The sequence below is a fragment of the Melozone crissalis genome, unplaced genomic scaffold (assembly GCF_028551555.1).
Source record: "Melozone crissalis strain CALT ecotype California unplaced genomic scaffold, PUWL_Pcris_2 ptg000099l_1, whole genome shotgun sequence".
In the NCBI taxonomy this organism is placed as follows: Eukaryota; Metazoa; Chordata; class Aves; order Passeriformes; family Passerellidae; genus Melozone; species Melozone crissalis.
The window spans coordinates 2,670,969-2,742,734 of record NW_026535876.1 but is presented as its reverse complement, the minus strand read 5'-3'; positions in this window follow the sequence as shown (position 1 = coordinate 2,742,734).

The following is a 71,766-nucleotide window of genomic DNA, read 5'->3' as shown; positions in this document are numbered from 1 at the left end:
CGGGCCGGGGAGGGGAAGGGCAGCCCGGGCTCGGGACTCACCCATGAACCTGACAGCCGCCTCTCGCAGGGACTCCTGTGGGCTCTCCACGTAGCACAGGGCCCGGCGCAGGTGCTCGGCCACTCGGCTCCTGTCCTGTGCCAGCTGCAGAGAGCGGCAGGAGGGAAGGGTTGGTGCGGGCTCAGCCCCTGGGCCGGGCGCTGCCTGTGCCCAGCCCCGGCCTCCCCTGGCCGCAGAGCCCTGAGGCACTGCCAGCAGCCGCTGGCCAAGGGCTCCCGAGGGGAGGGGGCAGCGGGCCGGCTGCTGCCCGTGGAGCCGCAGTGCCGGCCCGCAGCCCCCCCGGGCCGGGGCTCCATGGGCACCTGGCTCTGGCCTACGGGAGCCGGGAGCAGAGCCCGCGCGGCTCAGGGAAGGCAGCGGCGTGTGGGGCGCAGGCTGGCGGCCCTGGCTGCAGCACTGGGCAGAGGCTCAGCTGCCGGCCGCACTCACTGAGCAGTGCAGTCAGGGGGCTTCTCCAGCCTGAGGCTGGGGCTTGCAGGCCGTCCTTACCAGGGCCTCGCCGAACCTCCAGGTCTGACCCAGCTGCAGCATGTGTTGGAGATCCTTTCTGTGCAGGAATGTGGCTGAACAATGCAGCGTTTCCCGGGAGTCCTGGAGAGCAGCAGAGACCTGGCGATGGCACCAGAGCCCAGGGCCCAGGACCCGCACAGGTCCCTGTACCAAGGCCAGGAGGAGGCTGCAGCCCACGAGGCCACAGAGCAGGAGGCAGCCAAGCCCCCCTGCCAGGGGGCCGGCAGCAGCCGCTGAGTCCTCACCTCTGCCACAAGCTGGTTCTTGTCATGGCAGTGGAAGAACAGTGGGAGCAGGCTCTGGCGCACATGTGACTTCAGGGCCTTTTTTTCCTCCTCTGGCCAAAAATACAGCATCTCTCTGAAAATGAACATGGAGCACACCTGCACCTGGCTATCATCCTGTATGAAAGAAAGAAGAGACCTCAGCATCGGCTGCTTCACACCCATCTGGGCACAGGCCTGAAAATGCACAGGGCACAAAGTTTGCAGGCAGCAGCCAGTGGCCATGGCTGGAGGCGCAGAGCCTTACGTTGTCAAAGAGCGGCAGGAGCGCCCCAGCCAGCTGCAGGGTGAGGGGGCTGGCTAGCGGGGCACCATTGCACAGGAACAAACGGCTGAGGAGAACCACGGTCATCCTAAGCATGTTGCTGTCATTTTCCTGCAGCAGCTCCACGAGCCTTTCACGCAAACTCCACATTCTTATTGCGGCCTGCGTGGAACATGAGTGTGTGAAAGGCCATCCTGCTGCCACAGGGCCCAGAGGCCAAAGGCCTGTGCCAAAGCACTGGAGCAGCTGAAGCGGGAGGCAGGAGAGCTGGGAGCAGCTGCCTCAGCACCCCAAGGCCAGGCAAGGGCAAGCGACTACCTTGCTCAGCCCCACGCTGGCAGCATGGCTTCAGCCGCTGCCCTCTTCTCACCGAGACACTGGTGCCGAGCACCAGGAGGCCTCTGAGTGCCAAGCGACGCATCTCCCTGCACTCGCTCTGCAGCTTCTTGGACATGACCTCCAGGATGCTGTCACGGCATTCACTCAAGTCCAGGCAGTCCAGGGTCTGAAAGGCACAAGGCTGCTGATGGGGGAGCCACACAGGGCCGGGCCCAGGCAGCAGCACAGGGCGCGGGCACCGTCCCGGGCAGCTGCGGCCACGAGAGGGCACAGAGCCGGGAGGCAGCTCAGCCAGGCAGTGCTGGCCTTCAGCCTCACCTCCACAAGGAACGCCATGGCAGCCAAATCCCGGCATGGCGTGTCTTTGCAGAGCAGCCCAAGCAGGTGGAATGCAATTGTGGAACACAAGGCTTCAGATGCATGGTGCATTTCTCTGGTAGGAGGAAACAGGAAGCAAAACCCTGAGGTAGCAGGGCTAAAGCTCTCCCAGGACTGACTCACAGAGGTCTGGCCTTTCTCCAGCACCCAGCAAGGGGGAGCCGAGCCCCTCTCCCGGCCTTCTGCAGTCTCCTTGGCTGTCCCTTGGTGACAAGGCCTTGTGGCCCACGACCAAGGGGCCCCACTGTGTGGGGCACCCCGGGAACAGGGCACAAATGCCAGGGGCAGTTGGGGAGCAGGGCGTCTCACCTGGCCAGCATGCCCACAGCACAGTGGTGGGTGTCAGCACAGAGCAGTGTGTCCCAGCCATGCTTGTCTTCCATTGCCACCACCACATCCTCATAGTGCAGTCGGCAGAGCAGGGCCTTCAGGGTCTGCTCTGCAAAGCTGTGTGCAGAGAAAAGCCCAGGTCACGCTGGGAGCACTGGCTCCTGCCCTGGGCACGTGACAGGGACACGAGGACTGGGATGGAGCACCTGTTGGGGCTGGTGGCAAGGCCGTGTTGCTGCTGGCATCCCTTCCAGAAGGTATCGGCTGCCTCTGGCATATCCAAGGTGCTGAAGAGCACTTGGAAGAGCAGATACACAAAGAGGCGAGGGAAATGAATGGTCACCACATGTGGGACACAGGGCATCTGGAGGATCTTCCACATCACCACAGTTGCCTGCAAAGGACAGAGCAGCCCGAGCTCAGTGCCGAGGTGTCCGTGTGGCAGGGAGAGGCCAGTGGAGACACAGGGGAAGCACGGGGCCTGGTGGCTCTGAAGCTGCCCCTGGGCCAGGTTTCATCCCAGCAGGGAGAGGCAGCAAGACACCATGGTGGAGGAAGGATGGAGACCTGATGGAGAGGTGAGCTTGGGCTGAGCAAAGGCCAGTTGCAGAAACTCACAGCCAGGGCAAGGACAGCCGTGTGGTCCCCATCGGAGGTGCACGTGCTGTGCTCTGGCCAGTAGGCCAGAACGTCAAGGAGTATGAGCATGGCCGTCTCTGCAGTCCTGCACGAGCACATGATGGTCTTCCACATGGTCAAAGCAGCTCTGTGGGGTTAGAGCTCTGTCTCAGGGGGTTTGGGACACAGCACTGTGGCCTGGGCCGCAGTGGGGAGCTGAGCTGGCTGCCAGCTCTGCCTCTGCCCACTGGCCCTCAGCATGCAGGCAGCCCAGCCCCATGGGGACTGGCCCCTGAGCAGCAGGGAAGAAGCATGGCAGAACACTGGGGACTGGCAAAGGGAGGAGCCAGAGGGCCCTGGAATTCTGTGTGTGTCAGACCACTGGGACAGGCTCTACAGGGTGATGAGCTGCTGAGCCCTGAGCCTTGTGGGCCCGTGGGCCCTGTACCTGTCACATGATGGGGCCACACGCAGGAGAGCCATGACCACATCAGCGGGCTGTGCCTCTGTCAGATCCAGAAGGGGCCTGTACAGGTTGTACTCAGGAAACTCATTTGCCACGAACCACTGGTGGATGTACCTGATCATGGCAGGCACCTGGAGAGGCAGGGGAGACTTGGAAAGCTGCCAGAGGGAGTCATGTGCCCAGCTGCCCCAGAGAAGTGCTTCCCTTGCCAGCACACCGCCATGGCCTCAAGGCTTACAGTGAGCAGCAGGCGTGGCTTGGGAGGCCAAGCAATTGCTGTGAGGATGGATGCCAGGCCACAGGCTGCTTACTTGCTTTGGACTGGAAGGACCCTCCTCCACAAGCATATCCAGCAGGGCAGCACTGGTGTTGGTTTTGAAGATGGGAGGGTACACTCTGACCACAGTGCCCATGACGCTGGTCTCTTCCTCCCGAATCCTCTTCATGAATTTGCACACCATCTGTAGCAGATGGGCAAGAAGCCGGGGATGTTGCATGGAGTGCTCCACACACGGTGCTGGGCTGAGCAGGGACAGCAGGCCCAGCCCAGGTGGGGGTGGCTGCAGGTACCTGCGCTGTTCTTCGGAAGCGGCCACGGGTGCGCTCCTGCTGCTGTGTGTGCTCCAGGGCTGCATCTGGCAAAGAGTGAGCGCAGCCAGAGCTGAGGGGCTGCGGGAGAGGCCGGAGAACACAGCCCAGCCCTGCGCTCCCCAGGCAGGGAGAGCCCCGGGATGCTCCAGGGGGATGGAGCACGGCTCCTACGGGGTGTCTGCCCGGCCCCTCTTCCGTCCTGTCCATGGGCATTTCCCCAGGGGATGAGATGGGATGGCATGGCATAGGGCCAAGTTAGCTGCAGGCTCCAGCCCTGCAGCCCAGCTCAGCCACTCACCCTCCTGCGGTGGTTGGAACGGCACCACCTCTTCGGTCTGCTGTGCTGGGACAGCACCAGGGCCTTCTTCCTCGTCCTCCACGCCGACCAGCTTGGGCACTCTGGGGGCTCTCTGGTCCATGGCTGTTGCTGGAGCGCGCCCCAGCACCGAACGCAGCCGGTGCCGCTCCTGCAGGGCCTCCTGCGCCTCACCTGCGGGCAGTACGCGGCGGTCAGCGCTCGGCCCGGGGCCAGCAACGGCCCCCGAGCGCCCCTCACCCGCCCCGGGCCGGCCATGCCCAGGCGTTCGCTTCCGGGAACGCGGCACGGGAGGCTCGGGGCCGGCGGCCGCGCTGCCGAGCGGCGGAGCTCGGGCCGGGGAAGCCGCAGAGGGGGCGGCGGGAGCGGCAGCGCCGCCTGTGTCCTCCGCGGGCCCCGGGAGGAGCCGGGGCCGAGGCCGGGACTGGACCCTGCCTCGGGGCCGGGGCCGGGGTCGGGCTCGGGCCAGGCGGAGCCGAAGGGCGGCGACGCCGTTTCGGCTCCTAGCACTGATTCCCGCCCTGCAGTGCCACCGCCAGAACGGCCAGAGCCGAGCGGAGGCGAGACCGCAGCGGGACGGCCGGGGCCGGGCTCGGGGCAGCCCCGCCCGGGGCCGGGGGCGGGCCGGGGGCATGGCCCGGCCCGGCAGGGGACAGGGAGGCGGGGAGAGGAGAGGGACGCCGGGTAAGGGACCCGGAGAGTAGGGTGCCCGATCGCGGGAAAGGGAGAGAAAAAGAAAGAAAGAGAGAAAGGAAAAGAGAAATAGAAAGAGTGTTTAAAACTATGTGTTCGCTGCTGCTGCTGTCGCCGCTGCTGCTGCTGCCGCCGCTGCTGCCGCTGCTGCCGCCGCTGCTGCTGCCGCTGCTGCAACTGAAGTACCGGGGCCGTTCGTCCCCGTGTCCGTTCCCCGCTTGCCCCACGAGCCCCACGTTCGAGCCCCGCGCGCCCCGGGGACAGCCCCTCCGTCTGCCCAAACACGGGAACTTTGCAGCCTTGAGCCCGGATGCAGAGCCCTGACTCCTGCGCACTGGCACAGCGATCCCCTCGCCTGCTGCTGTGCATTGTCCTTGCTGAGGGTCAAACACTGTCGGGCCACCTTCCCTTGGGGTAGGATTCCTACCTGACCCAAGCACTGCACTTACATCTCCAGTGTTGCTTTCCTGTAAAAACAGGGGAAGGAAAACATTGTGTGTGGCTCATGGTATTTTAGAGTGTCTAAAAATCACTAAGTCATCAATCCTAGAGGTGAGGTGCATCTGGAATTACTGGGATGCAACATGGAAAAGGAGAGCATAGAAACAAATAGAGGGAAATATCTTGGATTGTTTCTTTCATTTTTCATTTCACTTCTGTAAAGCTGTTTCAGTTTTCCAGGAATCTTCTCCTGTCTGCTCTTCCCAAGAATCTCTCATGGAGAACGAGGTCAAGCTTCTGTCACAAGATCTGCCACCAGGAAATCAGGCCACTGGTGCAATTTTCATGATGACTGTTAGTGCTGGCTTAGGGCAAATTTGGAGAGGAAACCTCCTAAAGGGGTCTGTCTAGAAAGCAAGTTCAAGCAGCCCCTCCCCCTACTAGTTCAGGAAAATACTTCCCTGGAGAAAAGTGAAAAAACCCCAGTTTATTAAACAAGTAAAGTATTCACAAGCATGAAAAATGAATAATATTAAATAAAACCTCTGACAGTGCTGAAGAGATGGCAAATTCAGGAAGTCCTTTTTGTGGGTTGTAGTTGGCTCACTCGGTCTCTTCTAAGTCCCTCTGGTTCTGGAATGCAGCGTCCCAGAACTCGGTGGGCCATAGGTGTGAGCTGCCGGTGTTTTTCTGGGTTTTGAGTCCAGAGCAGGTTTAAACAGTTCCAAGAAAAAAGAAAGTCACAGTCCAAAGAAACTTCTCTTCCTAAGCTAGCTAAAACCAAATTGCTAGACCTGGGCTGTGAAGGCATTGGGAAATTTCCAAATCTGGGCACTGGCGGTCCCAGCAAACACCAGAGCTGGATGGTGCTGGAGCCAGAACCTGCACATTTCCAAACTTTGGCTTTCTGTGCCAGCAAATCACTGGACTTGGGTTTTGCCAGCACCAGGAAGTTTTCAGATCTGGGCACTGGCACTGCCAGCAAACACCAGATCTGGGTGGTGTTGTTGCCAGCGACAGAAATCTGTCGGATTTGGGCTCTGCTGACACGGGGAAATTTCCAAATCTGGGTTCTGGTTACATGAAAAACAAGATGTGGGTGGAGCCAGACCCAGTAGCAGGAAGCTGCCACAGGTTTTGGATTTCTGTGCCAGCAAATTGCTGCCCTTGGGCTGTGCCAGAATAGGGAAATTTCCAGATCTGGGCACTGGCAGTGCCAGCAAACAGCCCATTTCAGGCTCCAGGCTCCAGGAAGGACTGGATCTGGATGCCTTCCTCTTTTCTTTCCTTCTTTCCTTCCTTCTTTCCTGGGGTCCTGCTGCCAGCAAACTCCAGATTGGGCGGTACTGGCAAGGGGAAATTGCCAGGTTTTAGCTTTCTTTGCCAGCAAATTGCTGGACATGGGTGGTGCCAGAAGAGGGAAATTGCCAGATGTGGGCACTGACAGTGCCAGCACACACCAGATCTGGGTGAGGAATGTGCTGGCACTGAGAAATTTCCAGATGCTAATTTTCTGTGCCAGCATATTGCTGGAATTAGGCTGTGCAGGCATCTGAAACAGTCCTGATCTGGGTACTGGCAGTGTCAGCAAACCCGAGATTGAGTTGCTGTAGGTACCAGGTCTTTGCTTGGTTTTGACTTTCTTTGCCAGCAAATTGCTGCACTTGGGCTGTACCAGAATAGGGAAATATCAAGATCTAGGAACTGGCAGTGCCAGCAAACACCACATTTCAGGAAGGATTGGATCTGGACCCATTCCCTCCCTGCCTCTCACCCTCAACAAGGTGCCAGAGGGGCTGGAGAGCAGCCAGGCAGAAAGGGACCTGCAGGGACTGATGGACAGCAGGCTGGACATGAGCCAGCAGTGTGCCCAGCTGGCCAAGAAGGCCAATGGCTCCTGGCCTGGCTCAGGAATGGTGTGACCAGCAGGAGCAGGGCAGGGATTCTTCCCCTGTTCTCAGCACTGCTTGGGCAGCACCTTGAGTGCTGTTTGCAGTTCTGGTGCCCCCAATTAAGGAGGACAGGAGCTCTGGGTTAGCTCTGGGCTCCTGTGCTTGCCAGGCACAATGAGGAGAGAAGGAGCCAAGTGCACTGATGTGGAAATGGATATGTAGAAAGCTTTTAGGGCCTAGCAGAAGACCCACAGAGTATGAATCTGTATATAAACCTTGAGACAAGAAATGCTAACTTAAAAATGCCATGGAATAGGACAGATATTGTTGAGAGAGAAATGGAGCTGGAAAAAAGTTCCAAAAGATGGCCTTGCAAATAAGATTTTGTAAAAACAGAGCTATGAAAGATGCATTGTCGTGGGACCCACGAGGGGCAGTTTTAATAATTGGCTTTAAGGCATTCACAACGTGGCATGGCAAAAGGCTGATAGACCAAAACACCTAATTATAATGTATCATAATTAGGAAATAGTTGGCTTCTGATTGTGATGGCGTGAATTATAACATCTGTATTGTCTCACCCTTCTTATAAGACTGAAAATTGAATACAAGTTTTTAAAACACCTCTCAGTTGCCCCATCTCTAGGTCAAGAAAAGAGTATTATCCAACACACTGACACACCTTTGGCCTGAGCATAACCCAGCCTGGACCAAACACACTGAAAGGTTTCCCCTGTGGCCCATGTCTCGAAACATCAGGTCTGCTGTTTGACAACTCGGGTTGGGTTGGTGTCAAGGAGTTTCCCTCAGAAATACTGGGTTTCCCACAGAAATACTGTGTTTTGTTTTCCTCTGTGCCTTCCCCTCAGCAGCCTTGGGGATGCTCCTGTGTGAAGCCATCTGTCTCACACAGTTTGAGAAAACTTCAAACAGGATATTGTGCAATAAGTCGTCTCCTCTAAAGTGTTCCAACAATCCCTTTCCAGCAATAGGAAATTATTACTAATAGATGAAAGTGGAAAAACCCCAACAGTTTAGTAACAAACAGAATCCCCCCATGACACGCGTTACAAGAAGGCGCCGGGCTCTCTTGGGAAGAACAGGAGCTGTCACGGAGCAGTTCCAGCAGCTGATGGAAGCTCAGGGGCTCGTCCAGCGTCGGCTTTCTCCCATGGCAGAGCTGCATGGAGCGGGCAGGGCAGTGAAGCAGCTGGGCTGGAGCCCCTCGCTGCCTTTTCTCCCCGGCGTGGCTCAGCTCACAGACTCTCGGGCTGGGAGCGGGGCCGCTCCGCTCCTGCCGGCACCGTGTCCCTGGGCTTGGACAAACAGTTTCCTGCCAGGAGAGCCCTGCACACTGCTCCACAGATCTTTCATAAAGGCCCAAACCAACTCCAAACACTCTGTCTGCTGCAGCTTTTCACAAAGGGCTGCAGCAATCCAGGACAGCTGCAAGTGAGTGTTGGAAGGCTCTTGTCTTGTTCCTGACAGCAGAATTCTTTATGATCTTGTGCAATTTTATTCAGCTGTAACATGGGAGCTGAGGTTTTTTTGTTAAAATATTTCATGATGAGTATGAAGCCTTGAGAGTGTGAGGTGCAAGACTGATGTGTGAAAGCATGAGCATATCCTCCAAAGCGGCCAGTTTAATTGCCCATTTTATTACTCTTGTATTTACTCCACACTAATTAGGAAAACCAAGCTTTGCTTGGAGGCAAAACAGGCATGGGATACACTACAGTCCCTCACAGGCTCACCAGGGCTGGCAGTGACACAGCAGGCAGTCTGCTTCATTGTGAACCACTACAGAGCTACATCCCAATCTGGTTTAAGTAGCGTGCTATTATTAAGAGCTCCTTTTCTGCATGAGACACAAAAAGGAGATCCCAAATGATCTTCATGCAAGCATGCAGTAAAGAACTGCTCCTGCTATCCTAACAAAGCATTTGCTTTGGCAATTACACTCTTCCCATTCATCTTTTTATGCAGGCACTTCAGGTTTTCCCCCACACCCCTGCAAGGCTGGCAGTTGCTGTTTCCCATTTCCTGTTCTTCCCTAGAGATGGTGCAGTGGCTGCTTTGAAACAAAAAAGCCCTGGGATCTGGACAGCTTGAAGGAGCATGAAATGCTAATTATGTGCTCATATTGATAACACCCAGGTCTGCACTGCCCAGTCCTCTGAAGCAGCAGCAGCAGCAGGACCATGCATCATTCCTGTTGGTGGCTGTTCATGCTTCTGGTGTGCAAGAGCAATGACTTTGAGGAGGGACAAAAATGCCCCTATTCAAACAGTGGGTGTGCAAGGAGATGTGAAGTTTCACAGCCTTTTCTAGGATATTTTAGAAACATCTAAGAGAATATTGTGGCATGGAGTAGGTCCCTAATTTTGTCTCCAGAGGAATCCCCAAAGGGCACATTCACTCTGCTGCTGATGACAACCCCATAAGCTCACGGACCAGTTTTCCTTGCAACGTGCCACCCTGCCTGGGCTTTACTGGGCTGGGACTAGACCCAGAGCTAAGCAAGCACATGCAGCCAGGTGACATTGTGTGACAACAGAAGCTGGCAACCATGAGGATTTTGCTGTCAGAAGGTTACAGCTTGCACTGGGCCCAGAAGTGTTTTACCCTAAAGCAAAGCAAATTGAAATGTGAAGTTTCAAAGTTTCAAATGACTATGAAAGGAAACTGCAGAATAATTTCTGGAAGTGCAGCATTGTCAATGATCATACAGCCCACCAAGAGCTGGAGCTGAATCCAGAATTGCTTCTTCCAGCTGTGCAGGAATTCATTCCACTGGCAAGCACTGGTCCATGGGAACAAATGATCCCCTAGCTCTGGGCTGAATGGCAGCCAGGCTGCAGTGCAGATTGGAGGAACCCTTGTCACTTGTTATTGGCCTCCCAGTGCACTCATCCTTCTGCAAACAAGGGGCAAACAACACAGCTGCACTGCTGTCCCCAGTAATATACATACAAGTGGCTTTTCCAAAGCAGTGCATCTTTTCCCAGTGGAATACATGACCTCTTCTTACCTATGGAATTGTGATTGAAGACACCTGTGAGCCAGATCTGTGGGAGATTGCAAAGGAGCAAAGCTTTGGGATTTGGGCACACTTCTCTTGGTTTCTTTGCTCAGGGCTTTGGTGGGCACAGAACACACCTTTGACTATACAGGATCTTTTGGATCCATTGTCCCTCAAACAGGTCAACAGGTGACTCTGTTGTAATGCCAAGTAACAAAGAGCAGCACAAATGACACAAAGAAAACATGGCCAAAGAGGAGGAGGAGAGGCCCAATGCGGAAAGCATGTGGTGAGACGCTGGCACATCGAGTGAGCTGCACTCCCATAATCTCTAGGCTAGCAGGTCCTGGTCTCACATTCTCCTTTTGGTTTTTTCAATTTTGTTTATTTATTTACTTTTTTTCATCATCAAAAAAAATATAGAATTAAAAATATGTCATCAAAACTTAAAGACAGAATCAAAACACGTTAATTCAAAACTGTATCTAAAGATCAGAACATATGTACAGCTCTAACTGTGAAGCTGTTATGTTTGCGCAATTATCCCATCATAAAAAAACCCCAAACAATATTAAAAGTAGTCGCTATTTGAATAGTTAAAATAAAAAAATATATAAAATTCGATACAATATAATTTGATTAAAATAAGGGATAATTTGGTTCAAATAATAGCACATAAGCAAAAACAACTGCGGGGTACAGAGTGCGGGGTTCAATGACCCTTGCCACTTCACGTACAAGCTTGCCAAGTGAAAGTCACCCCTTATATGCTATGTGTCAATTCCATCTCCTCCCATTTTTGGTTCGTCATATCTCTATCTCCCCCTTCATTACCACCTTTACCATGCATGTACCACCACTTGGTTTGGTGGTTGCACAAGTCTTTGGAGGTCGTCACTGATGAAGGCTCTGTAGTCTTCTTCGTTGTCCTTTAATTCACCTTTGGGTTACACATGCGCACCAAGCCAGTACAATGTAAGCCAAGACTAACGTATCACTGCATCTACATATCAAGGCAATAAATCCCTTATAATTAGCATTTTCTGGGATCCAACCCGGTTCTTGGTCATTTTTAGCAACTGTATCTTCAGCTTCTTTCCTGTGGTCCTTGAGAACATCTGCTGGGAATGGCGGGTGGAGCCCCTCCTCTCCCTCTCTTCTTTGGCATTACAACTTTAAACTATTTTATTATTCTCAAATATTAATTACTGTATCAATATTGATCCCTGTTTCAATATTTATCAGCACAAATCATACCTATTTATCACAGACTGATGTCACTGGAAAAAATCCGTCTTTTCCAAAGGTTTTCATTTGCTTTGGCTGTACTTTGTATGGCTGCAGGTCACATTTCGTTTGGCTTAAGGAAGTATCTTGGCAGTTACTCTTGGTAATATATCTTGCTAATTCTGCCCTTGGAGGAATTACTCAGTTCTGCAGTCCTTATTACACGCCCTGTTCTAAAAGACTTTTATATAGTTTTCCCTCTCTCTGTGTTTTCACACTTGTTCAACAAGGTTTTCTTTCTAAGAATATTAATCACAATATCCCAAAGGATTTAAAAATGCTTAGGTATTTTTACCTAAGTATTTACTAAAGAAAAATAATAATAATTAAAAAAACCTGCATGCATGCTGGATGTAAAATACAAACAGAAATAAACTTGAGAGTTCTCCCAAAAACCTTAAGAAAAAACCCCATGTATTCTATAAAACCTGGAGTATTCATCTACAGTATACAAAAATGGGCATGTTCTAGAAGAGAAAATTTGTGCAATGGTTCCGCACAGAATTCTATGCTTTCAAGCTTTTTCCCCTTCACGGGCAGTGCCATTCTCTGAACTGTAATGCTCCGAGCATGTGCTGCTCACCAGGGCAGCTTTCTGCTCTGCCCTGGTACAGATCATCCTCCAGCAAAGGGGGAGTGCAGCCACCACAACTCGCAGCACCTTCCCACACAGCAAGAACCTGAAGGAGAGAGATGGCTTTCACCAGCTGCTGCGGGTTCTAATAGTGCCACCTCTCAGCTGCCGAAACCCTGAATTTCTGTGTTGCAGTGTGTTAGTTTATTGAGCCAAATGTTCTGTTATATAGTGGTATGTTCAAGTGTTCCCCGAGTTATTACAGTTAGTCTCTCCCCTGTGTTATGCCTTCCTACCCAAGTGTCTCTCAAGGAATTCCATCCCTCCTCACCAGATTTTTCCCTGTCTGTCAAGACAACCGCGCCCCTTTGCCCCACCCATCAGCCCAAACCCTACCCTTTGTTCCAGAAAGTTCCCTGTCCCTCACCCTAAGATCCAATCCCTATCCCAACGCTCTCTCTTCCCCTTGTTCTGATTTGTTGTAGCCCTCAAAACCACACCCCAAGAGTCACTTATTGGTTACTATATGGTGTCCACGCCCTGTTTTGAAAGATTTTAAAAACCAGTGCACAGGGGTGCTGCGGGTTCTCTGTACATCTGTTCCCTTTGGGAATTCTGACTTGTAGAACCTTCCCCCCGCCTCTCCTGACGAATTTGCTGCACTTTACACCGCAGAAGAGCCTTCTGTGCTTCCTCCACTCGGTCCTCCAGAGGTCTCTACTGCTCGGCATTTGGCCTAGAGGTTCTGGCTCAGGCAAAACCCTAACCTAGCCAGATCCCCACTCTTGCCGTTGTCCCTGGAGCATCACAGAGCTAGCCAGGGCTGCGGAGGGCAGTGACAGTGACCCATGCCCTGGCATGTCACAGCCCCCAGAGCCACAAGCCCCAGCCCTGGTCCCCACTGCTGGCCTCAGGGGCTCCTGGGCATCCTCACCCTGAGTGCAAAGGCAGCCTCAGGAGCACCCCAGGGCGCTCTGGATCCAGGCTGCAGACACCCTAAAGCCATCACTGAAAGGGACGTGGATAGGGACTGCAGCTGGATCTTGCAGTGCTCACCAGCCCTGACTACTCTCTAAGTGAACCCAAACCTCATTGGCAGCACCTTGAGCACATTAACCCTGCTCGCCCGTCCTGGAATGTGGTGTTCCCACATCCTACACCAGCCCTTTGCAGGGAGTGACCAGCTCCCAGCTGCTCTGCTACCCTGGCCTTACTTTCTGTTTGCCAGCAATGAACTTAACGGATACACTCCTGAGAAACCTAGCACAACATTTGCTTCTCAGGAGCTCTTTGGCAAAAAAACTCCCCTATTCCCTAGTTTTGCACAGAGAAGGAGGTCCTGACAAAGCATAAGGCACAGGCAGGGCTCTGGCGTATGAATTCCTGAGCCACAGGATTCCACCCATTGTTGTTCCTAGCTACTTTGCTGATATTTTAGAGCCAGTTCTGGACAAGGGCTGCTGCTGACAGGATAGGAAAATATGGAGAAAAAAAGGTGCAGGAGACAACAACAAAAAAAAAAACCAAGGGGGAAAACCCTTAGAAATACAGAGCACAACAGAAGTCCTTGGAGATGGTTCAATAGAAAATGCCACCAGCAGTGAGCAGAGCCCAAGGTTGCTCACTGCCACCCCAGGGGCTCCTCAGTCCCCTGCTGGTTTGTGTCTGATGCAGCCCTGCCTGGAAAGGGCTCCAGGCTCTGGAGTTCCAAGCTTGCTCCAGTCTACATTCTTAGCAGCACTGAAAGAAGAGGTGAAACAAAGAGCCATTTTCTGTCCTGCCTGCAAACTCTTCTCCTTCAGTGCCACTGCCAGAGATCATCCCTCTGTCAGCTTGGCACTGTGCCTGCTGCATCTTCGTCCCTGTCCCTCGCATCAGCTCCTGCACATCATCAGCACTCGCTGTCTCACATCATGAACAGAGAGAGCTGTGTCAGAAGAGCAAGGAGTGCATTTTCTTGACCTTTCTAACAGACACAAGAAGCATGAGTCCAAATAACTTTGTTGTTTGTTCCTGCCCTCCTTTTCGATAACTCTTTTCTGCTTTAATGCAAAAGCCTCTTTTCCTACATGGATGGAATGATCTGGAATTGGCAGTTGCCTCAGGCTGTCAGGCACCATGGGAGTTTTCTCTTGTCTCTGATGAGGATTTGGTGAATTTTCCATTGGTCACTTGGTGGTGTCACCATGGGCTGAGCTCAGCAGCCGACTCTGCTGTCCCCAGGGGATGCATTGGGACGCCAAGCCCCTCATGGCTGGGATTCGGGGGAGGGCGGGCTCGGAGCGCCCAGAGCCTGGGCCCGTGAGGAGCTGTTGCTGGCGCTGGCTGTGCTCAGCCCGCTGTGCCGAGCAGCCACGGCCATGGAGACACAGGCGGGAGCTGTGGCCGAGGCCGGCAGGCGGCCCGGGCCGGCTCGCAGCTGCGAGGACGCCGGCACCCTGTGCCCTGAGGCCGAGGCCGTGGCGGGCGGTTTGCGGGCAGGGCTTTTCCGAGCCGGCCGCAATGTGCTGCCTCACGTGTGGGCCCGGCTGCGGCAGAGGCAGGCGGGAGCGCAGCGGGGCCGGCAGCGGCGGGCAGAGGCCGCAGAGAGCAGCAGCCCGGCCGGGCCCGCTGTGGAGCGGCAGGGAGCTGCCGGGCAGCCCCCGGCCGTATCTGTGCGCACAGGGCAGGAGCAGAGGCAGGAGCCGCGGCAGGAGCCGGCCATAGCGGCAGCTCGCCGTGCCCGGGGCCGCAGCCGCAGCTCTCCCCTGCCGGCCACAGCAGCGGCCGCTCGCCTCCGAGGCTCCGGCGCTTCCCGAAGACGAGGGGCCCGGCCCCCAGCACGCCCTGGAGCCCCGCAGCCAGAGGAGCCGCCGGCGCCGCAAAGGGCAGCGCAGAGGGCGCAGGGTGAGGAGGAGGACATGAGGCTCGCTCTGCGCCGCGCTGGGGCAGCTCTGCCCTGTCAGCCTTTGCCTTGAGCCCTTTGCTTCTTTTCCATGAGCCCTGATCCCCGTCCTAGGCCAAGGGCCCCCGCAGCCCTTTCCAGGGCTGCAGGAAAAGCTGCCTCAGTCACAGAATCACGGAATCACTGGCTTGGAAGACAGACACTTTCAAGATGATCCAGTCCAATCTGTGGCGTAATACCTCAACTAAAGCACGGCACCGAGTGCCACTTCCAGTCTTCTTTCAAAGGCTTGCAGGGATGGTGAGTCCACCAGCTCCCTGCAGGGGTCTGTCCCAGGAAGAACCAAGATAACACTGGGGCCTTCTACCCCCTGGCGCTTGGAGCTCTGGAAGTTTTTTTTTCTGCTTAGGCAAAGGCCATGGAAAAGGACTGGGAAAAGTAGTCACTAATCGAGTAGCCTACAGAGCTCTAAATTGATGGGCAGGGAATACAGAAAAGACAGAAAAGAAAAAAGGCAAAACTCAAATGCCATCAGGAAAGTCTTGGGCATGAACACATAGCTGCAAAGGGTCTTCTCAGCCCTATTTCTTTGTATTTCTGGGAACCAGAGGAATCCTGCTTGAGCCTCTGGGGAGATGGGTTTGGGAGGTAAAAGTTCATGTCTTTTTTCTCCTTGGGGCAGCTCCTGTTGCTAGCATCAGCTGAGCCTCTCTCCAGGCTGATGCCTGTTCTGATTGTTGCAGCAAAACAACTGATGGCAGACAGAAGACACTGACACTTGCAGAGACGTGGCTTTTCCAGTGCCAGCTGTGAGTGCGAGTCAGAAGAAAAACTCATGAAAGCACAACTCCATTGGAAGATTGCCTTCCTTTTCATTGCATAACAAAGCTCTAGATCCACTTGTGAATTGTCAGTTGTTTGTTAAGGATGGGAAGTTTTCTTTCATGATTTTTTTCATGTGGTTTGGAAGTGGGTGAGGCTCTCGTTCATTCACAAACTCCAGACCAAAGTGCCTTTGGAAGATGGCCCACGTGGCAGTTTTTGCCTAGCCATGGTACTTGTGGATATAAGAAAGCAAGGGGAAAAGGTATTTGCAGCCAAAACCCAGCAAAGCTTGGCTCAGCCAAAACATCCTGGGGAGAGAGAGGCCTCCAGCTGTTCCTAGAAATCAGCAGAGTTCCAGCCAAATGGTTGTGTAGCACTAAGTGCAATCTCTTTGCCTGGATCAGAGCCTTGCTCAGCTGAAGAAGCAGAAAGATCAGCAAGGAGCTCCCAAAGGCCCATCACATCATTTTGATTTTGCTCATCTTGTGTAAGTTTTCAACTAAACATGTGTTTGCAGTTGAGCTAATGAGAGAAAAAAAAAAGTAAATAGAGGCTTTATGGTAGGGCCGTGATGTTCCACAAGAGGAATCACTGGTGTGCATTTCATTGGACCTCTCTAAATCCTATAAAAATATTGTAGCCCCGATTTAAAATAGGCCGATATGAACCAACTTGGAGAGACAGAGACTGAAATGGCTTATGGGGTTTTTTTAAGAGTGAGAAAAACTACCCAAAAGGTGTTGTTTTGTGACATTTTAGAATATACTACCTGAAAATTACCAACTGCAATAAATCAAGAGTTTAAAACGGAGTGTTTAGGTATATGAATAATTAAAACCACAAAAATGTGAAGGTGTGAATGCATGTTTTCATAAAAATAATGAAATTATAGACAAAAAAACACATGCCCTGAACTACAATGCAAAGGCAGGTAGAACTGTACTTGAATGATCTCTTTTTAGATTGCTGGAGTTTTTTCCTTGTGAGGAGGAGCTCGGGCATTGCTGAAGAAAAGTGGCAGCAGCAGGAGGGGGCAGCGTGCCGTGCTCTGTGCAGAGGCTGCCAGGGGCTGCCCGAAGAGCGCCCTGCTGCAGCCAGAGCCCTCCTGGCCTGGGGCCCAGGAGCAAAGGGCCAGGGCAGCCACCTCCTCCTCGTCCTGACCCTGCCACCGCTCCCTGCTGCTGCTGCTGCTGCTGCTGCTGCTGCTGCTGCTGCTGCTGCTGCTGAGGGAAAGAGAAGACTCTCCTAAGGCCCCATGAACAAATGCACTTGCACAGCCCTGGGGATGCCAGTGAAGGAAACCATGTGTCACATAATGCATGTGTGACCAGAGTCACCAAACGCCACCTAAATATGGAATTGTTGCACCTCTCTATGACAGGCAGAAATGTATAGAATTAACTGGGGACTTGAGGGCAGAAGAGGCCGGAGGAGGAAAACAACTCTGAGGGGAAAAAAACCACCATATCTGGAGGGGAAAACATCTCCACCTGCTCAGAATTGGTCGAGGGAGCATGTCTCTAATCCTCTCCTGAAAGGGATGCTTTAGGTGACCTTTGCACCTCCAGCTGCCTTGGACCCGAGCCAGGAAGGTTCAATTATGTAAATGTTACATAGATAGATAGATAAATAGATAGATAGATAGATAGATAGATAGATAGACAGACAGATCTCATGACTGAAATCTCTCTTTACTGTCCTGTCTGCTGCTACACACATCAGAACTTGGTAGCCAGTGCCCCGCTCAACTACAATCCTGAGATTGCTCTCCTGTTGCTTCAAAAAAGCACACTCTTGGGGAATCTGGAGCATGTGGGTCCTTATGGAATGCAACCAGACCCAAAGCATTGCACTGGGAACTGCACTCTTTGTGCATCTGTGCTCGGGCAAGTTCTTCTCTTGGACTCGATCACACTGGTGGTGCTGAAGTGGCTGGAATCAGAAATGCAGCCCAGCCCCTCCCAGCTCCTCTAATCTCTGAGCACCAGCTGGAATGCAAGGGCATTGATTTCCTGCTCAATTCCCAAACACAACACACACTGATTCCCTGGGCTGCCAAAAGACACAGGAGCCGTTACCGTGAAAGTGATGTGTTTCTGCCAGTGCTGGAAAAGGGCAGGAAAACTGAGAAAAAGCTCCCTTGCTCCCTGCAGAAGGAGAAATTACACAAGGCTTCCCCTTCTAGCAAACAAACAAACAAAATATGAAAGTGTTACCTACTCCAGTGTCTAAAGCACTTGGATGCAGTGAAGGGATGTTTGGCAGGGAAGCAGCCCTTGTGCTGAGCATTGGATCTATGGATCTAAGGCAGGGATCTATGGAAGTCTGCCTGAAGGTCCCTCAGGAGCCCCCATTCTCCAGGCTAAAGCTCCCTCAGCCCCTCCTCACTGGCCTTGTGCTGCCCCCCCTTGCCCAGCTCCCCTGTCCTTCTGTGCACGCGCTGCAGCCCCTCCATGACTTTCTGCTTCCCAGGGCCCACAGCTGCACACAGCACTCCAGCTGTGGCCGCAGCGCTGCCCAGCACAGGCCACGCTCACTGCCCTGCTCCTGCTGCCCCACTGCTGCTGGCACAGCCACCGTGCCCTTGGCCTTCTTGGCCCCCTGGCCACACGCTGCCTCATCTGCAGCTGCTCAAGGCCGCCAGCCCTGCGTCCTTTTGGGCCCACGCAGCTCCCCAGCCACAAAGGTGCCCATTGCACTTCAGATACTGCAGGCACCATTGCAAGGTGTACATCCTGGGTTTAGCATTACAAGAAAGCAGTCAAGGACTTGCAGCTTTGCTCCCATTCTAGGTTCCAATACAGTTTTCAAAGCAGACTACACAATAGAAAGTATCAACAGACAAAGTCAGCGTCTGGTTTTTGCCTCAGAAGAAGTATTCACAACTAGTCACTTTGTTTCTTTTGCCACACTAGACAAGAATGGCCCCCCACAGCTTCATGGACAACACAGTCATCTCCTTGGTGCTTATCAAGGACCAAGAAACAGGCAGACTCAGAGCACCTATCTGCTCTGCTACTGGCTGCTCTGCCTGAAGAGGCAAAAGAGCAACCTGGCAACAAAGGCACCAAAATCCCTGACTTCAAGCAGCAACTCTACATCCCCAGTGTGTCTCTGAAATACTCCCAAGGAAGCACACCCAAGAAGTTTGTGGGGACAAAGTACTGCAAAGAACTTGTGTGGTCAGATCAACATTTTTTTGTGCCTGCAGCTACTTGGCCAGTTTGTGCAGGGGGACAGGTCTCTCCACGCCACAGTGTCCCCTGTGTATCCAACAAGGCTGAGCACAGTGTCTTTGACATGCTCCCTGCTCTGGGAACAGGGAGCCTTCGTGCTTCAGGCTGGCCCCTATCAAAATGCCAGGAAGCTGGTGCCTAAACATGACAGACCAAAGCCCATTGTCCAGCTGTCACAGGCTGGGGGCAATCACTGGGTCCTGGGGGGACACCAGCACTCAGCATCCTCAGCCCTGCTAGCAACAGTAAAGTGCTGGCTGGTCAGAAACTTGCAGCTCTGCCCTGCACTAAAGACAGCAGCACACACAGCTGGCACTTACTGGCTCAGAATGTTCAGGCTGTGGTGTGAGCACAGCTGGAGGCTGGTGCTCATCCACCTCATTTGCCTCCTCTTCGGCCTCCTCTCCATGAGCAGAGGGGGCCAGAGGAGAGACTGCTGTTGGTTCTGGGATCTCTGGACAGACAGCAGTGTGGGGGACAGAAAGTTACCTATAATTTATAACCTTATTTCTATTCAGCACTTTATTCTATTCAGCTCTATTTCTACAACCAGCTCTACTAAGGACAAATCAGAAACTTTGATAACAATGGGATTCTAAGTCACTGTGGCTAAATTTAAATGGGCTAATTCAACAGAATTGCTAATAGTTCTGAATTAGACATTACGCCCTGGCTACTATCGAGAAGCAACATTCTCTCTGCAACATGAGCTTTTCATTCCTTGAAAGTTCTGACATGAAAAATTAGGAAATAGCCATAGATGCCTTTGTTATTGCTGCTGCAGACATGGAAATGGATTTTCTTTCAGCCTTCCTAGCTGGCCCTCTACACTCTACTGCCACAGGCCAAGCTCACAGGTTGTTCTACAATTCCTAAGCACCAGGAACATGAAATGTTCCTTTCTCACTCACCTCAGGATCAGCACCTCTGAATACACGCTTCAGGTGACTTGTAGTGGGCAACGGAAAATGAACAAGTGCTGTGACAAAACTGCCTGGGCTGCTGAATCTCACAGAAGAGAAGAAGACAGCCCAAACAGAGAGTATTTTTCTTGATCAACATCCCTCCACGTGACATAGTTCTTTCACACAGCCAGCAAGAGATCAGGACAATAATCTTGGTTGTGCCTACACTTCAGCCTTTTTAGCCAGTAAATGAATACAAATATGATCAAGAAAATGCAAATTGTTCTTTAACACTCAATGCTTCTATTCTCTTCTGTCCAATAGATAAAGCAGCTTTTGTTCTCTTGTCTTTCAGGTACTTTTTAAAAAAAAAAAAAGAAGTTGCATGCACTAATTCCCATTAAGTTGCTGAAAACAGTCACCCAGAAAAGCTTGTCCCAAACCCCCCTGAGCTGTGGCAGTTCTATTGTGAAACAGCACAGCAGCAGCTCCAGGCTCAGGAGCAGACACTCACTGCTTTGGCGGTTGCACTTCACTGCAAAGGGAATCACTCTTTTAGCACTCAGCCAAGAGTCAAAACGGACAGTCAAATCCTTTCATTACAAAATTTGGAATAAAAGAAGCTTTCCCTGAGTTCTGGAGAGAACTACAAAGTCTTTAGAAGGCCTTCTGAGAAGGCCTCCCAGTCTGCATTTTGTAAGTTGTCCTGCTTGTTGCAGCAAACTGAGGAAAAGACAGACTCTGCTGCCACAGACTCTCCCGTGGAGGGAACGGAAGCCCTGCAGGTTCCCCTGCAAATGCTGCCCCTGTGGCTACAGACACCCCCTTTTTAGCTGAATGCCTTGACAGGAGCTTTACCAAACCAGTGGCATCCTAATGCTCTTTCTGTTTCAAAATCAGAAACTCAGCCACCAAGAAAGAGCAGGAAGACATACAAAAGCCAGGTTAGGTTACACCCTAATCTAAACAGAGTTGAAACCTCTACTTACTTGCCAGGCTGGTAATGAAATAGGCAGAATAAACAGTGCCATACACAGTGCAAACTGCAGCAGCGAGTTGCTCAATCATTGTAGCACTGTTGTTCAAGTCTACTCCAACACTACAAAAACCAAGACTCCTGTCAGAGTGCAGCTACACGCTGACAAAGGCCACAATCAGGAAGATGCGCCTGATCTCAGCAAGCCCTAGGGCTGCTCTGGCACTGAGACCTTCCGTGCACCAAGGCAACCTTCTGATGTCACCATGAAAATGTGGCAACCATGCCCTGATATCACAAAGTAAAGTATGACAAAGCAAAGCATCACAAAGCATGTTAGTCTGTGAATTTATGCAAAGCAATCATCAACCTTCCCTACAGCAAACACAAATGAGCCTGGGAAGTTCTTCTCTGTCACAAAGCAGCACAAACTCCCCTCATGGGCCAAAACCTGTTGTTCAGGGATCCAAGAGGAATACCAGGGGTGCCCCAAGCACCTACTGCCTGTACCCCAGCTGAGCACTCAGATGGGACACAAGCAAAGGAAACCAGACCAAGAAAATGGCCCACAGCATTACAGATGTGAGAAATGACTCTCACTTTCAAAATTTTAATGGTTTACTAAACCTTAACAAAGGACTGAATAAGGAAAAATTGCAGCATTGGGAGTCTCTGTGACTAGCAGCCATATGCTCATCTACAAAAAGGATGCCCTGCCTTTTATACCCATAGCCCCTCCAAAAGTTTTGTCAGACAACTCTTTCTCTGCTGTCCACTGTGGAGATTACTTTCTTGCATCCTGACTGGAGGTCAGGTGTTGTTACACCCTGCCTGCTGGTCACGAGCCAGCCCTTCCCAAATGCCCTGACTACCAAGGCTATTACAAGGGGGACGGGAAAGAGGACTATGGAAGGATATATTACAATACCATCACTGCACATTTGAACATCCACATAACATCTACTTCTTAATTGTCAGAGCCAACCATTGCATTACTTGTCTAGAACACACAGAACCAGGAGAGAAGCCACTGTTGGCATCACAGCTGAAATGCTTCCTAACAAATCGCCCCACATGTTTGCACCTTTATTGGACATGCCCAGGGCTCCGGTGCGGGTACATCTCTGCCTTTCTTCCCCTTTGGCAGCAGTCGAACTGGCAGCATCTGCCTGCCAGCAGCAGCTGCTCCAAACTGGGAACGCCACTGGCGGTGCTGATTTCCAGAGGCTTCTGTGTGCCAGGGGAAGCCAAGGCAGGAGCGGGATGAACGGTGCTGGCGCTGCTGCTGCTCTGTGCCAGAGAGCCCCGGCTGGGCAGGGTACGGTGCCCACTGTGCTGCGGGCTCCTTCTCCTGCCACAGCTGGGCACACCTGGCAACAAGGCATGACAACCTGTGGGCAAGCCAAGGGGTTTCTGGGGCTGCACTGCTCTGCACACACCCAGCACACCTGCAGCACAGAATTTTAACCCTCAAACAGGTAAACCAAAGGGAAACAGCTGGACAAGATTTCCTTTTGACCATTCTTACCTGCTCAACAGAAGTCTTCAAAATGAATGTTACCAAGCAGAGCCTGATCCCTGCTGCCAGCTCAGGGTTAGAAGAGAGGCGATCCTTGATCTCAGCATTGGGTGTGTGGGGAATCACATCCCTAACACGTGCACACCCAGCAGTCTCACTTACTACTTTGTATCCATGGATCTAAGACATATTCAATACTTTGCTGAAACTCACAGGCTAAATATTCCCCCAAATTTTTTGATTAACTCATTGATACCTTTTGCCTTATTGATACTTAAAGCACTTCTCAGTGCTTTAAGTATCTGACATATTTACTGACATGAGTATAGGAGTGTCCTGTAGGTCCCTGCTGGCCTTTGTCACAGGTTCAGGAGGAGACCCATGCACAAAATAACCCGGGACAAAACGGGGCTTGAAAAGAAAATTCATTCTATTTGTTGCAATAGCAAATAATACACAGCAACCCCTGGATTCCTAAAAATCTGCTGAGCAGGAGAAGGAGGTGGAGCGTGGTGCTTGGCAGCAGGGGCAGGTAGGCAGTGCACTTTCAGGACATCCCCTGGATCAAAACGCTGTGCATCTCATCCTTCTCACCCTTCCAGCTCAGAACCAGGCCTGGTATCTCCTGTTCAGGAGTGGAATTTCCCAGTTAAAGCATCAGCTCACACATGGCTGGCATGTGAGATGAGGCCAATGAATCCAGGATTTAAAAGAACTGGAAGAGTTAAAATTTTAGCAAGATTTAGTTATGGGGAAAGAGTATAGGAAGAAGAGTAGAAATAATAAGGGATAGTTAATGTTTTGCAGGTAAGGTAGTTAAGGCTAGGGTAATATATCACTTGCCTGTCTTTACTATGTTTAAAGAAGCAGGATGGGATGCGGATTTCTTTGTGACAAAGAAGAGGACCGTAGCCTGCATCTGGGCTCTGAAACTTCAGCTATAGCCAAGGGGTGTGAAAGCCTGCCAACAGGCCATAAGGAAAGAGGTCAAATTGAGGAAGACATCTTGGCCTTCATCAGAAGGAGACCATTCCCCACTTTGAAACCCACCAACCCATTTGAAGTGAAAGACTGCAGAAATGTGAAGGAACTTTGGACTCAACTATAATACATTTTAATTCAAAGGAGGGTAGGCAGTGTTATCTAATGAATATGTGTTAGGTTTTTTGGGAATTATATGAATGTGTAAGATATTTTAGATGAGTAGAGATGAGAGAGAGAGCCAGTGATTCTTCACACATGTCTTTAGGAGACAACTCCTCCTGTGCCTGGCACTGTAATAAACATACCACCTTCTACCTTTAACTGTGGTGAGTTCTATTCCACACCTCATTTGGTGACCGCAGCAGGAACGCTTCTCTGCTCCAGCGAGAACAGCTGGGCTCCGGATGTCTCTGGGCGCTGCCAGGACATTCCTTTCCTGGAGGCACCTCCGCTCTTAGCTGTTCCTCATGGGGGACAGACAAGACTGCTGGGACTGTGGAGAAAGGGAATGTTTAACTCTGTATAAAATAACCCGTAAGGCGTGCACAGGGAAAGGGCTGTTCATAAGTCACACAGAGATGTCCTGTGCACAATGCACGCCTGTACAGTCTGGGTTTGGGTCTGGCTGCTGGCAGAAAGGATTTGCTGTGTCAATAAGGACCTGCTAGCAATTCTGGGGGTGAATTGAGCAAATCCTGTTTTATTGCTGTATTTTTTCCTGTGTGTCGTAATTGTGGTTGTGTTTTCAGTGTGTGAATGTTTGAGGAAGATGATGTGGATGGATCTGTTGTGATTTATGGTGTGTGTTGTGTTGAGAAAAGTGAGCACTCTGTCCCCTCATAAAGAGATACTCCTTTCCCAGTGAGCCTGTGTGTGTGGACTTTCTAGTTGCAGGGCTTGCTACTCCCTGTGACACCTGGTGCCTGGTTATACAGGGGAGTTCAATGGTTTTTCTCCCACATTGTTGTCATTTGGGACTGCACAGTTGTGTTTGGGGAGATTTTAGGATTTTGTTTGCAACAAGTGCAGCAATTTATGCAGAAAACTACAGTGGGGTGATTTATTATGTTGAACTATGGTAGTTCCTTTCTACCACCCCCTTCTCCGAGGGTTTAAAATCTCCTGCCACAAGGTGGACGCTCTCTTTCCTCCACTGGACATCCTCTTTCCTCCCCTGGACACTCCCTTTCTCTCCTGGAGCTGTTCTCCATTAAAGCTGTGGGACTTTGGTCCTGGGAAGAGAGAGCGCCTCTCGTTTTTTGCTTTTGTCCTTGTCAGTGTCACTGGGCCCAGAGCTCGCCAAACTGATCCCCCACGAGATGAAAAACAACAAATGGTCCCATATACACAGCTCAGAAATTGGCCACATTTTTGATGGACTGTAGCATTTGCCACACTTTTGGAATTCCCTATTCCCACACAGGTCAGGCAATTGTTGAAAGGATGCACCACACTCTAAAACCCATTCTAGGTCAACAAAAGGGGAAGTGGCCCAAGCAACACCTCTGATAAGGTTGAGCAAAGCTTTATATGTCTTTATGTTTTGAATAGCTCATTTGCAGGACCTAATCCTCTAATTTTGAGGTACTTTTCAAACAGCACACAGGAAAAATTGAAAGAAAATCCTTCCGTTTTGATCAGAAACCTTGAGTAAGGATAAATTGAAGGACCATTTTCACTAATCGCTTGGGGCAAAGGGTATGCTTGTATTTGCACAGGTGCCGGACCTAAGTGGGTCCCTGAGAAGGACGTGAAACCGTCTCATACACAAGAGCACACCAACAATTCCACCAGCAGGGAAATGAGCACGCAGATGTGAGCCGCACGGAGAAGTGACGGTTCATGCCAGACGTTCCCTGTTCAGCCTGTGAAAGCTACAAATCTTGAGTTTGATGTTGCTTTTTGGACTGTGAAAAAGGTTTGTATCATAGATCTCTTTCATCAAAAGCGTGGTGTCCATTGTGTTCAAAAGAATTCTAAGATATCCAAATTTGTAAAAATTGAAGGTTAGAGGGACAGTTTGGTGCCCTATAGTTGGCCAGTCCCTGAACAAGTGCTAAAAGATTTGCTTGAGAACTGAAATAGATGGGGAAGCTTCTGCCAAAAAACAGCTGAACAGGAACATGGAGCTTGATCAAATGATACACTGGCACTTGTTGGTTTTTCTTGCTCACTTTTGCTGTGCATACATGCCTGTAGATGAACCAAAAATGAATGTTTGCCTTGCTTCAGCCAAGTCAGCAGGCTCAGGCATCATGTGTTTGACCAATTTGAGCCCAGACAAATCCTTTGCAACCTGTTTGGTTGGTGTGCCTGTGCCAGGCAAGGAGTAGCCAATACCCAATTGTGACAAATATTGGTGTGAGGCTGCCAACGAGACCAATCCCATAACCAGCTGACATCATTGGGCCCCTGATCTTCTTAAAGCACCTTGTGAACCTCAAGAATTCAAATTCTTGGTTCACTGGTGATGGAATTTTGTGCTGAATTTCAATACCAGGGAGATCCACAGTTAAATGTTACTCCCCATCATCCTGAGGACAGATACTCAAGTTTGTGGTGCAATTGTACTACCCCAGTGCCCCCTAAGGGTGAAACTGCTGACGAGTAGATGACCTAGATGAGTCCCCATGACAATTAGCAACAGAATATTGGCTCATTTGTGGAGATAGAGCCTGGCAGGACATTCCCTCAAAAATTAAAGGTGGCCCATGTAGCATCAGACAACTCACTGTGATAGTACCTATCGTTAAAAAAGCCATCAAGAGAAAACAGAGAGAAAAAAGATTTGTCCATCATTATAAAGAAAACTGTAATAGCAATTTCAGACCCTAGGGCCCTGCAAAATGAGGTACATCGAATTTATTTCTACATCAACTTGCCTAGGGCGAGGCATTGAAACCATTACACCGATTGGGGTGTTGGCTGAAGAAAGAAGACAGTGCTACTTCCATTGCAATTAGTGACATGATGACTGATGTTAGTGCTGTCAGACATGCAGCCTTACAGAACAGAGCAGCAATTGATTTCCTTAGCAGCCATTCCATGTGTTCAGTGTCATCCCCATGTTCCACACTGTCACTGTCAGCTTTGACAGCTTTTGGACTGTGTTTGAGAAGTCAAATTTTTCTGACTGTTGAAGGGCTTTGTGGCCCAGAGTTCTTGTCAGGAACAAGGGATGAAGTGTGTGAGCCATGGAGTTGTTGGACCAGGTGTTTTGTGTAAGTGGTAAGAAGGGTTTCTTCCTTTCTGTTTCTCTTTCAAGGGGAATATTAATGTTGCCCCTGAGTCCTCAAAAGGGGAGCCTGTGGACAGAGCTGCAGCAGAGGGAGCTTTGCCTGGCACCGAGAGCTGAGGGAACAATTCCCAAGAGCCCGAGGAGCTTGGTAAGGACAGAGCCCCCACTGGTTTAGAGAGGGGTGAGATGGCTGCTCTGAGCCTGCCTCTGGCAGTGAGGGAGATGAGAAGGGTTGAGTTCCTCTCTGCAGGCTTGGTACTTCCTGATGCCTTTAGTTCAAATGCTGCACTGGCACAACCTGCCTGAGCCCTGCCCTCCACGCTTCTCCAGAGGCTCTGACACTGAGTCCTCTGAGGGAATCCACAAAATTAGAGGGTTTTGGGAAAGCTGCAAAAGGCAGGTCTCAGATACAGTAGAACTGTGATTAGAGCCAAGCAGCAGCCATGAGATAGGTCAGCAGAAAAATTATTTAAACTGTAGAAAAGCAAGGACAAATAGAACAATGGTCTGTGTATTAAGGCTGGTCTAGAATAACTCTCTAAGCTACAGAAAAGTTTATCTAGCAAGATATTGGGAAGGTTGAAGCTTAATAATGGAGCTCAGTGTGTTGTGTTTTAAGGCTTACATGTAGGTATTTTATTCGAAATAAGCAAGCATTGTTTTAACCAAAGGAACATGTGCTTATAGTGATTGGCTAGAGCTACTGTCAATAAGCTTTTGCTTTGTGTGATTGATCAAAAAAATTATAAAGTAAGTTGTAACATTAAGTTCTTTGTCTGCTGCCTGGGATTTGAGCTGGTGGCATCTTCCCATTGTCATACCCATGTAATGAGACTGATGCTGGAAAATAAAACTGCTCAAGGCGTGTTCCTCAGCAGCCCCGGCCCGTTCGTGATTTCTACATAGCCCCTGCCATCGTCAAATGGCACGGCTTGATTTGCAGGGCAGGCAGTCTTAAACATCTGCAATATCCTATCAGAGTCCTAGTTTGGCGTCATTCAAAGAAAGAGGAGAGTGCACCTAACACTGACCACTTGTTAGGCAATATCTTCCACCTTGCCCTTGTACCCCTACAGAGAGGCTGTCTGCAAAATGCCCAGAACACCATCCAAATCTGCAGCAAGGACAGGAAAAGCAGGCAGAGAATCTTTCTGTTTTCAAGGTCCCCCTTCCTAGGCGACTTGACCCTTTCTACCTGATTCTCACTTGAGATCTACCCATGATAGAGCATGGCAGGAAAACACTTTAAAGGGTCATTAACCAGGACCTGCTTGGAAAGCAAGGGTAGAAACTCTTTCCCTCCCTGATGGGATGCGGGCTGGCAACTGCTGGTCTGAAGATGTGCAGCTGCTCCTCTCTGGAGAGGCCATGGAAAGGCTGTGATGGTCTATGGGAACCAGAGGAACGAATAGCTCAGGTTGGCATTTAAGCTTCATGGGAACAAGCAGAATGAAGAGCTCACAGTGGAGATGAAATTTGCCTGTGCCTGGCTCCTCCGAGGAAACCCCAAGAAGTCAAGATGAAGCAAACACCTTCTCCCAAGAAGCCAGGAAAACCTCAGAGTCCTGAGCACCTGCACTTAGCCTGGAAGGGCCTGGAGGCAGCTCTAAATCCTCAGGTGAGGCAGCACTGAGGTCCTGGTATGAGAGTGCTGTGTAGCAGTGAGGGAAGGAAAAGGGAAGCAAAGGGAAGGCTGGGTCATTATTGGTCTTTGGGTGTTTCCCTTGGCAGCAACTGTACTTCTGTCAGGGGAAACAAAAGCTCCCTGAATTGTTAAAACTGAAAATCAGGGACAAAGACTCTCTAACTAGTCAAAGTCAGAAAGTGGTGTGTTCATTACGCCGGCGAGCGGCACAGGGGAGGGTCATTCCCGAAATGCGTGACTGCTGGCTGGGCTCGGCTCGGCACAGCACAGCACAGCAGGATCCAGCAGGACAGGGAAGGGCAAGGCAGGCACGGAAGGGCAGGGCAGGGCACTGGGAGCAGGGACAGGCTCTGTCCCCACGCTGCATCCCGTGCCTGGGTAACCATCGGGGACAGAGAGGAAGGACATTGCTCTGTCTTGGCTGCGGAAAAGATGAAAAGGGGGCGTTAGAAAGCATTCCTTTGGACTCCTTTTCAGCAGACTAGCTGGTTTTATCTCACCATGTCTGCCTGTCTTTGGCAGAGTTGGCACATTGCTCATGAATTGGAGTCAGGTACGGCAGCAGGAATGGGAAGCATGTTTGTCAGCATTGATATCAAAGCCAAAGTGCTGCCCCATGGATGGATGGTGCTTTCTTCAGGGGATTTCGGGCCTAGAGTTGTAGCAAACTCACATTGGTGTCTTCCCAAACGGCGTTGCCTTTTTCTTTCCTCAGGAATCACCTCTTCTTTTTCTTCCCTCCAATCTGGGGAGAGTTCCCATGCAAATGTCTCCTGCAGCCAACTCTTGCCACTGTAGACTGACAAAGGAGATCTTGCAGTGGGAGAGACTCCCTAGAGCTGCTGTGGAGAGCTGAAGGGGGGAAGCTTTGTCCCTTAGTCTTGAAATCTTGTTTGGAAGCTGCTGATGCTCTGGGAGATGGACACCAATGATGTTTATCCAAGCATTGCAGGTTCATTCCTGAGCTTGCTGACACACCACAGAGACTTTGGGGTTGTCGTATAGGCAAACAAATTTCAGTCTGGGCACTTCATGAAATGCTTCAATTATTCTTTTTTTGCTTTTCTGCAGAAATGTTGTCATCATCTATTCCTTCCAGAGAATCTTTTCCTACTTTTTGGGGGATTCCTTTTGCTGCCCTCCCAGATCAGGCCAATTCCCAGGGCTCCTTCCCAAAGTGAGGTGCAGCCCATGGCCTCCACTCTCCAGCTGGAACAGAAGGAAGCACGGAGGTTGCGGTTGTGGGAGAGGAGCTTCTCTTTCCTGCCTGCTTTCCCTTTGGGACAGATTGGTGTGTGCTCATTTGGTAAAGGCAGGTTTAAACTCTGAAGCAGTTGTGTTTCAAACTGCTCCCTTCTCCAGCTCTTCTGTGGGTATCCTTGGACAAAAGGCCTCTTGGTGGGAGACCCCAGTGGCAGGTTAAGGAAGGAGGTTGATATTTCAGGGTTGTGACTGCTGAAAGCAGCTGGTTTCTGGAGGTGTCCAGAACTGGGAGTGGCTCCTTTTCTCACCTGGAAGTTGCAAAGTAGGAATTTCATTTGTGGAGATGGCCACCAGGGGTGTTTGCCAAGAGATGGGCTGGCAGAGAGGCAGGTCTCGTGCTAAACTGGCTGTGTGTTTGTTTTGATGGTGGAGAGGGTCAGAGATGCAGACACACCAGCTGAATGGACAGTGTGATTTACTGTAATGCCAAAGTGTAAAAAAGAGTCAGGAAAGGATAAGCTAAGCAATGCACCTCAGCATTATTACAGAAGGGTGCCTCTGGTGACTAAGGAAGATCCATCACCAGGTAGCCCAATGGTTTCCCCTTCATCCAGAGCTGCACATCAGCTGGGGGAAGCTGTCCCAGCCCAGCCCTGCAGAGCCACGGTCGGGAACCGGGAAATCCTGCGGTGCCTCCACCTTTGGTGGCCACGAGGCTCCCGAGTGCGCTGTGAGAGTAGCCCGGCTCCGACAGTGCTGGATGAGCAATGTGCCAGAGCTTCTGCTGGGGGCACAGCTGGTGTCATTCTCCTCTTGGTTTTCTCCCCAGGCCTACCCAGGGCTCAAGGAGGAACCAAGGCCAGGTGTGGCCTTGTCAATTTTCCTCATGCAGAAAGGTGAAGACGTGTTTCACCAGTGAGTGGATGCAACAATCCTTTTGATAATAACACTTGGTTAAGGAGCAGATACATAGAACATTGGTTTGGGAAGGTCATCTAGAGGGCAGATTTGGCTCAGGTCCTGTAGTTGAGGCTTCAGTCAGGGTCTGTTGTTCAGGCCTTAGCCCTTCAGTATTTTGTGGTGCAAATCACACCTGTGCAGAGCTGGAAACAAACAAGCCTGTCCTTAGCACATTTGAGACAGGAACATCATTAGCCCTGCAAGGCCAGGCTGGGGCCAGGAGCAGAAGGCCAGCACCCTGCTTTTGCCCCCAGGCAGCCCTGCAGAGCAAGCAGCCCCTCCTGCCCAGGGGCTGAGGTGCCCGAAGCTGCCTCCCCGCTGTGCAGCTCTGCAGAGCCTGCGGGGCGCAGGGTCCTGGGCAGCCAGGGCAGCCCGGCTGCCTTGGGGAACAAGGAGTGGCCCAGAGAGCAGCTGCTGCCCTTTGCTTTGGAACTGTCCCTCAGAGTCTTGTCATTAATCCACAGTGTCTGATGTGTTTTCCTTTCCTCTCCCAAGTTTAACACAGCTTTTTGAGAAAATTGACTGATGTAGCTGCTGCTGGTGGTGATGCTTTTGTCTGCAGGTAAGGGGAGGTGATTTGAACCAAAGACAGAGTCCATTAACACCCCAGCCTTTGCCAAGTCAAGAAAACCATTCACAATTGGGCTACCAGTGCTCAGCAGTTTTCCTAGGTTTTGGAAAGCTACCACCTTAAGAAACCCAACAGATTTTCCTCCAGGAGGATACCAGCAGTAGCATGATGCCAATGTTTTCCACTCCTTTTCTGTGTCTTTTAAGAGTTCCTCAGTGCCCAGCAGGAATGAAATGACGTGTGATAATGGGATTTGAGAGCTCTGTGTTGTTCGCTGCCACATGAGTGTTCATGACAAGCTGGACACCCCACTCGTGGCTCTGTTGAGTTAAATTCATCCCAATTCTGTGCAAACAGCAGCCCCGAGATGCTGAGAAGAGCAAGCACAGTGGGTGGGTGTGCATGCACGCACCCGGGGGCTGACTGCTCTGTGGGCAGATGGTTTTGCACTGTTGTAAATCTTCACTCTCCCAACATGAAAGGCTATTTCAAATAGATATCTTCAATGAAAATATATATCAAAAAATAAAATTGTCCAAAAATACATGTGCATTAAATTTTTATGCATATAATATAATATAATATAATATAATATAATATAATGTAATAAATATATGAGATCATTTTTGAAGCCATTGCTTGTGGGGGATATTAGATGATCTCCTAGTATTTGTACATTTTTGCTTTCTGCTACTGCTGATCCTAGCAGCAACTCCCTGTCAGTTCTTCCAGGTAACTTCACACAAAGGGATTCCATCATTTCAGTGCCTGTGAGAGCTTGGCACTGAAATGCCAAGTTGATTCCCAGCTCTCCAGCCTCCTTCTGGATTTTGGGGCATCTCAGCACTTGTGTCCATGGCCCTTCCTTCATCCCCAGCCTGCAGCAGTCACAGTCGCTGCTGCCTCCCCCTTGCTGCAGCTCATTTGCCAAAGTGCTGCCAAAGGCAGCAGAGCTGGCTCAGGATCCCTGCTGGCTTCTGCTCTCTGGGATGAGCTTCAGGGGCACACTTGGAGCACTTTCCTAAAGAACTGCCCGTGGGATGAGGGGTTTGTCCTCCCCGGGTGGCTCCTGCTTGGATTCTGTGCTCATGGAGCCCCGGAGTTTTCTCAGCAGCCTCTGCAGCGAGTTCTGAGCCAACGTGGGGCTCTGCTGCCAGCCCAAATCTGCGCTTCCCCTGCCCAGCCTGAGTGCAGGTGGGGCATGTGCTGGGCATGGCCGGAGATTTGCATGGCCAGAATCCTCCAGCATTTACACCTGCCCATGGCTTTGGGGAGCACAAATCTACACTTACTTCAGTTGAAACATTGCATTTATTGCAGATAGTTACACCCACACTACTAATGTGCAAATACACAAACATTAATTATGTTTAAAAATGAAATTTATTTTAAATTGCAACACCTGTGTTACCAATATAGAAACACAGAAACATCAATTTATGATTAAAATCTAATTTATTCTGAGAATTGTGCTATGTAAATATATAGAGATATCAACTTCAATGAAAAAAAAATTACTTTATTGCAACCCTCTGCAACAACTCACTGTACACAAATATTGAAGTCACTGAATTGAAGTTTAACAATTAAATTTATTACATATTACTACAACTGTACAGCCCATATACAAATACAGAAACATCAATATCCCTCTCTAAAGAATCTCAGATCCAGAACTAAATAAATAGAATTTTAGAACTATACAACTCCATATATAATAAATAGAAGTAAATACATATATAGGCATAACAATATAGAGATGTAAACATGCATTACATATTTCATGACATATAACATGACAATATAATACAAACATAACAAACCTGTCTATAAGTACACAAATATCAATGGACCAATAGAATATTCTATACATCCCCAGCAATAGAAATGCACAGCTACAGAGCTGTACAAGTATGTAAACAGATGAATATACACGCATCAATATAACAATATACATACATAATATCCCTATACAAATATCAGTCAGTGTATGTAAATATCCCTATACTTGTAGCTATCCAAATCCAACTACACATCCACAAACAGCGCTAGATCAGGAGGGATTGCAGCCGCCGATGCTCCCAGGCTCTCGCTCGGTCTCCTCCTCCCGAGCAGAGCAGCTCTCCTGGACAGGGACAGCAGATGGGACATCTGGCAAGCAAAGGGAACACTGAGTGAGTGTGGGGACGTTTCCCTTGGCAGCAGCTGCGCTTCCATCAGGGAAGAGGAAATGTCAGAGCCTCCCCAGGGGGGTCAGAAGGTAAAGCAGCCGAGTGGGCCGGGCTGTGGTGAGCTGTTCACTTCTTTCTGGCATCCCAGTTGCTCTGGGGGAACTCCCTCATGTCAGGTTATTGAACCACCTCTGCACTTATCAAGACTGTGGCCCCCAAATCAATCAGCATTTATGTCTCCAGCTGCTTGCACCAATGACAGGGAATGTCCTCTAACGGTGCTGGGGCACAAAGTTACCTTGCACAGGTCATCTGACAGGGCCTTGTTCTTTCTGCGCTTCCTGTGTTTCTCCTTAACTTCCACCTGGAATTTTTACAGCATTTCTTTTTCTTTCCCCTTGATCAGTGCTGAAGTGCGTGTTTCTCTTCCAAGTTTCAGTTTGTTCAGTGATCCCGTCAAGCCTTTTCTCAGAAGCTTTTATCATGGAATTGAGAGTTAATTTCAGCCATTTTGGTGATTTTCTGTGAGATTTATGCAAGTGTCCTGTTCACTGGGCACCATTTAGGAAGGTACAAAAGAGAAAAAGGATGTTCTGTATGTCAGTTCACTAGTGGAATATTCATGCATAGAGAGAGTGATTGGCTGAATTTTACATCTACTCCTAACCTGAAAGTGCAACAGGTAATTTGGGGAGAAATTAAAGCCCAATTTCTCCTTTTACCAGCCTGTATTTAAATGTAAAGTAAATAGAGCAGGGTGAGAATGTCAGTGTTCAGCTCCTGAAGTGCCTTATTAAGGTGTTCTTAAAGTAATGGAGATAAAATCTGGGTGGGCATTCCTAATTTCCAGACACTCATTGTCAATTTCATTGACTCTGAAAACAGCAGAGATGTGCACATCATACCTGATCAATCCATTTGGGGATGGTTTAGGTTCAGATTCTGTGAGGCTTTAGATTTTTAGATCTCTAGACAATGTTTCCAGGAATCTAAATAGCTTTCAGGAATTCAACATTTTCCTTTTTTCCTCAGTCCTTGTCACTCATGTGCACCAGAGACCTTCAGTGAATGGATTCCACTCTAATCCATCTCCAAGCTGAATCTCCCAGCTGTGTTCACACTGGTGGTTCGTGTGTCTCTTCTGCACAGTGCAATTTTAAAATCTTCCTTCCTTATTATCTCTGCCCTTCCTTTTCTTTTTTAGCTTGCAAATGCATGCAGATGTATCAGAAATGATACATCTAATTTCTGATGCATCAGTTCCTGTCTAGCAATTTCATTTTATCCTGTTCTGATCTCATGCTAGCCTTATATGTTTTATTCTAAGTGGACTCCTGTTTTTTTGCACGTGAAAGTTTTACAATGCAGTGCTCTCATTCACCTGCTTTCATGAAATCCTTCATTAACATTAGCACAAGTAACTTTGTGATTCCCTTCTGCTTTGCAGAAGATTTGGGAAACTCAAGACCTGCTCAGCTACAGAAAAACATACATGGTGCTTGGTAATTCCCCTAAGAGCTTAAGTTAATGGTAAACAACTGCAGCTTATTCATTTCACAGAAATTGGGAGAAAAGACATTGCAAATATTGAGGAATGTAGTGCAATATTGATGGGCATCCCTCAGTTATGCAGACAGACTGATGCCACTGGCAAAATTCCCTGTTTTCCAAAGGTTTTCATTTGCTTTGGCTGTACTTTGTAAGGCTGCAGGTTACATTTCCCTTGATTTAAGGAAGTATCTTGGCAGGTGTTCTTGGTGATATATCTTGCTAATTCTGCCCTTGGAGGAATTACTCAGTTCTGCAGTCCTTATTACACGCCCTGTTCTAAAAGACTTTTATACTATTTTCCCTCTCTCTGTGTTTTCACACTTGTTCAACAAGGTTTTCTTTCTAAGAATATTAATCACAATATCCCAAAGGATTTAAAAATGCTTAGGTATTTTTTCCCTAAGTATTTACTAAGGAAAAATAAGTAATAAAAAAAAACCCTGTATGCATGCTGGATGTAAAATACAAAAAGAAATAAACTTGAGAGTTCTCCCAAAAACCTTAAGAAAAAAACCCCCATGTATTCTATAAAACCCAGAGTATTCATCTACAGTATACAAAAATGGGCATGTTCTAGAAGAGAAAATTTGTGCAACGGTTCTGCACAGAATTCTATGCTTTCAAGCTGTTTGCCCTTCAGGGGCAGTGCCATTCTCTGAACTGTAATGCTCTGAGCATGTTCTGCTCACCATGGCAGCTTTCTGCTCTGCCCTGGTACAGATCATCCTCCAGCAAAGGGGGAGTGCAGCCACCACAACTCGCAGAACCTTCCCACACAGCAAGAACCTGAAGGAGAGAAATGGCTTTCACCAGCTGCTGCGGGTTCCAATAGTGCCACCTCTCAGCTGCCGAAAGCCTGAATTTCTGTGTTGCAGTGTGTTAGTTTATTGAGTCAAATGTTCTGTTATATAGTGGTATGCTCAAGTGCTCCCCGAGTTATTACAGTTAATTTCTCCCCTGTGTTATGCCCTCCTACCCGAGTGTCCCTCAAGGAATGCCCTCCCTCCTCACCAGATTTTTCCCTGTCTGTCAAGACAACCGCGCCCCTTTGCCCCATCCATCAGCCAAAACCCTACCCTTTGTTCCAGAAAGTTCCCTGTCCCTCACCCTAAGATCCAATCCCTATCCCAACGCTCTCACTTCCCCTTGTTCTGATTTGTTGTAGCCCTCAAAACCACACCCCAAGAGTCGCTTATTGGTTACTATATGGTGTCCACCCCCTGGCTTGAAAGATTTTAAAAACCCCTGCACAGGGCAGCTGGGGGTTCTCTGAACATCTGTTCTTTTTGGGAATTCTCTGCTGTGAACCTTCCCCGTGCCTGTCCTGATGAAATTGCTGCACTTTACACCACAGAAGAGCCTCCTCTGCTTCCTTCACTCGGTCCTCCAGGGGTCTCTACTGCTGGCATTTGGCCTAGAGGTTCTGGCTCAGGCAAAACCCCAACCTAACCAGTTCCCCACTCTTGCCATTGTCCCTGGAGCATCACAGAGCTAGCCAGGGCTGCGGAGGGCAGTGACAGTGACCCATGCCCTGGCATGTCACAGCCCCCAGAGCCACACCTACCAGGCCACAAGCCTTAGCCCTGATCCCCACTGCCGGCCTCAGGGGCCCCTGGGCATCCTCACCCTGAGTGCAAAGGCAGCCTCAGGAGCACCCCAGGGCGCTCTGGATCCAGGCTGCAGACACCCTAAAGCCAGCACTGAAAGGGACATGGATGGGGACTGCAGCTGGATCTTGCAGTGCTCACCAGCCCTGACTACTCTCTAAGTGAACCCAAACCTCATTGGCAGCACCTTGAGCACTTGACCCTGCTTGCCTCTCCTGGAACGTCGTGTTCTCACATCCTGCACCAGCCCTTTGCAGGGAGTGACCAGCTCCCAGCTGCTCTGCTACCCTGGCCTTACTTTCTGTTTGCCAGCAATGAACTTAATGGATACACTCCTGAGAAACCTAGCACAACATTTGCTTCTCTTTGGAGCTCTTCGGCAAAAAAACTCCCCTAATCCCTAGTTTTTGCACTGAGAAGGAGGTCCTGACAAAGCATAAAGCAGAGGCAGGGCTCTGGCATACGAATTCCTGAGCCGCAGGATTCCACCCATTGTTGTTCCTAGCTACTTTGCTGATATTTTAGAGCCCCTTCTGGACAGGGGCTGCTGCTGCCAGGGTAGGAAAATTTGGAGAAGAAATGGTGCAGGAGGCAACCAAAAAAAACCAGGGGGCAAAACTCTTAGAAATACAGAGCACAACAGAAGTCCTTGGAGATGGTTCAATAGAAAATGCCAGCAGCAGTGAGCAGAGCCCGAGGTTGCTCACTGCCACCCCAGGGGCTCCTCAGTCCCCTGCTGGTTTGTGTCTGATGCAGCCCTGCCTGGAAAGGGCTCCAGGCTCTGGTGTTCCTAGCTTGCTCCAGGCTACATCCTTAGCAGCACTGGAAGAAGAAGTGAAACAAAGAGCCGTTTTCTGTGCTGCCTGCAAACTCTTCTCCTTCAGTGCCACTGCCAGAGATCATCCCTCTGTCAGCTTGGCACTGTGCCTGCTGCATCCTCGTCCCTGTCCCTTGCATCAGCTCCTGCACATCATCAGCACTCGCTGTCCCACATCATGAACAGAGAGAGCTGTGTCAGAAGAGCAAGGAGTGCATTTTCTTGGCTTTTTTAACAGACACAAGAAGCATGAGTCCAAATAACTTTGCTGTTTGTTCCTGTCCTCTTTTTCGAGAACTCTTTTCTACTTTAATGCAAAAATCTCTTTTCCTATATGGATGGAATGATCTGGAAAGGCAGTTCCTTCCGGCTGTCAGGCACCATGGGAGTTTTCTCTTGTCTCTGATAAGGATTTGGTGAATTTTCCATTGGTCACTTGGTGTTGTCACCATGGGCTGAGCTCAGTGGCCGACTCTGCTGTCCCCAGGAGATGCACTGGGACGCCAAGCCCCTCATGGCTGGGATTCGGGGTTGGGCGGGCTCGGAGCGCCCAGAGCCTCAGGCGCCCTGTGCTCAGGGCGCAGGTGGAGTAGGAGGACATGAGGCTCGCTCTGGGGTAGCTCTGCTCTCTCAGCATTTGCCTTGAGCCCTTTGCTTCTTTTCCATGAGCCCTGATCCCCGTCCTTGGCCAAGGGCCCCCGCAGCCCTTTCCAGGGCTGCAGGAAAAGCTGCCTCAGTCACAGAATCACAGAATCACTGGCTTGGAGGAAACTTTCAAGATGATCGAGTCCAACCTATGGCCTAAAAAATACCTCAACTAAAGCAGAGCACCGAGTGCCACATCCAGTCTTCTTTCAAAGGCTTGCAGGGATGGTGAGTCCACCAGCTCCCTGGAGGGGTCTGTCCCAGGAAGAACCAAGATAACACTGGGGCCTTCTACCCCCTGGCGCTTGGAGCTCTGGAAGTTTGTCTTTCTGCTTAGGCAAAGGCCATGGAAAAGGACTTGAAAAAGTAATCACAAATCGAGTCGCCTGTAGAGCTCTAAATTGATATGCAATGAATACAGAAAAGATAGAAAAGTAAAAAAGGCAAAACCAAAATGGCATCAGCAAAGTCTTGGGCATGAGCACATAGCTGCAAAGGGTCTTCTCAGCCCTATTTCTTTGTATTTCTGGGAACCAGAGGAATCCTGCTTGAGCCTCTGGGGAGATGGGTTTGGGAGGTAAAAGTTCATGTCTTTTTTCTCCTTGGGGCAGCTCCTGTTGCTAGCATCAGCTGAGCCTCTCTCCAGGCTGATGCCTGTTCTGATTGTTGCAGCAAAAAAACTGATGGCAGACAGAAGACACTGACACTTGCAGAGACGTGACTTTTTCCAGTGCCAGCTGGGAGTGGGAGTTCAGAAGAAAAACTCCCGAAAGCACAACTCCATTGGAAGATTGCCTTCCTTTTCATTGCATAACAAAGCTCTAGATCCACTTGTGAATTGTCAGTTGTTTGTTAAGGATGGGAAGTTCTCTTTCATAATTTTTTTTCATGTGGTTTGGAAGTGGATGAGGCTCTCGTTCATTCACAAACTCCAGACCAAAGTGCCTTTGGAAGATGGCCCACGTGGCAGTTTTTGCCCAGCCATGGTACTTGTGGATAGAAGAAAGCAATGGCAATGGTATTTGCAGCCAAAACCCAGCAAAGCTTGGCTCAGCCAAAACATCCTGGGGAGATAGAGGCCTCCAGCTGTTCCTAGAAATGAGCAGAGTTCCAGCTAAATGGTTGTGTAGCACTGAGTGCAATCTCTTTACTTGGATCAGAGCCTTGCTCAGCTGAAGAAGCAGAAGGATCAGCAAGGAGCTCCCAAAGGCCAATCACATCGTTTTGATTTTGCTCAAGTTGTGTAAGTTTTCAACTAAACATGTGTTTGCAGTTGAGCTAATGAGAGAAAAAAAAAAAAGTAAATAGAGGCTTTATGGTGGGGCCATGATATTCCACAAGAGGAATCACCGGTGTGCATTTCATTGGACCTCTCTAAATCCTATAAAAGTATTGTAGCCCTGATTTAAAATAGGCCGATATGAACCAACTTGGAGAGACAGAAACTAAAATGGCTTATGGGGTTTTTTTTCAAGAGTGAGAAAAACTACCCAAAAGGTGTTGTTTTGTGACATTTTAGAATATACTACCTGAAAATTACCAACTGCAATAAATCAAGAGTTTAAAATGCAGTGTTTAGGTATATGAATAATTAAAACCACAAAAATGTGCAGATATGAATGCATGTTTTCATAAAAATCATTAAATTATAGACAAAAAAACACATGCCCTGAACTACAATGCAAAGGCAGGTAGAACTGTACTTGAATGATCTCTTTTTAGATTGCTGGAGTTTTTTCCTTGTGAGGAGGAGCTAGGGTATTGCTGAAGAAAAGTGGCACCAGCAGGATGGGGCAGCGTGCCATGCTCCGTGCAGAGGCTGCCAGGGGCTGCCCGAAGAGCGCCCTGCTGCAGCCAGAGCCCTCCTGGCCTGGGGCCTGGGAGCAAAGGGCCAGGGCAGCCACCTCCTCCTCGTCCTGACCCTGCCACCGCTCCCTGCTGCTGCTGCTGCTGAGGGGAAGAGAAGACTCTCCTAAGGCCCCATGAACAAATGCACTTACACAGCCCTGGGGATGCCAGTGAAGGAAACCATGTGTCACGTAATGCATGTGTGACCAGAGTCTCCAAACACCACCTAAACATGGAATTGTTGCACCTCTCTATGACAGGCAGAAATTTAAAGAATTAACTGGGGACTTGAGGGCAGAAGAGGCCGGAGGAGGAAAACAACTCTGAGGGGAAAAAACCCACCATATCTGGAGGGGAAAACATCTCGGCCTGCTCAGAATTGGTCGAGGGAGCATGTCTCTAATCCTCTCCTGAAAGAGATACTTTTGATGAGCTTTGCACATCCAATGGCCTTGGACCAGAACCAGGAAGATGCAATTATGTAAATGTTAGATAGATAGATAGATAGATAGATAGATAGATAGATAGATAGATAGATAGACAGACAGGTCTCATTACTGAAATCTCTCTTTACTGTCCTCTCTGTTGCTACACACATCAGAACTTGGTAGCCAGTGCCCTGCTCAACTACAGTCCCGAGATTGCTCTCCTGTTGCCTCAAAAAAACACACTCTTGGGGAATCTGGAGCATGTAGGTCCTTATGGAATGCAATCAGACACCCAGAGCATTGCTGAGAACTGGACTCTTTGTGCATCTGTGCTCGGGCAAGTTCTTCTCTTGGACTTGACCACACTGATGGTGCTGAAGTGGCTGCAATCAGAAATGCAGCCCAGCCCCTTCCAGCTCCTGTGATCTCTGAGGAGCAGCTGGAATGCAAAGCATTGACCTCCTGCTCAATTCCCAAACACAACACACACTGATTCCCTGGACTGCAATAGACACGAGCACTAATAAGCTCAAAGTGATCTCTAAGGCCCTACTGGCTGGTCTGGAACCACAACAGCTCCTTCTGCATCAAGGTCCCTCCACATTATGATGTGTTCTCATGCAAAAACTGTATTCTCCAGAAGTGACACCTTGGAAATTAAAATTCTAGCAGACTCAGTCCCCGTGCTATAAAAGGGCAGAAAATAATGATGAAAAGAGCCTTAGTTGGGAGAAAAAGTAAATGAATAACCCTCTTCCTCCAACCAAACCAAAAAAAACTCAAGGAAAAAAAGGGGGTAAAGTTGTTTCCAAAAGTGGCTAAATATTTGAAAGCACTGAGGAGATTCTCAGGAGACTCCCAATGTCCAGGCTAAAGCTCCCTCAGCCCCTCCTCACTGGCCTTGTGCTGCACCCCCTTGCCCAGCTCCCCTGTCCTTCTGTGCACTCGCTGCAGCCCCTCCATGACTTTCTGCTTCCCAGGGCCCACAGCTGCACACAGCACTCCAGCTGTGGCCGCAGCGCTGCCCAGCACAGGCCACGCTCACTGCCCTGCTCCTGCTGCCCCACTGCTGCTGGCACAGCCACCGTGCCCTTGGCCTTCTTGGCCCCCTGGCCCCACACTGCCTCATCTTCAGCTGCTCAAGGCCGCCAGCCCTGCGTCCTTTTGGCCCACGCAGCTCCCCAGCCACAAAGGTGCCCATTTCACTTCAGATCCAGCAGGCACCATTGCAAGGTGGCCTTCCTCTTCCGAGGAACACAAGACAGCAGTCAAGGACTTGCAGCTTCACCCCCACTCTGTTCTCCAATGCATTTGCCAAAGCTGCAGACTTGAGCGCAAAATGGATCAGCAGAAACTTGCCCCTTTCTGCTGTTTGCAGCTTCTCAAAAGCCAAAAGGCAGGTGGATCAACAGTGACTCTACAAGTGAAGAACGACTCAAGAAAACTGCAGAACACTTCCACAAGCCAAAGTCGCCTTTCCAAAAAGGGAAAAGAAACCAACAAAGCTTTTTGACCCTCCAGCACTACCACATGTGCCCTTGGCTGTCACACTGCAGAAGCCCAGAGATGGAACCAAGCAGCCAGAAGCTCAGCCAAAGCCCCCAGCTCTACACTGCCCCAACAGGACAGCTTAAAGGCCAATTTTGAGCTGTCAATGCCTGCAGGAAATGGCTACGTCCTGCAGGACTCCAGCACTCAGCATCCTCGGACAGACACAGCAAGTGCTGGCTGCTCAGAAACTTGCACCTCTACCTTGCACTAAAGACAGCACCCCCCACAACGGGCATTTACTCTGTTGGAATGATGAGCAGGCCGTGGTGCGACCATGGCTGGACAAAGGCGGTGGTCGTCTTTCTCGTTTTCCTCCTCTCTGGCTTCTTCTGCAATAGCAGAGAGAACCAGGGGAAAGACGGCTCTTGCTCTTGTCGCCTGTGGCAAGAGAGAATCATAGGGGGACAGGCTGTTACCTGGTGCTTACAACCCCATTTCTCCTCGCATCTACAGCCACATCTTCTAAGGAGAGTTCATCAACATTGTTAACAATGGCATTCTATGTGACTCCAATCTCTACCTATGTGCAAAAGGAGTCAAATAGTAGATTGAGAAGGAAACACCATATACAGCAAAAAGCGCAGGAGCAAGATGGTGAATCATTACAGCACTGCTCTGCAAGTTTGCAGGCTGTGCTGCAACACCAGAAGAAACAAGGCTTTTTTAAGTGTGCAAGTACCCACCGAAAAATGCCTCAAGCTCGAGGATCCTCCTGCACTGAGCAAGGCCTAGGGCTGCTCTGACACTCAGGCCTTCCATGCACCAAGGCAATCTTCTGATGTCACTACGACAGGGTGGCAACCATGCCCTGACATCACAAAGCAAACGCTCCATGTTGGTCTGTGAATTTATGCACAGCAATAACCAACCTTCCCTACAGCAAACACAGAAGAGCCTGGGAAGTTCTTCTCTGTCACAAGTAGCACAAATTCCCCTCATGGGCCAAACCCTGTTTTTCAAGGGATCCAAGAGTAACTCCAGGAGTGCCCCAAGCACCTACAGCCTGTACCCCAGCTGAGCACTCAGATGGGACAAAAGCAAATGAAACCAGACCAAGAAAATGGCCAAAAGCATTGCCCACCTGAGAAATGACCCACCCTTTAACATTTTAAAGATTTAGTAAACCCTTAGAAAGGACTGAATAAGGAAAGATTGCAACACTGGGAGTCTCCATGACTAGCAGCCACATGCTCATCTACAAAAGGGATTCTCTGCATTTTATACCCTTAGCCCCTCCCAATGTTTTGTCAGTCAACTCTTTCTTCGCTGTCCATTGGTGGAGATTACTTTCTTGCATCCTGACTGGAGGTCAGGTGTTGTTACACCCTGCCTGCTGGTCACAAGCCAGCACTTCCCAAATGCCCTGACTACCAAGGCTATTACAAGAGGGACGGGAAAGAGGACTATGGGAGGACATATTACAATAACAGCACTTTACATTTGAACATAATATCTATCCACATAATAGCTATCTCTTAATTGTGAGAACCAACTATTACATTACTCACCTATAATGCACAGAACCAAGAGAGAAGGCACTGTTGGCATAACAGCTGAAATCCTTCCTAACAAATCTCCCCACATATTTGCACATTTATTGGACATGGCCAGGACTCCTGTGAATGTACATCTCTGCCTTTCTTTCCCTTTGGAAGAAGTCAAACTGGCAACTTGTGGGGAAACCAAGGGCTTTGTGGGGGGTGCATTGCTCTGCACACACCCAGGCCACCCGTGGCACAGAGCTTTGGTGCCTAAAAGGATAAGCCAGCTGGAAAATGTTTCATTTTGACCTTTCTTACCTGCTAACAGAAGCTGCTAAAATGAAAGTTACAAAGCAGGGCCTGATCCCTCCTGCCAGCTCTGGGTTACAAAGGAGGCATTACTTTATCTCAGTGCTGGGTGCATAGGGAATCACTTCCCTAAGCCCTGCACACCCAGGAATCTCACCTACCAGTTTGTATCCAGGGAACTAAGACATATTCAATACTTTGATGAAACTCATACGCTAAACATTACCTCAAATTTATTGACATATTTCAATCACTTCTCAGAATTTACTGAAATCAGAATAGGAGTGTCCTGTAGGTCCCTGCTGGTCGTTGACACAGGTTCAAGAGGAGATCCATGCACAAAAGAACCTAAGACACAACTAGGCTTGCAAATTTATGCCATTAGTTGCAGTAGCAAATAATACATACCAACCCCTGGATTCCTAAAAATCCGCTGAGCAGGAGAAGGAGATGGAGCGTGGTGCTCGGCAGCAGGGGCAGGTAGGCAGTGCACTTTCAGGACATCCCCTGGATCAAAACGCTGTGCATCTCATTCTTCTCACCCTTCCAGCTCAGAACCAGGCCTTGCGTCTCCTGCTCAGGAGTGGAATTTTCCCAGTTACAGCATCAGCTCACACATAGCTGGCTGTGAGATGATGGCTCAGGATGACTCCATGACTCCCTGCCACCGAGGGCTCCATTATGCACCGTTCCACTTTCAAAGCTTGACTGCCCACCAATTGACCAATACATTGTTTTTCTTTCAAGGGTCAAGGTCCCCCCTGTTAAACAAGACACTTTCCTTCACTGTCTTGTCAACCTGCTCAAACATGGATCAAATATGGCAGGGCTTCGGGCACAACTCTGGTTCCTGACACAGTCATTTGGGAAATATTCCCATTCCTCAAATTCTCCTTTGGTGGTCAAGAGCCTCGTAAAAACACTTTCTTCCCTTTGAATGCATTCCAGCTACCTTCTTAGCAGGAGCACTCTCCTTATTCACAAGGCCAAGATAGCCACTTGCACACAGTAAGCACTGCAGTGGGGGAATACAGGCTTCAGCACTCCTGTTAAAGCTAAAGGAATTCACAAGACTAAGCCCTGTTTGTTACATGCCTCTCCTTCCTATTCCGGGAATCAAACACAAGCGTTTCATCAATACACCCTGCAGGTGCCCTTGCTGAGTGAAGCCACATTGCTGTGTCAGTAAAGCAGCTGGGACTCAGTTTCTTCATGCAGGAAAAACCAATTCTTTATTCACATGACTCATTTTTATACTGTTTTCACAGACCTCGTGTTCAACTCCCACTGGCTGGTAGTTTCCTTGCCACACAATTTATTGCTTAGAAGGTGTATTAGTGTGTAATATGCAAAGATTCACTCTTTTTAAGAATCACTCTTACTCAGGTGATTACATTTTTCTTTCGTGGACGCTCATGGGAGAGATTTCTTGTTTATTACAGATGCAAACAGTTTTCTTAGCACAATAGCCTGTTGTGCTAACTGCACTCATCACTATTCCTATGGGAAGTTAGCTGGCTGCATGTAGAAGAGGTAACAGGCTAGCTGGGAATTTACCATAGCAAGGCCTGATTTTATAAGGCCTTCCTTTCCTAATCCGCCTACCTGTGTGCAACGCATTATGACTTTGTTTCAGAAATTAATGAAGAAAACACAGATTCTCTACTGAAACCCTTCTGCCCCCTTCCAAATCAGTTCACTCCTCAAGCACAAGCCTCAGGCACATCCCCGATTCCCTCTCTCCCAGCAGCTCAGAGCTGCATTGCACAGGGCTTGATGTGCGCCAGAGAGCACAAAGCAGGCTGGCCTGGTGGGCCTGAATATTTCTGCCAAACACTCTGCATCTCACACCTTTGCTCTGGCTCAGTGCAGAACTGCAGGATTGCAGGCGCGTCCTCCCAGAGCTGCGTGAGGCACTGGCTCCTGCAGATGTGCCCTGCCAAGCTGTCCCTGCCTCACGCTGGCCTCGCTTCCCCTGGCGCAAGTGCCGGGCCTGAAGGAGCTGCCCTGTGCTCCAGCCTGCCGAGCAGCCCGGCTCCCTCCCACGGTGCCCAGAGTGCTGCATACACTGCTGGCCTTTGCCAGGAGTTGCAGGGCAGCCGGCAGAAGAGGAGGAATCCTCAGCCAGCCCAGCGGCCCGCGGCTGCCCTTGGCCTTTCTCTGCTCCTGGGCACACTCCAGATGGCCAATGCCTCCAGGCCGGGCTGTGCCCAGCTCGGCTGCGCTTCCCCTCAGCAGCAGCCAGCTGCCACCTGCACTCTGAGAGCAGAGGATTCGCCCGCTCCCAGCAAGAGGCACCCAGGGCCTGGCTGCTGCCTCTTGCAGCTCCAAGGGCCTCCTTCCAGCCAGCCTCTGCCGGGGCTCAGGCTGCTCCGGCCTCTGCCGGGGCTCTGCTGGGGCTCCAGCCCAGGCAAGGCCGGGCCCACTCTCACCTCACAGGCGCTGACAGCTCTGCACCACAGGAGACCTTCCCCAGCACCCTCTCTGATCTTTCTGCTTTCTCACTTGAGCAAGGCTCTCCTCCAGCCAAAGAGATTATTGCATTTAGGGATACAAATCCAAGTGGCAGGAACCCCAATGCTCTCCAGTCACAGCTGAAGGCCTGCATCTGCACAAGATGTTTGGGCTGCCTCATTCTTCCTTTGGTTTTGCCTTCAAATGCCATTGCCCTTTCTGCCTCAACTAGAAATACCACAGCTGTGCCATAACCAGCCAGTGGGTCATATTCCAAAGGCAGTGTGGTCTGGAGAGGATGAATGAAGAAGAGACCTCCTCGCTTATGAAACCATACAAAAGAAGCCATATGTGTGACTTAGCACCAATAAAAAACAATTGGTAATTCAGAAGGAAATGTTGAATTTTCTGAAGGGGTCAGAAGGAGGAGAATCTTCCAAATGAATTGATGTTTCAGAAACTTCATTAATTACAACTCTAATCTATAATTCTATGCTACAAATCTCTTCAGCAACCCTACTCTACAATCCTACTTTAAATTGGTAACAGAGATTACATCTTGACATGATTGCTATGTTCTCGTCTCCTAGGGTTAGGGTTAGGCTTAGGCTTAGGCTTAGGCTTAGGCTTAGGTTTAGGCTTAGGCTTCGGTTTAGGCTTAGGCTTAGGCTTAGACTTAGGGTAAGGGTTAGGGATAGGGATAGGGTTAGGGTTAGGGTTTGGGTTTGAGTTAGCATTTAAGGTTAGGGTTAGGATTTAGGGTTAGGGTTTAGGGTTAGGGTTATTCGTCTTCTTCACTGAGTTGATGAGTTGTTCCAGGATGAATGGTGGCTTGGCTGAAGTCAAAAATGGGTGCTGTCCACCGGAAAAAAAAATACAACAAAGAATAGTGAACCATTACTTTCCAAGCTCATTGCTTCAGGGACTCAATCAGGATACATCAAGTTCCTGGAAAGACCCAGAAAGAGGAGCAATGGGACCATCTGCTCCCCAGTCATCTCCAGTGTGCAAGACCTTGCCATCACAGGCAAACCTGGCCCAGAATCCCACTCATCTGTTTATTGTGATGTCTTCATCATGCTGGGATTTTTGCCCTGCCAGTGCTCTAGAAATGGCGCTTTCTGTCCCTGGGTTTTCTTCCTTTCAGGAAACTCCAATGACTCACATAGGCCCCTGCCTTTGAAAGACAGGCACTGTGCTAATTCCCACAGGGACAGAAAGCAGTGTCTACCTTTCCATGCCCTGCCCCTCGTGTGCTGGATGGCACCTTCCTTCCCAGCAGGGCCAGCCCAGTGGCACTGGGCCCTGCAGTTCCCTCTCTGCCACACAGCCTGGCAGTAACCCTGGCGCAGTTCCCGTCTGCTTGAGCGTGCCAGGCAGCAGATGGGGCTGGGACAAGTCCCTCCCAGCTGTCCCTGTTTGCATGGCAGAAACCTCTGAGGGTGGGCTGGGGGGCACAAACCAGGGCCCCTCAGAGGCTCACAGTGAGCCCCCCACAGCCCCTCCTGCCCACAGCCAAATCTCTGACCCCTAGGCTGGGACTGGCTTCCTTGGGTTCTTCCACCACCATTTCATGTCTCTGTACCCTGCATTGCTCTACTTCAATTCTTTTGCCATTAGATAAAATCGAACACCCCACCAAATCACAGAAGAAGGCAACAGAAACAGTCAGCGGACAGAGGACCTCTCCTCTCAGGAAATGCGAAGAGAGGTGGAGTTATTCAGTTTTGTGAAGAACAGGCCCCGGGGAGACTTTATTGCCAATTTCCAAGACTTCACAGTGGCTTTGAAGAAAGTGGGGGACACCTTTTTTAACAGGACCAGTTACAATAGGATATGGACAAATATTTTTAAACACAAAGGGCATCTAATCAGAGTAGGTCTAAGGAATAACTTGCTTACTCTTGGAGCATGGTGCCACCCTGGCACAGCTTGCCCCAAGAGCTTCTAGGAGCCCCATCCCTGCAACCATTCCGGCTCTGGTGGCAAAGAGCTCTGAGCAACCTGATCTCTTTAAAGATGTCCCTGCTCATTGCAGGACACTTGCACCAGAGGACCTTTACAGGGCCCTGCTAGCCCAGCCCAGTCTAGGATTCCTCAGTGTTTTCATTTGAAGAGCAGCAAGAGTGGAGGTGACGAGGAAGTGGGCTCATCTGCTGCCTTGGACTTGAGTGGAGGAGGAACCCATCCCTCAGAGCCTGTTTCACCTGCAGCCCCTTCACATTTTACCTGCAGGAGCTCCTTGGCAGACCAGCGCTGCTCCTCGTCTCTCTGCAGGCAGCAGCTCAGGAAGTCGCGCAGCAAAGCTGAGAGGAGCTTGGGCTGCCACAGCTGTGGAGTCCCTACTGTGGCTATCAGGTGTGTAGCCTGGAGAAAAAGGAGACACCAGGCTCCACCTCCTGCTTTCACATCTCTAAGGCTCTCCCAGATCCCTTTGTTTAACCTCTGTTCTGCAGTGGCAGTTTTCTGCCTTGGCACAGACCCAGAGATGACTTTCCTTTACCAACCAAAAACCCAAGCCCCGATGCAGCCACAGCTTTTCCACCATCCTGCAGATCTTGCCTTGGCAGCTGATTTCATTGCCTGACCTAGTTAGTGAGAACTACATCAGCAAAAGGACATTTGCTTCTCTGAGGATTCACACCAGCTTGAGAGGGTTTTTGGAAGAGGGACTGTGCTATACTAACTAATTTCAAGGGTTAGTACATGAAAGGCATCTCTGCAGTGCTTGTTGGTCCTTTAAGCGCACGTGCCCTAGAACAAAACTCATCAAGCTTTTTGCTTTGTTCTTGAAAACAATGGGAATTGGAAAAAAAGAAAGGAAATCCATCAGTTAGTACCCAGGTAGGAAAACAAACATTTACAATCTCCTCTTCAACACAGACACATTAAGATGCCTGCACAAATGTATTGGGATGAAAATGCCTGCTTGGGCACACAGGAGGCACCTGCAGCTCTGTCTCTCAGCAGTCTGAAAATTGCAGCTTCCCATTTTTACAGCAAAAGAAAAATTGTCTAGGTCAGAAGAAGGAGAGATGCCATCCCTACGGTCACCCTCTGCTCATTTGGCTTCTCAAGTCAATGCATGAATGGTAGGCCCATCCCAGAAACTGCCAGGAATCACTGGGAGGTTTTGGCAGGCTCTCTCCATCACCAGGCTCTGGCTTGGTGACGTGGAGAATGTGCCTTGGGCTGGGAGAGAAACACGGTCACTGAGTGTTTCAGCAGCACTGCACAAGAAGCAGAAGAGACTCTGTGGCCTTTACGCCCTCATGCCCAGGTTTGAGGCATGTTTCCCAGTGAGAAGAAACTGCACAGAGGGTTAGGTTCCTCTCCTAAGACCACAGTTCTAGAAACTTTTTTGGGTTTGGGTTTCCTTCCTTCATTTATGGAAAGATAACAGTTTTAAGATGCTTTTTTCCTGTTATTAAGGCCATCTACACTGACAAAAGAACTGGAACCACTAACCCAAAGGAAAGTGTTGCCTGAGAATGGAGTTTGTTTGGAGTTTTTTTGCATGTGGTAAGGCTTGAGTTCCCCCACTGATGCACCAAAATTACAGCAGATGCTGATGTGTTGCAGGGACATTTGCAGGAGGGGACCTTGGTGGAAGTAGTTCCAGCAGATGGCAATGGGATTTTGTCCAATGGCACACAGAACATGGGACAGGTGAGAAAGACAGTGGGATCAGTGATTATTTGCTCCTTACCGTGCCAGAACCTTCACTCAAGTAAGGAGGTTCTTGTTCTATCATTTCAATTCCCACAATTCCCAAAGACCATATGTTCACTTTGGGGCCATATGGTTGACCTGTCACCACTTCAGGCGCCATCCACCAAGGAGTCCCAGTTCGCGAGCACCGTTTGCTCTGCTCAGGGGTGAGCTGAGTAGAGAGGCCAAAATCAGCTGAGGAGAAAGCAAAATACTGCTTTTATTTGAATTCTATGCAATTAGGAAAGCAAGCAAAAGAATTCCCCAGTAGAAGTTTGAAATTGTGCTGTTGAATCTCCTGGCATTGGCAACTTTAAAAATCCCCCCATTTTTTACACTGCCTCTAGCAGTGGCTTTTGTTCTTTGGAAACTTTACATTTGTAACTCCCTCCCTCTGGAAGGGACACACACAGAGCAAGGCCACTCTTGACTGCTTGTGGTTCCTTATACCTCTGTGCACGTTGCAACTGTGCCCCCAGCTCGCAGCAGGGGTCCCTGCACTGCCACCAGCACCATTTTTGGGGAGCTGGCAGTCATGCCAAGCAGCCCCACACCCACATCCCTGGAATGCTGCACCTGACCAAGAATATACCGACCCAGCTTGACAGAACCGTTGGTTCTGAGAAGGATGTTGTCACTCTTCACGTCTCGGATCACATTGTTAGAATGAAGAAAATCCAGTCCTTGCAGGCACTGAGGGAGAAAACAGAAACAGCAGGGCAAAAATGAGTGATGTGATTTCATCGCACAAGAAAGGAAACAAAGAATCTAAAAGATTCCCTCTCCAGGAGAATGGGGAGTAATGGCAGAACAGTAATGGCCACTGAGAGGAAGAACTTGCTGCTCCAACCCTTGCAGAGCAGGACCTTTCTAAGGAAAGGAATGTCAGCTTTTGAAAGGGCAACAGCACCTGCTGTTGTAGGTTGTCCCCTGCAAACCAGCCAGGATGACTCCTGCATCAGTGCATGTGCTCAGAAGCAAAGAGCATTTTGGCTGCACTCCTATCCTTTTTAGCTGAGGACTGAGAGAAATGAGTCTCTCTCTTTTTTCTTTGCTTTTTGTGTTGCCTTCAAGGCGTGGCAACCTGGTTCTCAGTTCGGCACGGTGGCCCAAAGCCCAGGGTCACTCGGTCCATATGCTTCTGACACCAATGTGGTGGACAGCAAATGGCCTTTATTGAGGGGTCACAAGGGTTTTTATAGCTTGGGCAGTCAGTGTCATTTCATTCTGTTCACATCTGGCTGGGTGCGGCCAGGTACGGAGCAAAGGTCTGACTGCAGAGGGGCGGGGGTGTGTCCTGACTGACCGTACAGCCCGATTTCTTCCACACGCATGTCCCTAACTCTCCACAGTTTGTTTCAAATCCTGCCACCAGCACCTTTGCTTTTACAGGCAAGGAATGCAGTGAAGACAGACTCCAGGCAAACATTTAGAGAGGCAAGGTGGAGAACAGCAAATACAAACAAGAGACAGAGCGAGAATACAACAGCAGGAGATAAGAGTACTGGCACTGAGTACAGGGAGTGCAGGGGCACTGGCAGGCCTTTCACTTGAGATGCTTTTACTTGCCCATAGCATACCAGCAACACAGAAACAAAGCTCGGCACAGGAAACTTCTCCTGTTCTGAGCCCCTGTTTCCCAGACAATCCTGCCCAAGCCCTTGGAAACACAGATGGGATTGCTGACCTCCCGACTGATGGCTGCTGTCTCATCTTCAGACAGGCAGGTCTGGCTGACGATATCGCTCAGGACACCTCCATCCATGTACTCTATAACCAGCAAGAGTTCCTCGCCCAGAAGGTAGCTGAAAGAAGGAAACAAGGGCATGGACATGAACATGCATGGCTACATTGATTTTTTGCTTCCAGGTTTCTTATTTCCAGATGCCTTTGTGACAAGGACAGAATCAAAGGAATAGATATTCCCTCTTGGCTGTGCATTGTTTGCAATCTGTGCAGTCTCAAAGAGAAAGACCCATCTGTGGAAAAGGAGATGTCTTAGATGGGCAGCAAATGAAAAGTGCAGTTTAGAAACAGCCCAGATAAAAAAAAAACCTGTCAGGCATGGTGTTTCTGGAAATAAGCACCTAGTCTTCCTGGCCTACATAGCAATGGCAGGGAGGGGCAACAATCCAAGCGAAATCAACTTTAGGATGGTTCATCTGCACTTAAGAAACTTTAAAAAATCAATCCCAAATAAATGTGGAGGCAGTGAACTTTGAGGCTATTGAGTTAGGAAGATACAGCTGATCCAGGTATTGAATATTTTGGAGTAATTATCAAACTAGGTGTGCCAGGGAAGACTCATGCAGACAAGATGCACTCTCTTCTCATCCATTGGAGATGAGTAGAGAAATATGAATAAATAAAAATTAACAGCTTTACTTGCTGCCACGAACCAAAGTGGATGTTTAACCTCTCATGTTTGCTTTATGTAAACACACATCCATGGGATAAGACCATGACCTCTCACTTGTCTAAATAATTCACAACATTGGGACTCCTATACCTCTTCATGATCAATATTTCATTAAAGGTTAGCTCCTTCCTCCTCACTCCTTGAAGATTTATTTTTTTTATTGCCACCTAAAATGACATTGAAAATCAGTAACTTGGGAGGTTGGTGGCACGAGACCACAAGGCACGTGGAGCGATTGATTTTGCAATGACACGGCTGAGCTGTGCCAAACTGCCTTGTGATTAGGCACTGCAGTAATTAGGAACTGACATTCCAACAGCCCATTTCTCTGCTCCCTTGGGAGCCAGTTACAGGACACGTGGGGCCACTGACATTTTGCCTTGACCACTTGGTAACAGCAGTGTCTCAGTTATCACCCACAAACCTCTGACCGCACTCTCTGCTGCTTTGTTTGGCACTCAGAAGAAGTAATCCATGCCTTAACGCTCTGTGGATACATCTTGGGATATGGGCAAGGCTTAGGGCTTTCAGGGATGCCTTGCAGATCTCTCCCTATGTGCAGTTTCCAAGTGCAGCACTGCAGGTGGCCAAGGAACTACCAGTAACTTTCAGATGGATTTGCCAGCAGCCAGAAATGAGAATTCAGGACTCTGAAGCTGTAGCCCCAAAGAGCAGTGAGGTGCTTGAAGGCACCGCCTTTGTTTTAGCAATGGAGAGCGAGTGAGCGTGTCCTTCTCTGAAAGGAATCGCTGCCCTCCGTGCCTTCCTTCCGGCAGCTGAGGAGGACAAAGTCCCAAATGTGTTTTGTGGGCTGGCACCAGTCTGTGCTTCTTGTGCCTTTTCAGCACAGCTCTGCCCAAAGCTCCAGCCACAGCTCACACTAGAGGGGAAAGCCCTCGAGTGCAGCAGAGCCTGCAGGGGCTGTTGACATTTACCTCTCCTCCTGTGGCAGTGTCAAGTGCTCTGTAAACATCTCCATACCCCCTAGAAACAAAACAGAAGCAGAGAAATGGGAAGCTGTTTAGACCTTGCACTGAAAGCCAGCCCACACAGGAAATCTCTGCTGGAAGTGTCAAAACCTGCAGGATGCAGGAGGGCTCTGCCAGAAGGCAGATGATGCATTTTCCTCTCAAGTGCATGGGCACTGGGCCTGTTCCTGAAGCACTGGGGTTCAATTTCTAAAGGGAGGTTAGTATTTCCTCTTGGGTTTCACTGTCTAAATGGTGTGGTCCTATCCTGACCACAGAGTGTTTCCTTCCTCAAACCAGGGGAAAGAATTGCTCCTGGGAACTGTTATCTCACAGCTTTGATAGGGCGTAGGTTGCTCTTTCAGGCAAGCAAGTTTCTTCTCTTTTCATTAGTGTGCCAGTATGATTTTGAGACATACAAAAAACGCTAAAGAAATTGACACAGAGCTGTTCCACACTTGAGAGACAAGGAGACCTTCCAGGTCCTGTTCCTTGATGCAGGCAAGACCTCGGTAGCAAGGCATCTCTGACAATGCCTTCTGAGCCCACTCACAAATTCTGAGCAGCATTGAGAGATGGGACAATCTATCCCCAGTCTGTGAACATCTTTGCAGCTGGCCTGACTTCATGCTGGATAGACATTCCACCAGAAAAACACCTGGCCCATGGTTGTACAGGAGTAACTGCTGTTGGACTCACCCGCTGCCAATATAATTCAGATGTGTGTATTTCATCAGGGGATTTTCAGTGGGGTTCACCGTTCTCCCTGAGGGAAACAAAATGCAAGATGCTGACTTTAAAGCAGAGATCCCAGCTTCCAGGAGATACAAAAGGTAGCCCCAGCGCCTGGAGCTCTGAGCCCTTTGTGGTTGGCTGGGTAAAAACAACCACAACCAGGCAGACAGCTCTGCAGCACAGGTGGCCAGCACAGAGACTGATTTGTACAGTCTTTTGAAGAGTTCTCTTGACAGGAAACAAAGCACAGGGGCCTGCAATCCCAGGAGAGGAGGACATCTTCCCCACCTTTCAGCAATTTGCAAAAGGAATGCCTTCCCATTTGTAAACCAGAGCACCTCAAGCTGTAACTGATTCTGACGGGGCTTTCAGCATCAGGACCCTGACCTGTTTATGAGCAGGCTGAGCTCCAAGATGCCCCTCTCCCAGCTAAGGAAGGCTCCAGCCTCTGCAGTCCCTCCAGCCCTCAGGGACAGGGCAGTTAGCACAACAAGGCTGGCAAAGCCCAAGCATGAGCACTGACAGGCACTGATGGGAAGAAGCCAGAGTGAGCCTGGGCCCCGGACAAGCTGTTGCCCCCATTCAGGACACACCAGGATGGGCTTTGAGATCAGCCACACCGAGGCGCAGATCAGTGCCCTTTTTGTCCCAGCAGGTGATGGCAGACACAGAATTCACTGGGCTCTGGTCTCAGCCCCACCAGGTCTTATCTGAGAGCACAGCACTGGCAGCTGTTACGGGCAAGAAGCAGATTCATTGGGTTGTGCTGCAGAATCACAAAGGGCTTGATGTGTTTTCCTAGAGCAGGGCCTGGGCCAATGGGTAGGATTCTAACAGTCATGGGAAAGAGTGGGAATCAGGTATGGAAAAGTGCCATGAATCTGAGGAATATACCATGGCTGAGCTGGAGGCTCTCTCCTGAGAAATGCCTGCAGTACAGTTTTATCTGATCACGCCACTTGGATGTGTCTCCTGGACACATCTTGATAAGCATAAAACTAGAAGATTAAATAAAGGTTGTTATCAAAGTCTCTGTTTTTTCTTTGGGGGCACATAGAAAATCCCTCGTGCTCTCTATTTGTCCTGTAACCTGATGTTCTTTCAAAGTAGTTCTTATTGACAAAAAGATAGCATTCTCTTATTGACAAAAATATAGCATTCTCATGAAAATAAACTGCAGATGTAGTAGTGGTAACAGTAACAGTCATAAAAATGACATCAGTAAGACGTGGGGTAGAAGGGCTCCTTCAGGATAGAGAAAAACACAACAAAGAACCCCCACCAAAAATGAACAACACAAAAGCAATCCCACCCCCCCTCCCCCCAAAAAAGATTCCCCAACCAAAAAGACAAAACTCCAAAGCCAGTCCATTTCTCTGAAGTTTTTTTGCTCTGATGACTGGTTGGAAGTCAGGAGTCTAAGGAGGCTGCATCCCTCTTTCACTCACTAGGTTTTGCAGAGACTGATGGAAGCGGTTAAGTTTCTCTCTGATGATTTTCATTTCTTCCTCCAGCTGCTTGTGCCTTGCCTTGGTCATACTGTGAGCTATCTGAAGCTCTGCATCCAGCTGTTCCTTCATGTTCTCTAACAAAAAAAAGAGAGGACATTTCATGAGTGGAGTGGCTACCACTCTTTCATTCACCTGGTTTTGTTGATCGCCCCTCTGCTGATGGAGATTCTCCTGTTGAATTCTTCCCATGTCTTGCTTGTTCTTTCTCTTCACTGCCATGATGTCACTCTGAGCTTCGGGCAGCTCTGCTTGTGGCTCTGCCTTGATGTTCTGTACACACAAAAGCAGAGCAATAACTGGGAGCTGCCGTAAGGCTCAGCTTTTTTCCTCTTTTAGCCTCAAAATCACATTTATTCAGCCATTTCTTTCTGCTTCCCTCCCGACATCACCCTCCATGGCAAACCTCCTGTCCCAGGGCTGATCTCTGCAGATTGCAAGGCTCTGTCCTTCCAGTGCCTGTGGGACTCCTGGCCTCCTCAGTCCCAGGAGTTCTGGTTTACGCCCCTCTTCCTGCCCTTCCCTCTGTCCCCTGGCCAGTCAGGCTCACCTGGCCATTCTCCTGTGGCTCTTCCACCTGCTGACCTGAGCTGCTCTTCCTGCTCTCGGGCAGGGAACAGCTCTCCCTGAGTCTGGCATGGCATCTCAGATGAGGCAGTGTGCTCCTGCTCTTTCTCTAGAAGCACCTGCACAGAAAGCAAGACAAGATGGGTTTCAACTTCCCATACGCCCTTTGTGGGCCAAGACTCACAGACTGCTGGGCTCACACGTTCCCAAAGCACTGTGCTGCTGCTCTCCTGGGTGGGGAGGCACAGATTCCAAAGTGATCCTGGCCCTACAGTCAGGGGCCATCTGGGACTGAAGCTCCAACAGCCTCTCAGGCAGCTGACAGGGAAGGGGTGGCATTTCTCAAGGGTCTGGTGAGAGCCTCCCTCTGCTTCTGCCATGTCCTGTTTGTCTTTCAGTAGTGACTGACACCTTGCCCTGTCCCACAGCTCCATCCTGGCTCTGCAGGGGCTTCCTGGGTGAGCTCCCTCCTTGTGAGAGACACTTCTGGAGTTCACCTTCTCTTCAGGCCTGCACCAGCTTTGTGACTGCCTGACATCCACATTCTTGTTAGAAAACTGGGTCATTCAGGAGATGAGGATGCGTGCAAAGATCTCTGATGGAAGTCAGAGAACCTCTATGGCCACCTCAGTATATGGAGGAGGACCAAGGTGTTTCTTCTCCCTCTTTTGTCAACTGAGAGTTCTGACCAGCAGCAACAGAGTTTCTCATAAGGCCCCATTAACGAATGTACTTACACAGCCCTGGGGATGCCAGTGAAGGAAACCATGTGTCATGTAATGCATGTATGAGCAAAGTCACCAGACCCCAGCTACAGCATGGGATAGTTCCACTCCCTTAGGACATGCAAAAATTTAAAGGATAAAAAGAAGGCTTCAGGGCACAAGAGGCTGGAGTAGAAAAACAGGAGGGGAAAAAACAACCATCTCTGGAGGGGGAAACATCTCTGCCTGCTCAGGATCAGTCAATGGAACTTGTCTCTACCCCTCTCCTGAAGGGATGCCTTTAGGTGAGCTTTGCATCTTCCACTGCTTTGGAGCAGAACCAGGAAGATTCAAATAGATAGATAGATAGATAGATATCACTTTTATAATCTCTCTTTACTGTGCTGTGGTATTTACATTCTTTGAACAGAGAGAGATATAATTCCCTCTCCTAGGTTTTTTTTAAGGGAAGGTAGTGACAAACTTAGAGAAGAAGAGAAAACAATTATTATCTCTACTGGCTGTTCTTGTTGTTTAGTACATGTAGAATGTGTTCTAGTGATTGTTTACTGAAAGTGATTTGTTAATTGGATTTTAGCGATAGTTGTTTAGCTTGACTAGCTAATTAGATAAAAGCTATGTCATGACTTTCTGGGGACAGTCACGAGTTTTTCTTTAGTAGCTTTATAGTATAATATCTCTTTAGTATAGTTTTAATACAGTACTAGTGTAATATAACATAGCTTAAAAAAGCATTTGTTTAACATTTTAAATCATAGAGTCAAAGCACATTATTCACCACGTGGGGGTCACCCTGAATCAACACTGTCCTTTCTGTCACTACACACATCAACACTCGGTAGCAGTGCCCCGATCAGCAGCCATCCTGAACTTGCTCTCCTGTTGCTTCAGTAACCCACACACTTGGGGAATCTGGAGCATATGGGTCCTTATGAAATGCAATCAGACCCAGAGCACTGCACTGGGAACTGCACTCTTTGTGCATCTGTGCTCGGGCAAGTTCTTCTCTTGCCCTTGGCCACAGTGATGGTGCTGAAGTGGCTGGAATCAGAAATACAGCCCAGCCCATCCCAGCTCCTCTAATCTCTGAGCACCAGCTGGAATGCAAGGGCATTGATTTCCTGCTCAATTCCCAAACACAACACACACTGATTCCCTGGGCTGCCAAAAGACACAGGAGCCGTTACCGTGAAAGTGATGTGTTTCTGCCAGTGCTGGAAAAGGGCAGGAAAGATGGAGAAAAAGCTCCCTGGAGAAGGAGAAATTACAGGCTAGAAGGCTTCTCCTTCTAGCAAACAAACAAACAAATAAACAAACAAAATATGAAAGTGTTACCCACTCCAGTGTCTAAAGCACTTGGATGCAGTGAAGGGATGTTTGGCAGGGAAGCAGCCCTTGTGCTGAGCATTGGCTCTATGGATCTAAGGCAGGGATCTATGGAAGTCTGCCTGAAGGTCCCTCAGGAGCCCCCATTCTCCAGGCTAAAGCTCCCTCAGCACCTCCTCCCTGGCCTTGTGCTGCACCCCCTTGCCCAGCTCCCCTGTCCTTCTGTGCACACGCTGCAGCCCCTCCATGACTTTCTGCTTCCCAGGGCCCACAGCTGCACACAGCACTCCAGCAGTGGCCGCAGTGCTGCCCAGCACAGGCCACGCTCACTGCCCTGCTCCTGCTGCCCCACTGCTGCTGGCACAGCCACCGTGCCCTTGGCCTTCTTGGCCCCCTGGCCCCACGCTGCCTCATCTGCAGCTGCTCACGGCCGCCAGCCCTGCGTCCTTTGGGCCCACGCAGTTCCCCAGCCACAAAGGTGCCCATTGCACTTCAGATACAGCAGGCACCATTGCAAAATGGCCTTCCTTTTCTACCACCTCATGTTCCAAGTAGATATCATAAAATTTGATAGGAATAGGATTCTAAGTCACTCTGTTTAAATTAAAATTATCTAATTCAACTGTACAGCAAAACGGTCTTAATTAAATTTTTCCTATCTGCTGTCTGCAAGCATTGTTCTCTTTTCAAAACTAGGTTTTAGTTCTTCAAACTCTGAGAAGGAAATTTAAAAATATCTATAGCTGCCTTTGTTACTTTTGTTTCAGGCATGGAAATGGATTTCTTTCAGCCTTCCTTGCATGCTCTCTACACTCTACTGCTACTGGCCAAGCTCCCAGCTTGCTCTACAATTCCTAAACACCAGGAACATGAAATGTTCCTTTCTCACTCACCTCAGGATCTTTAGCACTGCTGAATACACGCTTCAGGTGACTTGTAGTGGGAAGGGAAAATGAACCAGATGCTGTCAGAAAACTGCCTGGCCCTCTGAATCCAACAGAACAAGTCAACCCAAACAGGTACGATTTCCCGTTTCACAACATCCCTCCAGGAGACACATTCCATTCACACAGCCAGCAAGGGATCAGGACAATATTCTTGGCTGTTCCTACACTTCAGCCTGTTTAGCCAGTAAATGAATACAAAGATGATCAAGAAAATGCAAATTGTCCTTTAACACTCAATGCTCCTGTTCTACCAAAGACATAAAACAGCTTCTGAAATCCTCTCCTTCAGGTACTCTTTTTTTTTTCCAATCAGATACATGCACTAATTCTCAATAACTTGCAGGAAACAGTTGCCCAGAAAAGCTTCCCAAAATTCCCCTGAGCTGTGGCAGTTCTGTTGTGGAAGAGCACAGCAGCACCTCTAGGGTTCAGGAGCAGACACTCACTGCTTTAGAGTTTGCACTTCCTTTCAAAGGGAATAACTATTTTTGCACTCAGTAAAAGGTTTTTAAGTTAGACAGTCAAATCCTTTAATGACAAAATTTAAAAAGAAATAAGCTTTCTCTGAATTCTGGGAACAACTGCAGAGTTTTTAGAAGGCCTTCCCTGAAGCTCTGCCAGTCTGCATTTTCAAAGCTGTCTTGCTTGTCCCAGCAACCTGAGGAAATGACAGACTCTGCTGCCACAGACACCCCTGTGGAGGGAACGGATGCCCTGCAGGTTCCCCTGTAAATGCTGCTCCTGTGGCTACAGACACCCCCTTTTTAGCTGAACCTCTTGACGGGAGCTTTACCAAACCACTGGTACTCTAATGCTCTTTCTGTTTCAAAATCAGAAACTCAGCCACCAAGAAAGAGCAGGAAGACATCCAAAAGCCAGGTTAGGATACACCCTTACCGAAGTAGAATGGAAAACTCTACTTACGAACAAAGTGTGCAACGTAATATGCGGAAAAACAAACACCATAGGCAGCAAAAGCTGCTGTGGCCAGATGGTGGATCATTGTCCCAGTGCTGCGCAACTTTTCTCCAACACTAGAAAAACAAGTGCCCTGTCAGAGTGCAGCTGCCCACTGACCAATGCTCAAACCAGGAGGGTTCTCCTGATGCGAGCAAGGCCTAGGGCTGCTCTGACACTCAGGCCTTCCGTGCACCAAGACAACCTTCTGATGCCACTATGACGATGTGGAAACCATGCCCTGACATCACAAAGCAAACGCTCCATGTTGGTCTGTGAATTTATGCAAAGCAATAACCAACCTTCCCTACAGCAAACACAAAAGAGCCTGGGAAGTTCTCATCTGTCACCAAGCAGCACAAAATCCCCTCATGGGCCAAACCCTGTTGTTCAGGGGATCCAAGAGGAACTCCAGGAGTGCCCCAAGCACCTACAGCCTGTACCCCAGCTGAGCACTCAGATGGGACACAAGCAAAGGAAACCAGACTAAGAAAATGGCCCACAGCATTGCACATGTGAGAAATGACTCTCACTTTTAACATTTTAGAGGTTTAGTAAACCTTAACAAATGACTGAATAAGGAAAATTGCAGCATTGGGAGTCTCTGTGACTAGCAGCCACGTGCTTATCTACAAAAAGGACGCTCTGCCTTTTATACCCTTAGCTCCTCCAAAAGTTTTGTCAGTCAACTCTTTCTCTGCTGCCCATTGGTGGAGATTACTTTCTTGCATCCTGACTGGAGGTCAGGTGTTGTTACACCCTGCCTGCTGGTCACGAGCCAGCCCTCCCCAAATGCCCTGACTACCAAGGCTATTACAAGGGGGACGGGAAAGAGGACTATGGGAGGATATATTACAATACCATCACTACACATTTGAACATCCACATAACATCTACTTCTTAATTGTCAGAGCCAACCATTGCATTACTCGTCCAGAACACACAGAACCAGGAGAGAAGCCACTGTTGGCATCACAGCTGAAATCCTTCCTAACAAATCTCCCCACATATTTGCACCTTTATTGGACATACCCAGGGCTCCGGTGCGGGTACATCTCTGCCTTTCTTCCCCTGTGGCAGCAGTCGAACTGGAAGCATCTGCCCGCCAGCAGCAGCTGCTCCAAGCTGGGAACGCCACTGGCGGTGCTGATTTCCAGAGGCTTCTGTGTGCCAGGGGAAGCCAAGGCAGGAGCGGGTTGAACGGTGCTGGCGCTGCTGCTGCTCTGTGCCAGAGAGCCCCGGCTGGGCAGGGCACGGTGCCCACTGCGCTGCGGGCTCCTTCTCCTGCCACAGCTGGGCACACCTGGCAACAAGGCATGACAACTTGTGGGCAAGCCAAGGGGTTTCTGGGGCTGCACGGCTCTGCACACACCCAGCACACCTGCAGCACAGAATTTTAACCCTCAAACAGGTAAACCAAAGGGAAACAGGTGGAAAAGATTTCATTTCAACCATTCTTTATGCTTCAATAGGAATGACCAAAATGAAAGTTACCAAGCAGGGCCCGATCCACACTGCCAGCTCAGTGTGAGAAAAGAGGCATTACTTTTTTTCAGTGCTGGGTGTGTGAGGAATCACTTTCCTGAAACATGCACACCCACGTGTTAGTATCCATGGAATTAAGACATTACTTTCATTACTTTTATTCATTACTTTGCTCAAACTCACAGGCTAAACATTCTCAGAAAGTATTTGACATGTTAAAATCCCTTCCCCAAAATTACTTACATTTAGAGTAGGGGTCTCTTGAGGGTCTCTGGGGGTCATATGGTGAATATCCCATTCCTCAAATTCTACTCCCATGGTTAAGAGCCTTCTTCTCCTTGAATGCATTGCAGCTACCTCCTCAGTAGGCCCACTGTCTTTATTCTCAAGGCTAAGCCATCCACTTGCACACATTAACCACTGCTGTGAGAGAAGTTACGACTAAGCACTGCCTGTAAAAGCTTAACAAATTCACAATTTGTTGCACATCAACACTTCCCCAACATCTCTCGTTCCTTCTCTGGGAACCAAACACAAGCATTTTGTGATCACTGAGCCCAAGGCCACCTCCAGCCCTCCTGTCACCCAGCAGCCCTTCTCTCCTCACAAACAGCAGGCCCAGCAGTGCCTTCCCTCACTGGCTCAGCCACCAGCTGTGTCAGGAGTTCTCTGTCACACACTCCAGGAACATCCTGGACTGTTTGCTCTCCGCTGCACTCTGTTGCCAGCAGACATCCCCACCCTGTTCCATGCCCCTTGCAGAACCCTGCACCTGCTGTCCATGGGCACCTGGAAGAGGAGGCACTCACGGCAGAGATGCACCAGCGGCCCTGGGCAGGAACCAAAACCCTCTGGCGGCACAGCTGCTGGCCTGGGTCTGGCACAGCTCTGCACGCCCCACTCCTCACGGGCTCTGGGCTGGAAATGCAATTGCACTTTCTGCCTCATGGAGAAATACCAGGGCTGCACACACAACGGCCAGCAGGCCACATCCCAAAGGCACTGCAGCATGGATTGAGAAGGAAGAAGACCCTTCCCCAATTCCTAACCATACCAAAACCCCCATCATTGGGACTTTTAATCTTCTGAATGTAGAGTTGATTCACAGGGTGACAAGGGAAGCTTCCAATAGAGTTGAAGTTTGGTAGAGTATTTTTTCTGAGTCCTACTCAGACTGTTGATTTGAAAATTTATTTCAAAATATTTTTTTAAAAGGCTGTCCAGTCATACGGTTTTGTTCTAATACTAAAATGGCTAGATGAAATGTACTGGCATTTTAATTACATCCAAACTGATTAGTCTGTAAAAGCTTTCCTGCAGAATAGCCACTGAACAAGAAATGAAAATCTGTGGACTGTTGACTTTGCAAATTTCTGCTAAACTTATCAGACAATGAGGCATTTTTAGTTAGACCATAGAGCAAATAAATTCCTATGGATTACTTGATTTGGATAAACCTGTTAATTTCAAATTAAAACTGCCAGCACATACTAAGTGGAAATCTGAATACTCACTTCTATGAGCTCTGAATTATTAGATAGTCGTTGTTTGCCATGTTAACAAAAATTATCATTCTGGCTATTTTTTTTACTTACAGCCAGCTCTTCAACACTCTTTGTAACATCGGAAAGAGAGTTTGTAGCAATGTGAACCATGGGTTGTTGGAGCATTGCAGAAGGCTCCTATGCCAGCACTAAATGTTCACATTTACCATGGCATCACTTCTTGCCTTTAATTCCAAGCTACAGCTCAGTTCCTGCAGTATAGATTCACACTTGTAGTCTGTATTTGCAGCTGGTTCTTACTTTCCTGTCCAGAAAAAAATCATGCTTGGATCTCAAATCAAAATAAAACGAGGAGAGAGTCAGGTTCTGGATAGGTATAGCAAGAACTAAGACATTTTTTCGCAAATATGTTGTAAAGTTGTTTGTACATGCTGCAAAAACGGCAGATTAAAGACTTGCACTCTAACTTGCAAGCTGAGCTTTGCCTGTTCTTTCTGGACTGATTTCTTGAGGCCAGACACTGAACCTAATCAGTAAGAAAATCAAAACCACAGGAGTAGTTTGGAGAATATTGTAAATCATTCTGTCATGATGCTTTTTGCCTACAAGTTCTGGCCATCATCCGATTGGAGTAATTAGAGGAGATGGAAGCCATCACACTGTGCCTGTGCACACAATTCCTTCCCAGGAGTAATCCATGAAGCAATGCTGACAAATCCACACCAGCAGCTGCTGCCACACAGTCATGAAGCAGATAATTTGTATTTCTGCCACACTTGGACAGCTGAAGATGCCTCTGCTGAGCTAATTTTAGTGACTGCCCACCACAGATGAGACCTTGTGGTCAGTCTCCAGCAAGTCAGGGCAGTTAATATTCTGCCTAAATGAAGTAAGTATAGCAATACATAGACCATGGGGTCTGAGGAAAGCCAGCAGCTGTGGGAGATTTAATTTGTTTCCGTATCTTTCTTTTTACTAATTTATTGCAGTCAATTAGTTAAAGAATGGAAACTTTTGGCATACCATTGGCTGGAAGGTTGGTCAGTCTTCCATTCATGACTCCTCTGAAAGCATCACCCCAGTGTTTTTATCAGTAGCTCTTCCATCATCATGGCTCACACAGCATTTCCTGCAGCTCTTCCTGGAGTCAGGGAAAGGCACCAGGAGAAGGGGGAGAAAGCTGTGTGCAGAGACTGTGTCAGCTGAAGACACATTTGTTTCCTCTGATTTGACTGAATGGCTGCAGGAACCTTGCTGGCACTGCTGGCGGGGTGGCCTTTTGCAGGGCTGGGCAGAGTCTGGGGCCCAGGATCCCTCCTCTTGGTGGGACAGTAGGGTGAGCAGCCCCTGTCCCAGGCAGGAGCAGAGGTTCTGTGGCTCTGCCCTGGGCACAGGGACCTGCCACTGCCATGAGCTCCTGCCGCGGCTCCTCTGGGGCAGCTCCTGCTCTGCAGTGATGATGGGCGCAGCTGGGGGTGGCTGCAATGGAGGGTGGCTTCCAGTGGGCTCTGTTGGTCTGCCACACTGGAGCCAGCAGAACTTCTGGAAGGAGTCTCCTCTTGTGAGCTGCTGGAGCTGGAGCTGGCACTGGCCACAGCGCCGCTGTGTTCATCCCTGACAGGAGCAGAGCACAGCAGCCTCTGGGCCTCCTTGCTGCACGATGGCAGTGAGGAGTCCATGGACCAGAGGTTCAGTATGTGTGACTCAGTTTCCTGATAAACTGTGCTGAGAAAACCCTGCATCCCTCCTGACAGATCTAAGACACTCCAAGAAATCTGTTGGCACATTGGGAACTCAGAATTGTTTCCATTTTGAACAATTGTCTTATGAGTGCTTTTGATTGTTTTTGTCATTTTGTGTTGATTCAGTTGATCCTTCAGAGAAGCTTTCCTAATAATATAAAACACAAGGAAGACCCTGGGGGGGCATTGCCTGGTCCATGGAGACACAAGAAACTTCCCTCAAAGAGCTGTTAGACCCCATTGGCTACTTCCCCTGTTCCTGGGTCTGTTCCTGTGTTCCTGAGCCACACCTTCCCTATTCCTGATCGGCCCCCTTATCTTTGTACTGCCCCGAGATCAGGGTCAGCCCCCGGGCCCCTGTGGAGACAAAGTGAGACCCTCTGTGTGTGGGTGCTGGGACCTGAACATCTCCCTGCACAGCTGAATAAAACATCTGTGGAGATTAAGCAAAGGTCCTTTTTGCTTCTTTACCCTGGGCTATGCTAGCAGCAATTCAGACTGCTCCAGAGGAGAAGCTGCAGTACTGGCACCAAGATTTTGGCAACTTGACCATAGGCACAGAGGGCGTGCAGGATGCTGCTCTATGAATTCCTTAACCAGCCATCTCTGGTGCTGGCATATTCCCTCCAGCTTCTGCTGCAGCCAGGGCCACCTTTGGTCCAGCAGATGACATTGTTATTTGAAAAATTCGGCCCACACCTTGGGCAGGAGGCCATCCACAGGCTCTGGTCCTGCAGCCCCCTGCTCAGCTGGGGACAGTGTTTCCTGTGGGGAAGATGGAACAGCCATCACAGGGTCTTGGGGGCTGTTTTCAGCAAGGCTCTCTCCCTGCTGGACTCTAGCAATTGTTTGGGGGAGCTGATGGCACATTGTATGTAGTCCTGTTCATCCTACTCAGAAAACATGACAGCTTCTATCATTCTTCTGCAGAGTGGGCACGATGGATTTCTCTTTGCCCGCTGCAGGATGCAGCCCAGGCAGAACTGGTGGTGACAGGGCAGAGAAAAATTCACATCCTTCTTAGTGACCTGGCAGGTGGGGCAGCTCCATTCTGTCCCCATGGCCATGTCTGTCTGTCGCAGCAGCAGGGAAGAGCTGAGGACCATGAGCTGCTCTCATTTGCAATCTTGCTTGGCCAGAGCCCAAGCTCGAGCCAGAGTGCTCCAGGCTCTGTCAGTGCCCAAACAGAAGCAGAAAGGGATGTGGTGTCACAACCCATTCCTTGGTGAAGGAGGTCCATAGCAGCCTCAAGAGGCACCTCAGACACTCAACAGTCAAGGCAGTAACATATGGACAGGACACAGATGGCAGCTCATGGCTGGGAGAGCATTCGTAGATATATCCAAGGACAAATTTCCCAGGAACTCTCCATAGCTCTGGGATCTGCCCATCAGCTCTGTCAGAAGCTGCAGCAGAACAACCGAAGTCCAAAAAAGCAGCTTCCAGACACTTTCCCTACCATCCTGCCTGAGTAGCCGGGTTGCTTGCTGCAAAACACTCCTTTTCTCCTCTTCCCCAATGCCCTGTGGACACTTGCAGCCAAAATGAAAAGCTCCTGGCCCTCTGTGTGATGTGATAGTACAGTTTTTATATTTCCATGCTGGGATGAAAGAAAGCTGTGCTGTGAGTCAGGAGAGGCCAGGACCCACTTGGCCTTCCTGCAGGCTGAGAGGGTCCCAGCAGACATCCTGCTGCATTTTTGGGGAATGTGTGAGGGGGAGTGGAGGGGGTGACAGAGAGGCCGAGATCATAGAGTGGAAACTCAGCTCCAGAGAGCCAGTGCAGACTCTCCCTGCTGAATGCCTGCTGGGGCTGGCAAAGAAGGAAAATGCCCCAATAACAGCCCGGTGGCACTGTGCCTCAGGGACAGGTACAGGGAGGTGACAACAAACAGCAGCATGGCCCGGTCTCACAGCTCCTAGGAAGCAGTGACAGAGGGGCCTCATGTGCCAGAGATTTCAGAAAGGCTGTCTTCTCAAAAGGCCACTCTGAAACCCCTCTCTTTGCCTCTTGGGTTTGTGAATGCTTTTGACAGCCACAGCATCCTGGGGCAACGCGTTCCACGATTTCATTAAGCACTCCTTGAAAAGCACGTCCCATTGTTCAACTGAGCTGCCAGCCTGGTCATTTCAGAGGGTGCTGCCTTGGTGGAGAGAAAAATCAATCGTCTGCCTTTCAGGGAGCTGAAGGAGAACGGACTCTTCACCATCCAACATCTGGCTGGGTCCCATTCAGAGCTCCTGCTTTGTAGACTTGGTGAGGTTTGCTTGGCAGTTACCAGCGAGGTGAGAACATTGTTTGGAATTGTCCCCCATACTTCATACATAGTGTGTACAGTAGGTATGTGCTTGCTCATCTCCATGTGTGCTCAGGGTCAGCCTTCATTTCTGGTTTTAGACCTGAGATTTCTAATGTCTGTCAGCTATCTGTAGGATCTTTGGGTCCATGCAGCTGTATTTACTGGCAGGTCGGGCATCTGACTCTCATCTTTGAGTGTGGTGCCTTTATAATGCAATGTGCAAATGCAGAAACTGAGACACTAATGACGTTATTTGCCAGAGTCCCAATCTCTGCCCAAGCTGTAATTGAACACTGCAAATTATTCTGTAGACCTGAGCCTGTGTTTTCTGTTTCCTGGCTGAGTGCTTCAACTGCTGGTGTTGCTTTTTTGAACAGGAGCATCTGACTCATTTATCTTTATGACTTGTGCCTTTAGGATTTGAAAGCTGCTCTTGCTTTAATTTTCTAGTAAAAGGGCCTAAAATCAAAGCTGTGGACATTTTAGAAGGGTTAAGTTGAACACTTAATGAAATTTTTATTTTAGGCCTGCAGTGAGCAGGTCTGAGGCCAGAAATTGGTGCCAGAGTAAGTGCCTTTCTGTGCTTGTGCTCTCCTGCTCTTCCTGTACTTGTATGTTCCTCTGGACCCAGTGGGATGTGTTGTCATTTTCTGGGACTTCTGTTGAAGGCAACTGGTTTTCTTTCCAAGGTGATTCTTATGTTTCCCCTCATGGTTTCCCCAGGTGACCAACCTCCGTTCCAAGGTGTCCTGCTCTGCCATTGTCACTCTGGGAGAGGTCTTTGTGACCTTGAAGAAGGACATGGACTCTGAGGTGGATGAGGTTGCTTGCTCTGGTCCTTCTCCAGATGGTGTCCAGCTCCCCAGAATTTGTTCAGAAAGCAGCCAGTCAGAGCCTGGGGATCATGGTGGAGAATGTGACTCCTGCACGAGCAATGACTGCTCTCATGGACATGGGAGTCAAGTAGGTTCTTCTTCTTTTAGTGATATTCTTCACCTTCGTGTGTGTGGGAGGGAGAAGGGATGAGACGGCGAATGGGAATGGTGGGAGGGAAGGGTCCTGTATCCTGCATCTTCTGTGGACTCAGTGACTTGATTCTGTGACCAGCCTCACTTCTCTCCTCTTGTCACCTATTTCAGCCCATTAGTTCTCAGAATCACAGAAGTGTAGAATATGGGGAGTTGGAAGGGGCCCATCAGGACCATCGAGTCCAGCTCCTGGCCTTGCCCAGAACAGCCCAAGGGTCACACCAAGTGCCTGAGATTGTTGTCCAAATGCTCCTTCAACCCTGTCGGGCTTGGTGCTGTGACCACTGCCCTGGGGAGCCTGTTCCAGTGCCCAGCCACCCTCTGGGTGAAAAACCCTTTTTCCTGATGTCCAAACTAAAGCTCCTCTGACTCAGCTTCCTGCTGCTTCCTGGAGTTCTCCCAGTCTGTCAGATTTTCCTAGATGTGGTGATCAGTGGGGAAGTGAAAGTGCCTGAGAAGGCCAAGGATAGAGCCTTGTGCTTTTGTGGGCAGAGGGTCAATTGCAATTGCAGCTGTGAGCAGTGTTTGGTATTTCACAGCGCTAACCACAGAGGCCCTGGGAAAACCATGTCTCCTCATGATGCCATTACCTTAAGAAATGAAGAGGGTCCTTGCTGGGGCGTGGAGCACATGGGGGACAATCTGCTGGGTGTGGCACAGCCTGCACAGCAGGTGCAGCTCCTGCCAAAGGAGTCTTGTATGACTGTACTGGCCTTAGAGCTCTACTTTCTATTCAAAGTGATGTTTCATGTTAGCCTTGAGATGATGAATCACTTTACAGGCACCTTCACAGGCTGACTGCCATGGGACAGTTGGAGCAAATGCTGCCTTAAATGTTGGTGCTGGGCCTGATAGTTCCCAAGAGACGCTCTCTAGAACAGGACAGCCTGCCTAAACTGCCTGCCAACCTTTCCTCAGCTTTGCAATAGGGTAAAAGATTCAGATGGATCTGTTGCCAAGCCCCACAGAAGAAACAGGCTGCATTGCTGGATATTCTGCAACTTCACCGGCCACAATGCGTTTTCTCTGCATTTGTTGTTTTCCAAAGTTCTGCAGATTTGGGGGTAAATGGGTGGAAAGAGCCTCAATCCTGCTGCAGCTCTGTGTACTGGGTGCCCTCTGATGGGTCAGCATCAATTGTCCTTAATTTCTAAATTATTCATTTGTCATCTATTTCTTTAATCTTTCTCAGAGTAAATACTGTGAAAGAAACTGAGTATCAGAGCAGGGAGACTGAATTCTCCCTCTTCCGTGCAGGCAGGCCTTGTGTACAATGCTAACTTTGTGTTTAGCTGAGGACAGAACCTTCTGCAGGTGTCTGAAGGTGCAGGGAGAGCCCAGGCTCCTTCCCCCAGCAAGGGCAGGGAGCAGCTCTGGCCAAGGCCGGCGCTGCTGCTGCTCCTTGTCCCTGTGCCCAGGGTTTGCTCTCTCCTCCCCAGCAGCCGCCCCGCCCCGGTGCGCGAGTGTGCGGCCCAGCTCCTCCTGTCCCTGATGGAGAGAATTGGAGTCACCCAGCTCGCAGGCACACCCAGGGCTGAGAGGCTGCCACACGTGGCAGGGAAGCTTGCTCAGGACTGCCACAAGGACACAAGGTAATGATCTTCATTTCACCTCCCAAATCAGGAAAACCGTTTTGTGTCTGGCTGTAAAGGTGAAACCACACAAGAGTGGAAACTAAAGGGAATATGAAATTACCTCACGGTGTGAATAAGGGTCATAGAATCATGGAATATGCTGAGTTGGAAGGGACCCATCAGGGTCATCGAGTCCAGCTCCTGGCCATGTGCAGGAAACCCTTAGAGTCACCCCATGTGCTTGAGATCATTGTCCAAACTCTTCTTGAGCTCTGTCAGCCTTGGCGCTGTGACCACTGCTCTGGGCTGCCTGGGCAAATGGCTGTGCTGGTGTCCTGGTTTAGGGCAAATTTGTTAAAGAATCTGCAAAGGAGGGCCCCTCCAGGAAGCAAACCCACACGGGCCCTCCTCCCCAACTGGTTCGGGAAGAATTCCTCGGAGAGAGGTGGAAAGAACCTGTTTATTTGACAGACACAGCACCCCCCAGCACACAAAATGAACAATACCAGATGACACCGCTCTGAGAAAGATGACAAAATCAGAAAGTCTCTTTCGGGGGGGGTTGCTCTGTTCTCAGTCGCTCCGGCACTGGGCAGCTGCTGCAGGCCAAACGGTGCAAACCCTCAGTGTTCCCAGGTCCCAGTCTGGAGCAGGTTTGAGATGGTCACAGAAACAGGAGAGGAGAAACAGTCCAGGAAGGAATTTGGACTCTTTAGCTAGAACTAGCTTATAAGCAGAGGCCAAAGCAGAGCAGAAGCGAGAGCAGAAAAGAGAGCAAGCAAAGCAGCAAGCTGAAAGCAAGAAGCTAAAACAGCCCTATGTACTGCCCGTCTCTGTGTCCCTGATAAGAGAAACCCAAACAAAACTTCCACACTTCAGAGCAAGTCTTAAAGGCACAGAACAGATGAATGGGGATACAAGCATCATAACGTCACCCCAGGACATTCCACCCCTTATCCCCATATCATCAACATACTACCACACATCATGCATTATTCATACAAAATTTCCATCTGTTCCCCCAAAATTTACAAACAATACCCATCATGACTTCATCACATCCCCACACTGGACCACTGAATCCAGGCCCTATACTACAGAGCTGCAGGATTCCCCCTTTTCACTTTAGTCACTTAAAGCTCCATCTTCCACTTGCCCAGACCTTCAACACTTACACATTTCCTTCAATCTCATGTCTGTATGGTTTAATGTACAGACAATGGCAGTAACATCCAATGAACAGTGATACTGCACATCATTCTTACCCCACGATCAGATCTCCCTGAGGTGCACATCGTGTTGTTCCATCTCTTTGCATTATCCACCACGTGCAACCTGGTCCCTGAGCAAAGACAACCCCACAAATGGGTTTGTCTGTACTCGAGGCAGAATTGATCCACACAGTCTTCCCTAACAAACCTCTGATATGTACCACTGGGACTTTGTCTCCTTCTATTACATTCAGGGACTCAGACTGGGCAGGACCTGCTCGGTTGGTGGAACCTCGGGTGTTAACTAAGCAGGTGGCCTTTGCTAAATGCTGCTCCCAATTTTTGAAAGATCCCCCACCCAAAGCTTTCAACTGGGTTTTTAGTAGTCCATTGTACCTCTCCACTTTTCCTGCAGCTGGTGCATGGTAGGGGATATGGTACACCCACTCAATGCCATGTTCCCTGGCCCAGGTGTTGATAAGGCTGTTCTTGAAATGAGTCCTGTTGTCTGACTCGATCCTCTCAGAGGTGCCATGTCTCCACAGAACTTGCTTTTCAAGGCCCAGGATGGTGTTCCAGGCTGTAGCATGAGACACAGGGTGGGTTTCCAACCATCCAGTGGTGGCTTCCACCATGGTCAGCACATAGCGCTTGCCCTGGCGTGTCTGGGGCAGTGTGATGGAGTCAATCTGCCAGGCCTCCCCATACTTGTACTTGGACCACCGCCCACCGTACCACAGGGGCTTCACTCGCTTGGCCTGCTTGATGGCAGCACACGTCTCACAGTCATGGATAACCTGAGAAATACTGTCCATGGTTAGATCCACCCCTTGGTCTCATGCGCACTTATAGGTGGCATCTCTGCCCTGGTGGCCTGAGGCATCATGGGCCCATTGAGCCGGGAATAACTCTCCCTTATGTTCCCAGTCTAGGTCTATTTTGGACACCCCTATCTTTGCAGCTTGGTCTACCTGCTCATTGTTTTGGTGCTCCTCATTGGCCCTACTCTTGGGTGCGTGGGCATCTACATGGTGGACTTTCACAGGTAGCCTCCCTACCCTGGTAGCAATGTCTTTCCACTCATCAGCAGCCCAAATTGGTTTCCCTCTACGTTGCCAGTTAGCCTTTTTCCACCTCTCCAGCCATCCCCACAGAGCATTGGCTACCATCCATGAATCAGTGTAG